The following is a 72,089-nucleotide window of genomic DNA, read 5'->3' on the forward strand; positions in this document are numbered from 1 at the left end:
GAAAACAGATATGGAAATCATGTAAATGCCAATTCCGTACGGCAAGAGGTACCCAAAACTCCGGTCTGGAAAAGGAAAGAAAGTATCCCAAATAAATACCATAAAGATAGAAGGAATTCACCTAATAAGATGAGCCCAGTTAAGGATAGACAGACTAGACCTAAACAGTTTGACAGGAAAACTGTACATATCTCGCCTAAACCAAGAAGAGAGGACCAGAGATTTAGGACAAGACACAATGATGATAGATCTTTCCAAATCCCCTTAAAAAACAGATTTGAGCAATTAAGGAGTGACAAAGGAGAGGAAGTTTTTTTAGAACCAAGATGGATGAGGAGAGAAGAGTACCATGGAACTCCCACAAAAAGATACAGAATGTCAGAAGAGGAACCAGAGGAGGGAGAGATAAATCAAGAGAGGAAAAAAGTGACGATAATGAAATAAGAATTTTTAATTTATCTAATACACTTTTATCACCGACAAAAGAGAAAGTTTTAAGAAAGGGTTTTAAATATGCCCCAAGTTGTTCCGTAAACAAATTTGAAGCATTTATTGATGTTAATAGATTCACCAGAAAATTGTGCCTAAAATTTTTTTTTAATAAAGATAAAATTGATACACCTCAAAACGAAGAAATTGTAAATACAGAATTAGTAGAAAATAATATTAAACACACTAATTTTAAGAAAAAAATCTTCTTTTAATCCACAATATCTGAAATCAAATAGTATGAAAGTATTTGAAAGGGCTTGCCTAGATGAAATATATAATATTAAACCTCTATCTAAGTATGAACAAAACCTATCACTTAAAGAAAAGTTAACCCTTAAAGACTTAAAACAAAATTCCACTATTGTAATTAAACCCGCTGATAAAGGGGGAGGGGTGGTTATTTTGGAAAAAAAGGCATACCTTGATGAGATCAAACGTCAACTCCTAGATGATACTACTTACACAAAATTGGAGAAAAACCCGACAACTGACATTAAAATAAAATATGAGAGTTTTCTTAAAACTGGGATGGAAAATAATGTACTAGACAAAAATGAACTTTCGTTCCTCCAAGTACAACATCCCAAAATACCGGTCCTTTATATACTGCCCAAAATACATAAAGACTTGGTAAACCCCCCAGGAAGACCCATAGTGTCGGGGATAGATTCTCTTCTGTCCCCACTATCCCAATTTATCGACTATTACTTACAACCACTAGTAAAAAGGTGCCCCTCACATTTACAAGATTCAATGAACCTTTTAAAGATTTTAGACAAATTAAAATGGGAAGAAAATTACTTACTAATCACGTGTGATGTCACAAGTTTATACACTATTATCGAGCATTCTAAAGGTATTGAGGCAACTACTTTCTTTTTAGATCAATCCAAGGAATTTTCAAGTACCCAAATTGATTTTATTACTAAAGGTATTCAGATGATTTTAGAAAACAATTTTTTTTGGTTTGATGGCGACTTTTACCTTCAGATTAAGGGTACTGCTATGGGGACCAAGTTTGCCCCTAGCTATGCCAACCTTTTTATGTCTTATTGGGAACATCTATTTATTTTTCAGGAGCATGGCTCGGGGGCAAACTTGGCCCTATACAGACGCTATATTGATGACATTTTTATCATTTGGAAGGGCACTGAGGCAGATTTTAATTCTTTTTTTAAATATCTTAATTCGAACACTTGGGGAATAAAATTGACTAAAAATGTTAGCCCCTACACTAGCAATTTTTTAGATTTGAACATTTTTATCTCTGATGAAAAATGTAAAACACGCACTTTCTTCAAACAAGTGGATGTAAACAGTTTTATCGAAACAAGTAGTTGTCATTATGATCCATGGATTAAAAATATTCCAAAGGGCCAGTTCCTACGTATGAGAAGAAATTGCACAGACAAAAAGGATTTTAATTCTCAATCTTTATTTTTAAAAAAACAATTTGTACAAAAAGGATACTGTGAAAAAGATCTCCAACAGGATATTAACAATATTGGAGATTTAGACAGACCACAACTTTTGAATTATAAGAACAAAGATAAAAAAGAATTGAATAAACAAATCCCTCTTATTTTTAATTATTGCAGCAACGTGGGCACTTTAAAAAGGATTGTAAACAAAAATTGGCACATCCTACAACAGGAACATGAAATGAGAGAATTTTTAGGGGATAAACCCAAGTTCATTTTTAGGGGGGCAAGAAATTTTAAGCAAATTTTAACCTCTAACTATGTAGATAAAGAAAATAAGAACTCTAACTTTTTAACCAAGTGGTCAGAAACGCAAAAAGGTTTTTACCACTGCGGTAACTGTTATGCTTGCAGAAATACTCATATAACCAATAAAAAGAAAGTTGATTTTATCTCTAATATAACCAAATTTTTTTTTAACATTAATTCTTTTATTTCATGTGAGTCTACCAACGTAATTTATTTGCTGCAATGTACATGCGGCCTACAGTATGTAGGAAAAACCTCAAGACCGCTAAAAACTAGGATTTATGAACACATCCGGAATATAAAAATTGGGTTTTTAAATCATAGTGTATCTAGTCACTTTTTAGAAAAACATAACTCTAACCCCAATGATCTGCAATTTACAGCAATCCATAAAATAGAAAATCATTGGAGAGGTGGCAATAGTGCTATGAATCTAAATAGAAAAGAGTCTAACTGGATATTTGAGCTACAAACATTATGCCCAAAGGGCTTAAATATTGATTTTGGAATGAGCTCAATTTTATAAATTTCCCCTTGTGTGTGTGATATTATTAATCTATTATAATCTAATTTGATATGTAGGTTTTTATATTAATTTTACTTATTTAAATGCTCTTATCATATTTATTTCAATCATGATGATGTATTACATTCATTCTTTTTAATAACACTGTTATATGATACCTCTACCTGATATTACTCTTTCTCTCTCTTAATTTCTATGTGATATGGACTCAAAACATGGACTTGGAGTGATAGGGTTTTTCTATCCTCCTTATTTATGATTTGCCCGTATGTGTAATCGCTTATCCACGCCCCTCTCCGGCATCACGGGGCTGGAAGCTGCATCACGTGACCGGAGGAAAGCGAAACCGGAAAGGAACACACATATCCCCTTGGTAATGACGCGCGGCCATCTTGGGAAGGTCGCACGCACTCCTATAGACATCAACAGACGGCGGCCATCTTGGAGGAGGCATAAGTACTAGAATTCTCGCCGGAAACACTCCTTATATGGATTTTAAGGATGGACTTCACAGCTGCCAATGTTTATCAGTAATTGTATGTGTTAGGCAGGGTATATAAGAAAGCTGTTAGTCCATTTGTGTTATGCACCTGAGGAAGACCTATTGGACTAGGTCGAAACGCGTTGTGCTTTATATATATATTTTATGTATTAAATTAAAGTATTTACCTTTTACTTACTTGGTGATCCTGGTTCCTGATTTCTATACAAAGGAGGCGGTTGGCGTTTTTCCCAAGGGACCCATACTGCATTACCAGCACCAGATTCATCATACTGCTTTAAAAGTTTAGAGCCAACTCAGAAAGGCTCTAAATATTAACCTAAGGGTCTACACTTAAGACTAAGGATATCATTTACTGTGTGCGCAACCACCGCCCTCTCTCCTTTTTTATATTTGCAAATATGCCATTTTGTGATATTACTTGCCTACAATGGCAGATATTACTTCATTTCACGCTTCACTATATTTTGTTAATACTTATGATATGAAAAGGGATATTATCATGACAATTGTTTTTACTGTATTTAAATTCAAGTATAATAAAGGCAAAGTACAGTGAGGGAAAAAAGTATTTGATCCCTTGCTGATTTTGAACGTTTGCCCACTGACAAAGAAATGATCAGTCTATAATTTCAATGGTAGGTGTATTTTAACAGTGAGAGACAGAATAACAACAACAACAAAAAATCCAGAAATACGCATGTCAAAAAAGTTATACATTGATTTGCATGTTGGCAATCACAGAGATCAGGTGTTTCTTGTACACTATAGTCACCTGAACAACTTTAGCTTAATGAAGCAATTTTGGTGTATAGAACATGCCCCTGCAGCCTCACTGCTCAATCCTCTGCCATTTAGGAGTTAAATCCCTTTGTTTATAATCCCTAGTCACACCTCCCTGCATGTGACTTGCACAGCCTTCCATAAACACTTCCTGTAAAGAGAGCCCTATTTAGGCTTTCTTTATTGCAAGTTCTGTTTAATTAAGATTTTCTTATCCCCTGCTATGTTAATAGCTTGCTAGTCCCTGTAAGAGCCTCCTGTATGTGATTAAAGTTTAATTTAGAGATTGAGATACAATTATTTAAGGTAAATTACATCTGTTTGAAAGTGAAACCAGTTTTTTTTTTTCATGCAGGCTCTGTCAATCATAATACAATACAATATCAACACTACTATGAGTAGTAACCATAGTGGAACGTATACAAATACTTAACTTGAAAGTTATAATGCAGCCTCCCAAGATCGTTACCCAAAGAAGACGACCTTTTCATATATAGACAACCACAAAAACACAAAACTTCGGGATACGGCTGAGAATAAGTCTAAAAGGAACATAAAGATATATACAAAATAGTGAAGTACAGTAAACACACTATTTTTGCGCTGTACATGAATGCACTCACAGAATTGTGTATAATATATATCGCTCATAGGGTGCCTCCCCCGATGGAAGTTTCTTAATAATGCTCAGGACTTCAAGCGGGCAATGGTAGGAAAAAAGGTGCTTTTATTGATAAAAGGTGAATAATCACCATCAATGTAAAATATAAGACGATAATATGAGCGATATATTCTACACAATTCTGTGAGTGCATTCATGTACAGCGCAAAAATAGTGTGTTAACTGTACTTCACTATTTTGTATATATCTTTATGTTCCTTTTAGACTTATTCTCAGCCGTATCCCGAAGTTTTGTGTTTTTGTGGTTGTCTGTCAATCATAGCCAGGGGAGGTGTGGCTAGGGCTGCATAAACAGAAACAAAGTGATTTAACTCCTAAATGACAGTGAATTGAGCAGTGAAATTGCAGGGGAATGATCTATACACTAAAACTGCTTTATTTAGCTAAAGTTATTTAGGTGACTATAGTGTTCCTTTAAGGTTTTGAGGTTGATGTTTGGCAACTCGAACCTTCAGCTCCCTCCATAGATTTTCTATGGGATTAAGGTCTGGAGACTGGCTAGGCCACTCCAGGACATTAATGTCCTTCTTCTTGAGCCATTCCTTTGTTGCCTTGGCTGTGTACTTTGGGTCATTTTAATGCTGGAATACACATCCACGACCCATTTTCAATGCTCTGGCTGAGGGAAGGAGGTTCTCACCCAAGATTTGATGGTACATGGCCCCGTCCATTGTCCCTTTGATGCAGTGCAGTTGTCCTGTCCCCTTAGCAAAAAACACCCCCAATGCATGATGTTTCCACCTCCATGTTTGACAATGGGAATGGTGCTCCTCCTCCAAACACGGCGAGTTGAGTTGATACCAAAGAGCTTGATTTTGGCCTCATCTGACCACAACACTTTCACCCAGTTCTCCTCTGAATCATTCAGATGTTCATTGGCAAACTTTAGACCGGCCTGTACATGTGCTTTCTTGAGCAGGGGGACCTTGTGGCGCTGCCGTATTTTTGTCCTTCACAGCATGGTGTGTTACCAAGTGTTTTCTTGGTGACTATGGTACCAGCTGCCTTGAGATCATTAACAAGATCCTCCCGTGTAGTTCTGGTCTGATCCCTCACCGTTCTCATGATCATTGAAACTCCACGAGGTGAGATCTTGCATGGAGCACCAGACCGAGGGAGCCTGACAGTTATTTTGTGTTTCTTCCATTTGAGAATAATCGCACCAACTGTTGTCACCTTCTCACCAAGCTGCTTGGCGATGGTCTTGTAGCCCATTTCAGCCTTGTGTAGGTCTACAATCTTGTCCCTGACATCCTTGGACAGCCCTTTGCTCTTGGCCATGGTGGAGAGTTTGGAATCTGATTGATTGATTGCTGCTGTGGACAGGTGTCTTTTATACAGGTAATGAGCTAAGATTAGGAGCACTCTCTTTAACCCCTTAAGGACCGGACTGTTTTTGCCATGTTGTACGTTAAGGACCAGGGCTGTTTTAACACTTTTGTGGTGTTTGTGTTTACCTGTATTTTCCTCTCTCTCATTTACTGTTCCCATACAAATTATATATTGTATTTTTCAAGGCAAGAAGGACTTTCTTTATCATGTCATATAATTTACTTTAAAAAAATAATAAAATATGGGGAAACATATATAAAATTTTTTTTTTTTTTTTTACTTTTACTTGAAAAATCTTTTACTCATTGTGACGGACCGCCTGACACCATCAATCGCTGCTTCTTAGTAATCCTTGAGTACCATAAGCACCGCACCAGACTCCATAACCACCGTAAACCTCCACATAGTAACAGCCAATTATGTTGTTTGAGGTTGTGACGGACCGCCTGGCACCCCGACTGGGTGCCTCCGCCAATCGCTCCTTCCTAGTACCTGCGAGCACCATAAGCACTGCACTGGAACACCAAAACCACCGTAAACTCCACAAACTGCCACAGCTTGGTTGGGGTCTCGCTGTCCTCCCCCCACTCTGGACCCAAGACCAGGATCCAGCTTCCAGTGAGTAGACCTCTCCTAGTCCAGGGAGCGCAGCAGGAACAGCTTTTATAAGAGCTAATGATTATACTCCGGGGAGTATTGTGATGTTACCATCATGAAAGTATATATTTTTTATAAAGTCGACATGCCAGGGTATTGTATATGGGGTATTTTAACTTCCTTCCCCCAACCATTGTGCTAAGAAAATTTCAGAGAAAGTGAACGGTGGTAATTTTTTAATTCTGCTTTTTGATTTTAGCCAGTTGGTTTTATGGTACTGCCAGAAAACACCCCAGTGTGTTTTCTGCAAAGTCCCCTGAGTTCACCTATGCCCCCCATGCATTGGTTTGCCACGATTTTACAGTAACAAATTTTGGACTTGCGCATTTTGGCTGAATATAGCTTGCTTGCTTTGCTAGGCACATGCTGAGTGTGGTGCATTTTTACATCCCCCAAGTTGAATTTATGGTTTGAAAGTATATATTTATATAAGGTAGACATGCAAGGTTATAGAAGATGGGGTGTTTTGTCTTCTTTTCCCCAACCATTTTGCCCCCAAAATTCAGAGAAAGTGTGGTGGTAATATTTGAATTCCGTTTTTTATGCACACATTGCTTTAAGATTTTGGTCAGCCGGTTAAAAGTTACTGCCAGAACACTTTTTAACTTTTGTGCAGGTATCAAATGCATCTTTAGCAGCAATCTCTAAACTAACTCTTGCAAAAATAATCTAACTGGACATTTGGGGGAAGGATAGTGAATAACTAATATTTGCTGCTTTCAAAACACACAAAGTAAAAAATGAGGAACAAGTATTATAAAAAGCTATATTAAAAGGTATATTCGGTGTGGTAGAGCTTAAAACAAGTTCCAATACACAGTCCCGGTTTTGAAGGGCAATCGGGACAGTAAAAGGGGGTTTCCATATTTTTTAACAGACTCTGCAACTTTTCTGGGGATTGGATTTTTTTTCAGTTTTGCCCAAAAAATAAGACTTCTATGACATTCCTGAACCCCTGAACTGATTTGGTGATTTTTGGATATTTTGGTCACCCAGATCAGGGCTATGTGGGAGGCTTTTCAGGGGGAGACTGAGTTTGGAAGTAATGCGTTGCTACGATACTGGGACATCCAGGTACTTAGGCAAGACATCCTGGATCTCGCTGAAGCGACAAGCCTGCAAGCCGATCTGTTCTACCTAGCCCTCCCTGAGTGGGGACTGGAAAAGGAGTACAAGCAACTGTTCAACTCTGTGCAGCAGCGGGCCGTGGAGGCTGGGGATTTAATAGACCTTACCGAGGAGGTAAAGGTGACTGGTCCCACTCTCCAACAGCAGCAGGAGTTACTGGGAGTTGGGACAGTCGGTCTCACTTCCCAGAGGCAGTGCTTATTCCAGGGAGAGAAGACCTTCTCCCCAGCGGCAGACAGAGTTATTGGGAGTGAAGACGGTCAGTCTCACTCCCCAGCAGCAGGGAGCGGAATGTATAATCTTCTCTCCCCAGTGCCAGGCAGCGTCACAGGAAGAGGAGATTGTCGGTGCCTCATCCCAGCAGCCCCAAACATCCCTGGGAGTGGAGATAGTCGGTCTCACTACCAAGCCCCAGGCAGCGTTACCAGGAGTCAAGACAGTCGGTCTGACTCCCCAGCAGGAGCTTACCTTACAGGGAGAGGAGACAACTGGTCTCTCTCCCCAGTGGCAGCCGGAGATACTGGAAGGAAAGACAGCTGGCCCCTCTCCTCAATTACAGGGGGACCTCATAGACTGGTCCTGGGGGGAACCCTAACTGGCCAGTTGAGATGGGACCGAGGTCTCTCCACCGGCCCTTCAGGGATGCTGGGCAGCCGGCCCAGATCCCCACCTGCAGCTGGAAGTATCAGGAGGGAGGACAGTCGGTCCTACTCCTCAGCGGCAGCATAACATACAGGGAGAGGGGATAATCGGTTCCCCTCCCCAGCGGCAGACGGAGGTAGCGGACGATTCCTCCTCTCAGCAGCAGCTGCCCAACTGGGTCCTGGGGGTAGTGGAGGAGACGGGAATACCCGCTGACCCCATCCCAACAAAAGAGCTGGCATCAGGGAAGAGCGCAGCTGGCCTCTGCCCTACCCGTCCCCTTATTACAGCACCGGACTGTCCCCAGGTCCCCCCAGCAGAAGCGCCGGCATCTGGGCAGAGTGCAGCTGGCCTCTGTCCAGGGCCTGAATACCCGCAGGCCATCCCAGCAGCGAAGCTGGCATCAGGGCCAAGCGCAGCTGGCCTCTGCCCTACCGGCCCATGTGTTTTTGGGGCTGGACGACCCATTGTACTACCAAGCTGTAACGCTGGCTACGGGGCAGAGCACCACTGGCCTCTGCCCACCAAGTACCTACAACGCCATGCTGGGAAGCACAAGGGAGATCGGGGAGATGGACACCCACTCAGCAACTTGGTGCATACAGGACAGAGCCAGACACCAGAAGCCACTAGGTCAAGTGTTTGTTTATGGGTGGGCTACTCGACTAACTCAGGTACCAACCGACGTAAGGTCAGGCAGCTCACTGGCGGCCATTCGCATAGACCAAAACCGCGAACAAACTTCAGGGGGACGTGGCCGCAAATGCCCTGGAACTATTTTTGGCATGAAAACTTTGCGGTTCCCGGTCGGTTCCCTAGCGGGGAATATTATATGTTATGTTTTATTCTATTCAATTTCTACTAGTGTAGATGGGGTTGCTCCAATATTTTCAAAGCTTGAAGGTGAAGTGTTTCGATCTATCTATTCCCTTTCTGGCTTTGTTTGTTCTCTTCTCTTAGTCAGGCCAATAAGTAGCATTCACAGTCTTAACTCATTTGTTTTTTACAGCATTTCACTAATTAGGGAGTTTGCACCTCCTACACTAACACAAACTGCTTTTCAAATATATTTAGTTCTATCTGTTACAGAATTTCGTCACCACATTTCATTGCTATTTGTGTCAGTGATATATTTTTATCATTCGTGACTATTATTCATATCCTTAAAATCATTAATATAGATTGCATTGATTCATCAGTTCTACCTTTCGGTTCATTCATCTTTTATTCATATAGAATACACACATCCATGAATATTGTCTTTTATTCATTGATCAGAAAGTACCAAAACAATTTACAAAAAATGGAATTGTAATACACGTTATGAGATACAGCAAGTATTCAAGGTAATAGCTGTCGCTAGCTTCATTTCTGGACAAATAGGTGCACTGGTACTACTGCTTCTCTCTACACAGGCAAATAAATCATTGTACTAGGGCTCCGGGCAAAAGGTTCAGTTATAAATATAATTGCTTCTGATATGAGTTTGAAGAGGTTTCTAAAGGTAAGATGGAAATGATTAAAGAGCACTGAACAGGAGAATTCCATAGTTCATGTTGGGGTATCATCACTAAACTGTGAAATGTGTCGGATAAAAACTGACTGGGTTATTCAACAAGGTGAATACTGCCAAGCCTCACTAGCCAGCCAGTAACCAACCTTATGCTGATGATGTGCATTAACAATGAAACAGCTGTCCATGAGTGACAAAGCTGTTGTATACAGCAAACACAGACTCAAAGGAACCCATATTTAAAATGGAATGAGGCAAAAATGTGATTCTTTGTTAAAATAATTTGCATATGCCCACCCAGAATCCTTTTGCCTATAGAATGTAAGCTCGATCGAGCAGGGTCCTCTTCAACCTATTGTTCCTGTAAGTTTATTTGTAATTGTCCTATTTATAGTTAAATCCCCCCTCTCATAATATTGTAAAGCGCTACGGAATCTGTTGGCGCTATATAAATTGCAATAATAATAATAATAATAATTTTGCGGTAGTAACATCACTGCAGATTTGGGATTTCTGTAGGAAAAGCAAGTCTTATGGCTTGACTGGTGTGCAGATTTTTGTTTACCATTGTATTGACTATATATATATATATATATATATATATATATAATATATATATATATATATATATATAAAAATGTAAAACAAGACATATTTAAACCAATGGACATAGGAGACATAGAAATACATATATTAAATGGACACACATTTTCAAACAAATCAACACATAATTACAATAGCTGAACGTTGCTTTCAACTGTAAACATATAATCAAATATATGTAAGATAATCTTGGAGTATATAAAAACTGGACATAGTATTTTTTTCCCTCTCCTACTCATGGTAAATTGCATGCATCCTCCTTCCTATATGATTTAACACTTACTCAAGAATACACAACTCTCATAGTTAAATATGTAATGTTTGTGAATGCTTATGTACTTGTGTGTGTTATGTACATGGGTGTAGGATGCACGTGCATAATGCATTTATTTATGGATTCTGAAGAAAAATGTTCAAAATTTTCCCCGAAGCAAATTATTACTGAAATAAAGGAATACTATTGTCATCCACACCACTTCATCTTCTCCAGACTGAGTAAAATGTGTTCTGAGAATCGAATGCTGCGGATATTATATTCAAAACATATTTTTATATGTGTATTAGATATACATCATTTTTTAGGACCTTATAAAAATAACAATATTATGATTAATATATCTCAATACACTGATATGAGTATTGATATGACTGGATTGTCCCCATTGTATAGATATCCTAAGTTAATGAAAGAATAAAACAAGCAAATCATAAAAATAAAAACAAAAACAAAAAAAACTTTTCTGACTTACTTATGCTAATAAGGGCTACATACACTAATGCAACAGTAGAGGCAATGTTGTGGAGGGAAGAACAAGAACAAAAAATTCAGGTACCTGGACAGATTTAATCTTAAATAGTACCGAATATGGCTTGCTATAAAATTTTTATGTTGTAGAGGGGCATTTGGAGCTGAAGCCCAGTATGTGGGCTTTTTAGCCTTGGATTACTCCAGAGGCATAATTTACCTTGGCCCCCTGTCCCCTATATTGCTGTAGCATTTGCCAGCCGTGCTAGCCACCATTGCATGGACTGGCCTGATGTTTATTTACACAGTATGGTTGAGTGATAACTAGTGAATTGACTGTTGGCCCACAATCTCAATGTTCTCCAGGCTTAAAGTGGCCACTGTGATATTTTTACAGAACACTGCAGCCAGCGGTGTATACTGCAAGGCTGACAAGGCATTTGCCAAACACAGCAAATACCTTACCAGCCTCTTGTCTTGGGGGGCTCCCCCCCAGAGGCTGGCATTACCTAATGTTCAAGGTGGGCGCGTGAGGGAGCACTGTCCCCTGACCGCAGTGATACCGGAGCTGGAAAATGAAGTCACTCCGGCCCCGGCATCACTGAGAGGCGCGCGATGGAGCTGAGCAGGGAGATCAGAGCTCCCTTGTCGTCTGCCCGCCAAGCAGCAGCCAGCCCCACTGGACCACAGGGAAATGAAGAATCTACTCCAGCACTCCAGCAAATGTATGGAGGCTGGGTGGATTGAAATAAAAAAAAATAAAGAAATTGTTAGTGTGTGTGTGTGTGTGTGTCTGTTGGTGAGTGTGTTAGTTTATCTGTGTCTGTTGGTGAGTGTGTTATTATATCTGTGTCTGTCAAAGAGTGTATCAGTGAGAGTGTGTATGTCTGTTAGTGAGTGTGTTAGTATGTGTCTCTGTTAGTGAGTGTGTTAGTGTGTCTGTGTCAGTAAGAGTGTGTGTGTTTGTTAGTGGGTGTCTGTTGGCTAGTGTGTTTATGTGTGTGTGTGTGTGTCTGTTAGTCAGAGTGTGTGTGTGTGTGTGTGTATGTTATTAAGTGTGTGTCTGTCAAAGAGTGTGTGTCAGTGAGAGTGTGCATGTCTGTTAGTGAATGTGCATGTCTGGATGTGTGTGTATGCGTGTTTGTCACTGAGAGTGTGTATCTGTCAGTCAATGTGTATGTCTGTTAGCGAATGTGTATGTCTGACACTAACTGTATATGTGTCTGTCAGTGAGTGTGTATGTGTGTTTGTCAGTGTGTGTCTGTCAGTGAGTATATGTGTGTTACAGTGTTTGTGTCTGACACTGAGTGAGTGTGTATTTATCTTGCCAGTGAGTGTGTATGTGTATCTGTCAGTAAATGTGTGTCTGTCAGTTAGTGTGTATGTGTCTGTCAGTGAGTGTGCATGTGTATCTGTCACTGAATGCATGTGTCAGTTAGTTTGTCTGTCAGTGGATGTGTGTCTGTCGGTAAATGTGAGTGTGTATGTATGTTTCAGTGAAAGTGTGTGTTGGTTAAACAGTGTGTGTGACAATGACTGTGTATCTGTCAGTGAGTGTATGTCAGTGTATGCATCAGTGAAGGCATGTGTCTGTCAGGCAAAGAGTGTGTTGATTTTTAAAAGGAAGTGAGATTTAGAAGGGGGTGGGGGGGCTGAGTTTTGTCATGCCTAGGGCAGCTCAAAACCAGAATACACCCCTAACTGCAGCATAGGTTGCCAACCAGGCTGACAGACTAGTATGTATTATGCAAGATGTCCCTGAAGGTAGAAGGGGCAAATAGGTGACTGCCTAAGGTCATGCTCAAGCTTCGGGCTACACCAGTGCCAGTGTGCAGAATGGCAGAGTGAGGGACAGCCTGGTGGATCTTCACAAAATTCCAGTCCGATATCCTCTAGTTTATTTGTTTGTGCACTTTAATCAGGAGCCTCCTCCCGTGTTTGTAAGGACCAGAGGTTGCAGGCTGGGTACATGAACAAACACAAGGCCAGTCTCTACCGTTTGTGGTTTTGTGTAGAGGGGGATTAGAAAAAGAGTGAGTAGAGATATTGTGTCATAACACTCTCCTCTCTATCTATCTCCACCTCCATAACGGCACAGAGGGATTCTGGGACCTGGCCTTTCGGCTTGAAAAGGAACTTCCACACAGCAGCTGCACCACTGGACTACCAGAACTTAGATCTTTTTTGGCACAACAGGCCAAAGGGCGATAAAGAGATTATGATAATGAGATGAAGGAATTGTTGGGCCTCGTACTGGAACTTTGCCCAATGCATGGGTAGGCAACCTACGGCACTCCAGATGTTGTGGACTACATCTTCCATAATGCTCTTAGAGCTGGCAAATCACCAGTGGAGATGTTGTACACTGGTCAAGAGTGCAGAAGGTTTCTTACCCCAGGCATTAGGTATTTGCAGTAACTGAAGGGTGAAATGAGATAGTGCTCATGACATTCATTACACATACCGGTGTCCTTGGTGGCAGTTAAGTCACGGCAGAGTACGCCTTTGTTATGTTGTTATGTATCCACTTATTTCTGTGATGCTCTGTCATGCAGAACTTACACACTGCGATCTCTGCATTTCATGTGTAAAAAAATAATAATTTAAATGTACTTGACCAAATATTGTCTGCCCTGCCTTGGTTTCTGCTCAGAAGAAGCTAGTGGACAGTGACTTCTACTGACCCAGATACAAAGGTGTCAATGAAACCCCTAGCAAGTTATAGTACCAATTATGCAGAGGGACTTGACACACAGAGCACAGGTACAGGACCAGTTCCTCTCACTCTGTAAATCTGGCCACTGAACATTGTGGCAAACATCAATGTATTATACCTCGGGGTTCTCTTCATTCCATTTGCCATTCCATAGAACACAGCTGCTAGTCTCCCTGTTATAACCTTGCAGACACTTTATTTGGGCAGTACCTGTGCAGAATGTCTCTGTGGTGTGTCTCAGGAGCTTGCTTCCATCAAACTCTGTTCTACTCACCTTATGCTTCAATTCATGGTTGTCATATTATAGGACAGCTATACATTCAGGTCTCCTCTCTCGTACACACTGCCCTGATAAACGTGGCATAGCTCAGTATAGCTGTTTTTTTTTTTTTTTTTTCTACTTTTGCCTACGACCATTTGCATACTACAGGTGGACATGCTAAACCGATTCCCATTGAAAGGCGTCTCACAAAAGCCCATTATGTGAGCGAGAGGCAGGAAAAGAGAAGCAAGGTCACATGAGCAGCAGCAATAGCAGCAGCAGTCCCCCCACCCCCTTCCCAGTCACTGGCAGCTAATGCCTCACTCTAACTGCCTCGGCTGATGATGCCTCTGGGACTGGCAGTGGCACTCGGCGTCCTCCCACATCTGGATCGCAGACACTTCCAACCCAGGCTTGCTGGCAGCCCAGTCCTACACGCCTGTGACCCCTCAACAAGGTAACTATCCATTCACTGGGCACTTGCTTTGTCACAGCTCTGGGGCTCTCTCACAGCACCATAAGAAGGAAAGCAGGATTAAGAGATACTGAGATGCATGTCAAGGATGCTGATCAGCTGCAAGAGGAGGAGGATGGAGCAAGTGTCAATCAGTTCAGCTTGAACATCCATGGTCAGCATGCTACACATTGGCAGTGAGACACAGGAGCCAGGCTGGCACCGGCTGCAGGTAAATAAATAAGAGCTATATAAATCCTCTTTGGGAGCTGTTGCTGCTGAATTTAGAAAGGAATTCCAGTTAGGCTCTTGTGTTCACCCCCCTCCCACTGGCCCAGACCCTGCAATCGTGTCTGATGGGCAGCTAGAGCAGGGATAACCTTGCTTCTGTAGATACAGGCTGGCTGAGCATGCTGGGAAATATAGTTCATATATATTCGCAGTTCCAAGGTTACTCACCATTCAGATAAGAGATGGGCAGCTGTGAGTACTAATCTCAGTCATGCTACAAGCCCATTTACAGAGAACAGGAAAGTAGGGGTTAAATAAAGGTTAATAAGATTGCTTTATGTTAAAAAAACAACCAAAACAAGTTTGAATATAATCTTGAAGTATTGTGCCCAGTGTTAACGCTTAATCCAATGCATACAATTTGTGGCAGGAGTTTTGCATGAAATATACTGTGGGTTTTTCTTACAATGTTTATTTAGGGAAATAAGACCTGTAACAGCAGATGAAACTCAATAAGCAAGCATAATACGTGCATCGATATTCATGGTATTCATTGTCAGCAGTGTGTAGTGGAAAGAATAATGAACAAATGGTAAAAGAGGAAAAAGAAAATGAATGTGAGCAGATTGAGTAACGATTGGGAAACAACAGGCAAATCCTTGTGAAGTTTAATTAGGGGCAAGCCACCAAAATAGCTGCAGAGCAAAGCGAGGGCCCTCCAAGATAATCCACTTAGTGCCAATGGTGGAGAAAAAAAGGGGGAGGGAAGGGACAAAAGGGTTAGATAGATTTAATTAGGTTGTCCGGGGTCGTGGGATTGCACTAGGCGCAGGGATAGGCAACCTTCGGCACTCCAGATGTTGTGGACTACATCCCCCATAATGCCTTTACACCCATAATGCTGGCAAAGCATCATGGAAGGTGCAGTCCAAAACATCTGGAGTGCCGAAGGTTGCCTATGCCTGCACTAGGGAATGGAAATATTCTGAGTAAAGGAACTGATCCCATACACCATAATGTAGCAGTTTTATGACCTTTGGATCTGTCTTTAGTCTCCATGAATGTGACCGCTTCCACCCTAGCTATCCATCATAGACAGAAAGTTATTATGTACAAACCAGAAAGCGGATCATTTAATATAATCTATAAATGTCTGCGTAACAGGAGAAATATATTCATGAAATGGAACTTAATGTGTATGAATATAACAGCATTATATAGATAGATGCAATGCATGTGAATTTGAATATTGATAAGTGAAATCATCTAAGGGATAAAATTATTCATAATTGTTTGTATTTGGCACAAATAACCTGACATCATGTCTATATCTAGGTTTATTAAACCATTAAATACACAACACATTTGACTGATGTTCCCCTTATAAACAGCAACATTATGTAGACATGAATGGTAGAGACCATCATTATAGCAATGATTTAATAGTGTTACTCTGAAAACAGAGCAGTGCCATCTCAGCTCATTCAGCTCCTTTTATAAGCCAATCTTCATTTACACTGCTGGGTGCACTGGCTGAGAATTATGAGAGTTACAGTGACCACAGCATCTTGAATAGAAGTCTTTTCTAGCCATAAGTCCTCCCTAATACTAAATACCTTCTCACCCAAAGTCTCTGTAACCCTAATACCCTCTTAACTCTAAAAGCCCCCTATGATTAGCCAAGTGTACCAGTTCTGGATGCCCAAAAGATACTTGCCGTTTAACCCCTTAAGGACCAAACTTCTGGAATAAAAGGGACTCATGACATGTCAGACATGTCATGTGTCCTTAAGGGGTTAAACCTAATTGTTTCAAATGCAAAATTTCCATTGAATACCTAGGTAGTTCTGTGTTGTTTCATATTGGCTTACAGAATTGATAGGGTCACAGTCATGTAAACCTCTCAGTGAGGCATAACTTAACAGAACACTCGAAGCACCATAACCACTACAGCCAGCCGTAATGTTAATGGTACCTTCCCAGAGTAATAAGTCATCCATGTAAGATGCATTTGACAATTTTCCTGGGATCTGCCGGGCACTCAACCAAAGCCTACTCTGCAAAAGGACGCACTCCTGCGCTAAACTAAACTCAGGGGGGCATGCTTATGTTTATTAGCTGAGAGTGTTCAGCTTAGGGTTTAGCTCTGTGGACCTAATGGTATCTCCTTGCAGAAGATTCTGACCACAGGGGCAGCAGTGATGGGCGCCCAGCAGAAGCCAGTCAAGCTGGCAAATTATTCTTAAATGTTTTGGCTGCTTACTCTGGGTGGGTGGAAAGACACTCCTTGGAACATAAACACTACAGCAAGCTGTAGTGGTTATGGTGCTTGGAGTGTTCCTTTAAATTACTTGGGCGAACAAGACAATAGTGTCAAATGTTTCTTTTTTTAGCTATTGTCTTTGGTGCTAGAGAGACAGGCAAATTTTTAATCATTCTCATTATGCTGACCTTTTTGCCTGTGTGTAAGCAGGAAATCATTTCAATCTGAAAGGTTTTTGTCTGAAGTGTTTACTCACTGCTATAAATGAATTGGGCAATCTTTGTTCCAGCAATGATGCAAGCCATGAATGGTGAAAATAATGGTTCTCTTTACAGCTCGATACAAATGACCTTCAATTTAATACAATGCTTTTTGTGAAGAGTGGTGTAAATGGAGTGCTCATTCATCATGTCTTCAAAAAGCAGACGTGTTCTTAGAATTCCAAGGGATAAAGGACCACTAAAGTCCTCCAGGTTACTTAACCTTGGAAGGGTTACGCAGTCACTGTAGGCACTTCTGCAATATAGTTTGAGTAAAACACTGTTGCAGCCCTCATAGGAAAGCATTGATTCAACGCTTTCCAATTGGGAAGCTCGGAGGCACCTGTGACACTTGGTACCCATTGGATTGGACCTTTGCCGGACAAGGCCGATTTCAGTGGGACAGTCCTGATTTTCAGATCCAGCCATCCTGACTTTGTGTCCTGCTTTGGGGGACACCAGGGTACTGTCCCCAATAAGTGTAGGGTAAGGACATCATTAGATGCACTGGTGCACTCAAGGCACTAGGGCCATGCAGAAAGCACTGCTGGCCTACTTGACTGGCAGGCAACCAAACTAGGGTGACCTGCCAGAAATTTGGGTGGACTGCCCCAACACTGGTGTCCTGCTTCTTGGGATGCCAATGTCTGGGGTATATATGCTTCCATAAAGTACTAAAGAACTTTTCATCTATACATTTGCTAGCAGTTTGTCTATTGCAATGTACAGAAGAGACACTGCTCTTTAAGGTGATGCCGAGTCAACTTTAAAGAACATGCTAGGCACTGGTAGCTACATTTTTCACATTAAATGTATGCCTTAAGGCTTGCTTTGCATCCTGGGAAAATGTAATTTGCAAACATCTGGTGTGCCCGAATTAGGCATCGCTGCTCTGGGCACAAGATGTTTACTGCAATTTAAATGTACTAATTCTTGGCATTTGTATTACAGATTGATTTTCATCAATCAATGTTTATCCAACCTTTACATTCCCCTGCCACTGTTAAATATAGTGTGTTGTCAGAGAAGTAGTAATGAGAGTTAAAGGGACACTACACGGCCCAAATACCTAATAAATAAAAATCACTGTTTAGTAGATATACCCAAGTTAAAACTTGCATGCATTTAATAGTGTATTTTTTTTAATTGGAGGTATATTTAAAAGCAGCCTGCAAAATCTGCAATTTTCTTGTCTGAAGCCTTTGCCAGCCCTCCCCTTCTAACCCTGTGGTGGAATCTCGGTAAAAATAAATTTAGTAGGCCGAGATTACCACGTGGCATGTGTACGTGCATATGCTGACGTATCGATCAGTTGGTTGCACGAGGCAAGATACGATCAGTAGTGTACGGAGCATGTGCAAGAATACAGGATATAGTATTCCCCTCCTCCATTGTGCTGGACAGGCCATGCGGTCAAGCAGGAAGTTAATTCTTATTTGTATTGATTGGTCAAGAGAATGTGCGGGTGGAGCTTAATATGGGAGGAGTTATGTGCCTATATAAGGAGCCTGCACTATTGTCCGGGGCTCAGAACTTGCTGTATTTTGGTGACATTAGTCCCTCTGAGTCCCGATCGGTGATCCAATAAAGAATCTCTTCCTTCCTGAAGAAACCTGTGTCCATCTCTCTGTGCTTGGCTTCCGTCAGTTTCTCCGGTATCAACCCCACCTACACCTTCTGTGGCTGTCCAATGACAGATTTCATAATGCAGCTCAATGAGAGGTCTTTGCAAGGCAGGTGCTCTGAACAATTGCTACCACTTGAGTTTAGCACCACTGAGCTAACCAAACCAGGAAGTAACAGACCTGTTGTTTGCTTGAAAGCCAGAGGTGTGTAAACAGGTAAATACATAAAAATGTCAATTTATATTGAAATCTGCACATTTTGCAAAATATAAAAATAAGAGGACAAAGTCTTCACACATGAAGCTTTTCAGCAAGGTAAAGTGCATTATGGGTCTGGAGTGTCCCTTTAAGCTGTTTACCATAAAACAGTGAGGGAGTGGTTTGGGCATGCATTCTTTCATTGGACAAATTTTTGTCATGAAAATCACAGAGCGAGACTGACACTAATCTCCAAACTACTCCCTAATTGCCGCAGTTATCCCTAGAGTCAGTTTGAAATACGAGATACTTTAGCAGTTAAGTATTTTTTTTTTAAATGATGCAGTGCATAATATCATTACATACAAGCTTGGGGTGTCCCAACTGCAATCCTCAAGTATATTATCATGCATAACAGTTGGAGTAATGGAGAAAACATGCAAATTTTTTACTATAATAACAACATATTCGAGCTATGCTAGTCGTAAAGGAAAGATTACACTAAAGTGTCAGCTACTAATGAGTAATCAAAGTAGAGTGTACTGGGGAAGCTATATCACAGCTTAGTAAGTACACAAAGGATTTCCACAGTACCTTATCATGGTACTGGCCTATCGGAGGTGGGCTTTAATGTAGTGCCCAGCGGATTAAAGAAACATAGGGTCTGAAAGGGACCCAAGGTTTTTCTCAAAATAACTACATATGCACATTCTAATAGCATTGTTAGTACTACCCTCCATGAAACTGTTGCATTTCTCAGATCAGGTGGAGAAGGGTAGCTAAGCATAAATAGAAAAACAGGGCACAGCGTAAATTAAGTTCCATGGGCAACGGGGCAAGTGTGTTGCTAATGTTAGGAAGCCCTGCATAGCCGGCACTGGGCCCTGGATGGAAAGTCCAGCGTCAGCCAACATCAAGGCATGGGAAGATGTGAAGGCTGCTAGGAGACAATCTAGTCAAGGGGCTAAACAAAGCTTCCCTTCAGTCCTGGACCTTGTTGAGCACCTGAATCTCTGTACCATGGACTCATGGGTGGTCGGTCACTGCTTGAGGTGTAGGATCTTCTGCCTCCGTGGATGATGCAGTGGGAGGGCATCCCTGATGAGTCTCAGCATAGGCAGGCGTAGTGTGGGTGACATAGTAGCTTGTAGGAGGGTTGTGCCCGGAGGAGGATCAATCGCCTCGCCACCTCTTCTCCTCCGTCCAATCTCCTGGCCGGTCAGGGACAGTCCATGACATTGTGCTGCCTGGGTCCAAGGATGAAATGCTGCCCCCTGTCTTGCACTAAAAGCAAGCAAACATCCATTATGTAATGCAGTGTGTGCAGTGGTGCAATGTCTGTTTGTGTAGTGGATGTAGTGTTTATATCATATTCAGAGTGTAGTGAATGCAGTGTGTGTGTTTTCAGTGGATGCAGTGTCTGTGTGTTGTGGATACAGTGTCTGTGTGTGTCGTGGATGCTGCGTCTGTGTGTCTTGGATGCTTCGTCTATAATTGTGCCATGGATGTAGTGTGTATTGTATGCAGTGTGCGTATTGAATATATTGTTTGTGTGTGTAGTGTGTATAGTGGAGGCAGTGTGTGTAGTGGAGGCAGTATATGTAGTGAATGTCGGGTGTGTGTAGAGTTGGATAAATGCTGGTAGGGGTGAGCATTTTAAATTAAATTGGGGTAATGTGAGGGTGACAATGACAGTGTAGGGGTGACAGTGGTGGGGGGAAGGATGTGAGGGTGACAGTGGTGGGAGGCAGTATGTGAGAGTGACAATGACAGTGTGTGAGGGTGACAGTAGTGGGTAGCAGGATGTGAGGATGACAGTATGGGGGAAGGATGTGAGGGTGACAGTTGGGGGGCAGGATTTGAGGGTGACAGTTGGGGGGCAGGAGGTGAGGGTGACAGTGGTGGGTGGCAGGATGTGAGGATGGCAGTATGAGGGCAGGAGGTGAGGGTGACAGTGACAGTGTGGGGGTGACAGTGGTGGATGGCAGTGTGTGGAGGTGTCAGTGGGGGGGGGGCAGGATGTGGGGGTGACAGTGGTGATGGCAGCATGTGAGGGTAACAGTGACTGTCAGGGTGACAGTGGGTGGGCAGGGTGTGAGGGTGACAGTGTCAGGGTGACAGGGTGTGAGGGTGACAGTGACACGGTGACAGTGGGGGGGCAGGGTGTGAGGGTGACAGTGTGAGGGTGACAGGGTAACAGTGGGGGCAGGGTGTGAGGGTGACAGTGTCAGGGTGACAGTGACAGAGTGACAGTGTGGGGGGCAGAGTGTGAGGGTGATAGTGAGGGGCATGGTATGAGGGTGACAGTGGGGGGGCAAGGTATGAGGGTGATAGTGGGGGTGACAGTGGTGAGGGGCAGGGTGTGAGGATGACATTGTGGGGGCATGGTGAGTGATGTGACAGGCTGTGTGGAGGCTGGTTACATACCTTTTTTTTTCAGTGTTCCCCATTCCCTGGTTGTCCGGTGGGCTGGCTCTACAGGTCTCGTCAGGCAGACTGATGGAAAGGCCTGGCGGCACACAGGGCAAGGTTTAGAGAGCCGCTTCTGGTGCATGTATATGCAGCAGAGGCGACCCGGGACAGCAAAATGCCGCCCCTGTTAAAGTGCCGCCTGGGGCCATTGCCCCAGTCCGTCCTATGGACGGGCCGGCCAGGTGTACAGTAATGTAGTTTTTTCACTAACGAACGATTTGAGGAGAGTTGACAAGATAATTTTTAGCACCTTGTGAAAGCAATAGCTGAGTTGTAGAATTTTTTAGACTAATATTCACTATTTCCTTTGCATAATCCCTGTTTGAGTAAAAAACAACAAAGGCATTCTGGGTAATAGGATTTTGAAGAATAGTTTGGTTTAATCCCATTTAAAAAAAAATATATATATAAGTCAGTGAAGGGGCTATCCAATTGATAAAAGCTATTTTTGGTTAGAATTACCCTTTCTTTCCAGGTTCCCCCAAACGTTAAATAAAAATAAAATACAAAAGTTCTCCCCTCAGCCTGATTATCTTTCATGTCACGTTGCACCCCCTCCTTAAGGTTAAAATTTTCCGATGGGAGGAAATAGGCTTTTGGATACCTGGCGCATGTCCAATATGCACACTACCAATATTATCCAGGCCATAAATCTTTATTTGGGCTGGTTAATGGCACGTCAATGACACTGCTGATGTGGGGTTACATGTCTGGCAGCAAAGGGGTTAATATCACTGAAGTGGTCATGGTGCTTTGAGTAGCCCTTTAATTCTACTTCTGTCTTTAAAGGGTATACGCTTAATTATCATAAAACAATCTTTCATATTCAGATACAATCAGGGCCGGTGCAAGGATTCTTGCCGCCTTTGGCAACAATCCATTTTGCCGCCCCCTCATGAATGCAACTACATTCCCTCAGAGGTTTATTCACTAAACTCTGAACTGCAGTCAAGAGACATTTAGGGAAAGAGAAGCACTGAGGAGACATTAAAGGGAAACCATAGTGCCAGGAAAACAAAATTGTTTTCCTGGAACTATAGCTTCCTTCTCCGTCAATTGCACCTCCCCCCTTGTGGTGCAGAAGGGGCTAAAAACCCCTTCGGCCATTTGCCCGGGTCAAGCGCTAATGTCCCTCGGCAATGGCTCAGGTCTGCCGTCGCTCCTCAATGGCAGCGCTCACATTAGGATTTCCCCATAGGAAAGTATTATACAATGGGGTTATGTGTGACGCTGGATGTCCCCATGAATAGCCACTAGAGGTGGAATTAACCCTGCACACTGGATGCTGTGAAGAGGAGAAGTCCAGCCTGCAGGTAGCTGCTCTATTCCTGGTAGAGGGAAGCAGGAGAGGCATGCACTGCTAGCACAGGCTGCTTCCTGTTCCCCTTAAAATGCTTCCGGTGTTCACAGGCAGGGGGCAGCCAGGATACCAGGTCCCATCCTGGCTTCCCCCTGCCTGCAGGAAGCTAAATGCTCTGCTCAGATGCTTTCCCTGAGCAGGCAAGCAGCAGCAGAGGGAGCCCAGCAGGTGAGTGGCTGTGCTGGGGGCTGGCTAAGGAGCCGCTCACCCAGCACAGCATCCCCAGCCGCAGCAGGGCAGCGCACCGGGAAACCTCCTCCGGTGGGCTTCCGCCAATGGCCGGCGCCCCAGGCGAATGCCTTATTCACCTTAATGGTAAAGCTGGCCCTTGATACAATATATTGGGAACACCTTGCTTATTTTTTTGCACTGATAATAGATCCTAGAATGCTAGAATAACCATCAAAGGGTTGCTTGGCCCTAGCGATTTGGTCCACCCATTGTATACCTAAAAGAAAACTAATAATTAGCATTAACTTACCTGGAATCATGTGTTGAGCGAAGCTCTCCTTGCTGCTCTTGCCCCGTTTGTTAGGGGTGGGGCGGGAGGGAATAGAAGGTGGCTAGGTCTCTTGCCAGTGCCGGTGGTGACAGATGTAATTTTTTGCACAGAATTAACATTTTGAATGAACGTTAGGCAGAATTATAGTTAATACAGTTCAGGGCTGCCTAAAAAGAAAGCATAAAATATGACTTTCTTTAAACATTTATGTGTCAGGCAATACTGCATACTCAAGCAATCGAAGGGTCAAACCCATCTTTAACAGCATCGTATATTTGTGCTGTGTCCACATTAAGTGTTATCTTTTTACAGCAGGCAACCATAAAACACATATCACTGCGTTTTCTACTTCCTTTATCTTCTACCGTTAAATGCAAAAAAAAAAAAAAACGCGAGGTCACGAAATGACGTTCACCGGAGAGATTATTTTTTCTTTTTTCCTTCTCAGAGAATCAATTTAAGCTACAATTTTACGTTGTTTAATATGAAACCCAAGAAATGCGTTCAAAGAAATCAAAATAATGATTTCAAACTGTGTAATCCTTACTGCCTACATCCATAAAAATTGATATTCCGAAAGTTATTGAAAGATCTTATCACGTCTAGTCTAACCTATTCAACATCTTTGATGACAGATCTTTATCTGGTTGTAGTCAATTAAAATAAAACAAAAGACTGAATGAATAATGGCATTTCCTCATGCTAAATGTATACCAACTATCGCCAATGATTCTTTTATCATGTGGGCTCACAGACGGGGCTGTCATTTGCCCTCATTTCTTTCTGGAGATTTTGTGTAAAAGTGTCGCTGTGCTAGACTGAAAGACAGTGGGTAGAAATGTCAATTGCTATTGCATTTGCCTGCAGTAGTGTGGTTTTGTTTTGTAAAACTAAACCTACATACAAACTGTACAGTGCTTCAAAAATATGCAGGTGCTTACGGGGAACTTGAATCACCATAACTGGTGTAGGTAATTGTAGTGGTTATGGTACATCTATGGGTAATGTCTGTCTTTTTATTGTGAAATAAATGTAAAGCTGTTTCTAGATCCTCTGGAGCTGCACTCATAATGAGGAAATTTTATTTCTGCATTATCAAGTGTGAATCCTAGTGTGCGTCCAGCCTCGTATAAAGCTAAAACAGAACAGATCACATACAGAAACTGTTGCACAGAAAAGGGAATGGGAGGGCCAGGATCGGCTCTGTGATCTCAGCCATTTCCTGTTTGAAAAGGACCTCAGCAGAAGAAGAGAGCTTTGGGAATGAGAATCAAGGGCCGTATTTATGCACAGCTGGAGAGTCTTGGAGTGCTGACATTGCCATCTGAAAGTGCTGTCGAGGTGAGCTGTGTAATGCTAAAAGGGACACTTTAGTCACAAAAGCGACTTTAGCTTAATGAAGCAGTTTTGGTGTATAGAACATGCCCCTACAGTCTCACTGCTCAATTTTCTGCCATTTAGGAGTTAAATTACTTTGTTTCTGCAGCACTCCATGCTTGTAATGTACACAGCCTTCCTAAACACTTCATGTAAAGTGAGATCTAATGGTTACACTTTCTTTATTGCACAGTGTAGCGGAGAGCTGGTATTTCACAGGTTAACTCCACTAAAGATCCCAGTGAGGCTCAGGAACAAGTAATAAAATCCCATAGAACGATAGTCACAGCAAGCAAGGTAATCCACGAATATCCCAATACAGATCCCAATGACTGGACGACACACAGCATCAGGAGCAGAACTAAACTTTTAATCACAGAGACAGCTTTTAAGCATTTCTCCCATGCAAGGGAGACACCTACAATAATTATACAGTACACCAATCATACATGAGTTGCCACCCACACATCCCCTCCCCTTAGTATGACTCATAATCCCATTATGCAGGACACAGTTCCCCTCATTTTCTGGATGTACCCCTAAACCTAGGGGTACGCCTCTAAATTTGACATCCCCTGGTAGCCCTGATCTGGGTGAGTAACATACTCAAAAATCACCCAGATCGGACCAGGGGTTCGGGAAATTCATGGAGGTAGTAAAAAGACAGACCGCGCTGGAGGTAACAGCCGAAATTGGTTCCATACGTTTTGGCCCTGCGGTCGGTCACAGAAAAAGGGAATAAAATTCACGAACGGCCTGGGTTATGGAGACTGGGGAGGATTCGGATAAACCCCCTTGTTCGTGGGGTGAGCCGTTCGGTAGTTTCTACACGAATTGATGGCATTGTGGAGGTCTCAGCGGTGTTTGCCTAGTCGAGTGTCCGATTTGGGTTCCAGACACTAGATGGCAAAACACTGCTGTTCGGGAGTTTAAGATGGCCGCCGCCACGTGTTCGTCTCCCGAACGGCGGCCACCCAGAGGTCAAAGCACACACTGCACTGATTGCCAATTACGAGTTTGCAACATTTTTGTTGCGAACGGTAATTGAAGGCACACTTATTCCTGGCGTGGTCTGATTGTTCGGTAGTTTCACTCGTATAATAACAAGAGTGATTTTACCGAACAATCAGACGAATGCTGCATACAACATACATATATACGGCAAAATTAAACGAAAGCAGCCTATTGTTCCTGTAAGTTTATTTGTAATTGTCCTATTTATAGTTAAATCCCCTCTCCTAATATTGTAAAGCGCTACGGAATCTGTTGGCGCTATATAAATTGCAATAATAATAATAATAATAATAAAAGCATATTAAAACACATAATTTTGTGGACAGCCCAATGCCATGCGCTACACACAGTCTCTTAAATTTAGAATTTCTTCTCTTGTGCTTTGTTAGTAGCTTGCTAAATTTTCAGGAGCCTATTGTATTTGAGTTCAATTTATAAAGCAGGAGATGAAAACTTCTCAAGTAAGATTGCCATCTGATTGAAAATTAAAACTTGCAGGCTGTGTCATTTACAGCTAGGGGAGATGTGGCAAGGACTGTATGGACAGAAACAAAAGTGATTTAACTCCTAAATAACAGAACAGTGACCACTGCAGAGGCATAATCTATACACTAAAACTGCTTCATTACTCTAAAGTTGTTTTGGTGACTATAGTGTTCCTTTAACCTCTGGCGCACTACTAATCCCAGTAAATGCATCAGTGACATTTGCACAGATGATGGTTCCTCTTTAAAAATATCTGACCATCTGAAAAAGGAAATAATGGTTAATATCTTCCTCCATTACTCGGTTATGTCAGGACAATCTGAAAAGATAATAAAACCAACCCTCAGCATATCTCTGTATATAGTCCAATTATGGCTGAGCCTAAGCGTAGCTAAATAAATACATACAAGATGTGAATTATGTATAGCCGAGCAAGTGCATTCTGTTCTGACATCAACATAAATTGTGGCGTTTTAAGAGCTGTAGGCAACTGAACCCGATCAATAGGACCAATATCAATTATCCATGTTTCCATAAATGATATAGGAAATCTGATTAGTTTCATAACAATGACACGTATAAACTATGCTAACAACCCCTGTGGAGCATTATTATTGTACTAAAGGCAGTAACATGGAGCTTTGTCTATTTGCCACGGACAGAAATGGTATTTATATTTTGATACTCTTTAGGCACTACAGAACATATCATGTCATAAATAAAAACATGAAGTGGAAATTTAGCAAAGTAGCCAAAAACAGTGATGGTCAAGGAAACATCTAGCATGCTGACCATTGATGACAAGGTATAATCCATCATCAGCGAGTCTCATTGTGTTGCAGTTGCTCTGCAATGAAATATAAATTGGGTAAATTTATAAAAGAACTCTCGTGGTAATATTAGAGAGGTTCCACTTATGATGATGGGTCAAAAGAATTGGCACCACCTCACTAGTGGAAAGACACCTTATTGGACACTCCAGGGGTGTCCTGGGGCTTAACCCCTTCAAATCAAAAAGAAAAAAAGAGATAATACTCGAGGAGGCTGGAATGAACCAGACTAGTTGAGTATATTCCTGGAGAGAAAATCGATAAATAAATGAATGAAATAAATGGATAAATAAATAAATAAATAAACAAATAAATTACCGTGTAATCTGAAATCGGATAGGTAGATTAAACCAACACACAGTGTTATCTAGCCCTAATGGCTCACCTCCATAAATTTCAAAGATACCTAATATCCTAATCACTCTCACAATCACGACTGGATACTGACTTTAATCGGCAATTTAGCATGGTCAAGTCCAGTGGATTAGAGTGTAAACCATAGGTAATTGTCAGATAGCTGACCCAGGTATTCAAGAGAGGTCACTAAAGAGTCTGTCATATGGGTGAATGCCGTGTGGCTATTAGTTGATGCCAGTACAAACAGAGCCTAAAATGTTACGGCTGCGGGTAACTGGTTAAATCAAAAAAACGCCCAGATACGGCATTAGGGATAGCATGTAACTGCACCTGTAACTTGTTGCTATTACACTATAGTGCTAACCTATACATGGTTATCATAGCTACAGAGAAGATGAGTTCAACATGCTTGAAAAAATTCTTCCCATAACCCCCAGAGGAAATCCCTTGGTAGACTCTAATATACAATAGTGACCCAACAGAAAAAGGAGGTGAAGGAAATAATTAGAGTGCCTCCATGTGCAGAACCATACTTAGAATGTTGGTTGCCTGCACATGGTGATAGATAGCTAAGGGTGAAAACAAATTGTGTACGTGAGAAAAGAGCCCAAAGAGCCCGACGCGCGTTTCGGTGCTGTCTTAGATGCCCCTGACGAAGGTGCATCTAAGACAGCACCGAAACGCGCGTCGGGCTCTTTGGGCTCTTTTCTCACGTACACAATTTGTTTTCACCCTTAGCTATCTATCACCATGTGCAGGCAACCAACATTTTAAGTATGGTTCTGCACATGGAGGCACTCTAATTATTTCCTTCACCTCCTTTTTCTGTTGGGTCACTATTGTATATTAGAGTCTACCAAGGGATTTCCTCTGGGGGTTATGGGAAGAATTTTTTCAAGCATGTTGAACTCATCTTCTCTGTAGCTATGATAACCATGTATAGGTTAGCACTATAGTGTAATAGCAACAAGTTACAGGTGCAGTTACATGCTATCCCTAATGCCGTATCTGGGCGTTTTTTTTATTTAACCAGTTACCCGCAGCCGTAACATTTTAGGCTCTGTTTGTACTGGCATCAACTAATAGCCACACGGCATTCACCCATATGACAGACTCTTTAGTGACCTCTCTTGAATACCTGGGTCAGCTATCTGACAATTACCTATGGTTTACACTCTAATCCACTGGACTTGACCATGCTAAATTGCCGATTAAAGTCAGTATCCAGTCGTGATTGTGAGAGTGATTAGGATATTAGGTATCTTTGAAATTTATGGAGGTGAGCCATTAGGGCTAGATAACACTGTGTGTTGGTTTAATCTACCTATCCGATTTCAGATTACACGGTAATTTATTTGTTTATTTATTTATTTATTTATCCATTTATTTCATTCATTTATTTATCGATTTTCTCTCCAGGAATATACTCAACTAGTCTGGTTCATTCCAGCCTCCTCGAGTATTATCTCTTTTTTTCTTCGTGGTAATATTGTCTTCTCAATAAATAAATAGTCCCTCAACATTATCATTCTAAAGGAATTTCCCCATTTCTATCTTTTTCAGGTGCCCTAAAGATATGAAGGTAAACTCTTTATGAAGTACTCATACTGACTGCATTTTAATTTCAGGGAAATTGGAAGCCAATCTAAAGCTATAAGTTATAAGGCAAAGTAGGGACTAATTTGTGGTATGGGCAAAGCACAATTTGTCCAAAGTTGACAAAAGGCAGAGCTTCTGTGGTCCATCCTTGTCAATCTCCCTCAGGTACCACTAGATACAGCAATGGCAAAATGAATCTGTGTGAGAGTACGACAGTAGGAAGCTGACAATGGAACTACATCTACCAGAAGTGCTTGCTGTGCCCATAGTTATGGTTTGAACATTTTTTTGTACAAAAATACCGGCCATGGGGGGGCGGAGCCTAGCCACAGAAGCAGCCGGTCGCATGTCTGCCGAGCTCCGAGCCATACAGCCCTTTACCGACCGAAATCTCTCGCTAACGCTGCATAGACGGTACCCGGAGGGGACCCCTGGCTTATACAAACCCCATGGGGCGCAAAACGAAGAAGCCGAAGCCTGTCCAACCCAGGGAAGGGCTCACAATTGGAGACCTATGGCGGCGGGCCCAGCACGTTCAGGGACCTAAAATGGCGTCCCTTGCAGAAGATTGCTCCGATTTCTCGGATGACTACTCATACGACGCAGAAACGGGAACAGTACCGGCCTTGATTCCACCCTCACCTAGCCAACCGGCAACCCAGCCGATGAACCCTGACACCGCTCCGGTGACTACGGCAGTATTACGGGATCTCCTCGCAGACCATCACAAAAAAATATCTGCCGATGTGACAGCGCTGCGGGGAGACTTGCAGGGCCTGACAGGCCGGCTCACCAAGCTGGAACACACCACCCTCACGGGCGCCCAGCAGATCACCGCACTGCAACAAGCTGTAACAGAACTACAGCAGCAGAATCGCTCTTTCGAACACCGTGTAGCAGCCCAAGAAGATGCCAAGCGGCGTAACAACTTAAAAGTAAGAGGGGTCTTGGAGTCTGTTGTGGACGCCGAGCTGCCGCACTTTCTCCGGCGCCTTCTCACGGCCGTGCTGACGCAGAGGAGAGCCAAAACACCGACTCTCGCTGGCATGTTCCGAGTGCCGAGGCCAGCCAAAGCACCCGACACAGCCCCAAGAGATCTGATTATCCAATTTCAGAACGCCATGGATAAACACGCAGTTTTGTCCGCCATGAGGGATCAGTCATCTTACCGCTTCGAGGAGATGGACTTGACCTTCTATTCAGATCTGTCCGGGAGCATGCTAGCATGGAGGCGCACACTTAAACCACTTACCACTCTGTTGCGACATCATGATATCCGTTACCAGTGGCGCTCATCCCGGGCCATGGCGGTCTTTCACAAGGACTCAACACATGTAATCCAGGAGCCTCATGAGAGCGGGGCACTCCTAATGAAGTTGGGCCTCCCAGCCGACGCACTGACACACCAACACCCAACGGATACCCCCAGACGGAGACACATATGGAATCCGGCGGGTGTCCCCGAATTTGTACCACAAACGTCCACACCGGAATCTTATGTCCTAGCAACCACCTAAGTGATGGACTACCCTAACGGAGGAGAGGCTAGTACACTGAGTACCCTACTGTGACCACTGGACTGAGACCGGTATACCGCCCCCAGGCTTGGGAGACGGTCCCTATGTAACAGCGCTATTCGATGTATAATGTAACATTCTACAGTTCTCGCCAAGCTATGAGAATAGCGTGATTACCTCCGCATGACTCTACAAGCATGCTGAGCTCCCCAGCCAAGTAATCTACCGAACATTGTGATTATGACTTTAATTTGTTGTTTTGTTTCGTTTTGTTTCATGTCTCTTTCGTTGTTTTAATATGCCGCAAAAGCCTCTAACCTAACGTCTACTATACTGTATAACACAGGAAGCTGCTGAGAATGACTCAACACCATGCCGTGCTCACCATTAGGCATGTAGGTCACTTTTGATATAAGCCACACGTTTTATAATTGCAGTTGTTCTCCCCCGAAACACTCTCGCTCCCGCTCGGTTAACTACTGGCAGCCTAACCCTAACTGATTGTACCCAAACCACGGCACTCAGTAGAGGGCAACTGTCACAAGCAAACGGCCTGAGCCACCACTACAGGTCAACGATAAAGGCTAACGGGCCATACACCTACTATAGGCAAATATTCTATGCAACATCCCAAGCAACTGACCTGCTCCATAGTTCACTAAACACTTCCCATGCACTTGCTCTACACAAATGTTATGTATGCTTGGTCTACTCGATTTTTATACCTTTTTCATAGTCATTGTTATTTGCTTTTATTTTATTCTTTATGTTACTAAACTATGCAACCGTCCTAATGCAACTGATGTAAGCACCTGTTCCGTGCGACCATTTTATGCAAGCGTTAAATGCAAACTATATGAGTAAAATATGTTACGTCACACTAAACGATGTCAAGCTAGACTATCCCCATTGTAGTATAAAATGTGCTGGATTTACCCTGTACCCCACTGTTCAGATGTTTGTATTGGGCTGGAGGACTACCATTGGGGTACCTCACAGACAACTGTTACTTTCTTATGCACAAGAAAATAAAGAATTCAAAAAAAAAAAAAAAAATACCGGCCATGGTAATTTGCATAATTATTTATATGCGTGATGTCACTGGGCGTGATATCACCAGATATAACATCACAATAAGTGTTTGTATTTGCCTGTAGTGTTTTTTTGTTCAAGTGTAAGGATTTATGCACATATACACATGCACTGGCACATACTGACACACACACACACACACACACAACTGGAGTGGCAGAACTAGCAAATTGTAATTTTGTTTAACAATCATTTGGTAACCCACTACACTTGGCCATCACTGCACCAATGCTGTGTAATCACAGACATTAAAATATACCTGCAATAATTAATCACTGGAACTCAATTGAAAATCATCCCCTCTTTATATGGAGTCCACATAGTGCGTATATATATATATAAAAATATACCGAAGGATGATTAACTAGCCTTCACCAGACATTGAATGCATAACCAAATGCACCCGCTGGGATCAAATACCATGAGTTATCCAGAGCACAGCTCACAGACTAAATTGTATCACAAACAGCCTGATTCCCTCTAATTAACATTTCTTTAAAAGGGAGCACCAATAAAACCCAGTAAAGGACTACGCTGAGTACAGGACTACGCCACAGACAGACATAAGAAAGGATCAGAATGTTGGTCAAGCTATGACTTGCTATTATGATAACCGTGATACCTGCAGTATATGTTACAATACAATCATAGTTATGTCCTTATTACCAATCTCCTCCTCCCCGGTCCTGACCTGCTACACTTCACACAGCAGCTCCTTCTCTTATTATTGGCCGGTGTTCGGGGTTGCTTGGAAAACAGCATCAGAGTAGACAACCGGCATTGCGAATACAGCCAGGACATTTAAGAGTCAGGTAGGGGAGCTGGAAGCATGGGAAACAGTAGGGATCACTCACACAGACAGCTGGGCTGCTTTATGAACAGAAAACACCCTGCATGTTGTTGCTAGCAAAAAATACTTGCAATTGTATTGCCGGTATTAATGATATACCGGTACCGGCTGGACAGCTTCAGATACCGGCATTGTCGGTAACATACCAGCCGGGTATCAACTCTACTGTCCATAAATTACTGCCGTCACCAACCCTATAGAAAATGAGGCTAGCACAATTGGCTGAGTCACGAAGTAATTTGTTGCAGGTTCACTGCAGAAGATGCCAAAACTGTGGTTTTGCAGAAAATAAAGATATTTTAAATGAAAGCATCTTTATTTTTAATTGATTGTTTTTGCAAATCTATATAATGAGTTGTAAAGAAAGAATAGACCCACATCCACCTGGAGCTTCCTTTCTAATGAAAAAACAAAAATATGGATGTGGCATTGAACCAGCTACATTTTCTTCGACTTTGATGCATCCATCACTAAGTCCGAGGAGATTTGATACAGACACATGTTGCAGCAGGCACCAGTATATCAACATTACAGATCAGAGTGCAGGACATACTGGGTTAAATTAATCATGTTATATAAAAGAGCAGTTATCATCCGTCTTTTGAAAGGGAAGAAATCAGACCCAAGAACAGATTAAGTAGAGATTTATACAAATTTTAAAACTGGGCAGAATACATACAGAACATGACAAACAACAATATACAGGTAGCGCCAAGAAAAATACTCCAAACCCAATAGTATATAACAATAAGAATAATAAAAGCAAAAAGAGCAATAAAAAAACCCACAGGATATAAAAAGAGTCCACAATAAAACTGAAAAGTATAAAAAATACCAAATGGTACGGCACAGTCTCAAAGGTGGCAATAAATCTTCTAGTCCTGGTATGGGACTTTCTTGGTAGCTTCGCTTAATAACAGAATATGAAAAGGAATCAAAACAGAGGCAAATCAATAGTGCCATATTGTAGTACGTGGTAGGACAAACAACACTTAGATAAGATGTCAACTCACATATGGTAGAGCTATAACCAGCTCTAGGTAAAACAGCATGCAGTGGTATACAATCCCCACTTGCAGGATATCCCTCTGGTTGACTTGTTCTAGTTTTCTTGGGGATTGGAGGGATTCCCCTATTATCAGTTGTGCTGACACCCATCCTAGTGTTCTTAGTTTGTCTAGAGCTGCTCTATTCCTTGTTCAGTTTTGTGTCTTTTTTGATACAGAACATGAGCCTGGTGAATAAATGACTGGCTAAATCTTAAGATTTAATAACAGGAAGTAGAAACAAAGAGCTTTATATAAAGCATATGATTATTAGATAAACCACAGGTGCGTTAGTTGGGCTAAGGATATAATGGAAATGAATTAACCACCTTGTTCTTATTAGTCAAATGAGAATCCTACCGATCACAGCAATTTTACACTGTTCTCTAGGGCCATTATGTTTCCAGAGCGTTGCTTTCTCTAATTAACCAAACGAGATAATATATCACTAAGGAAAAGCAATAGAAATGCGGGGTCGATTTTGGATGCCCTGAGTCAGATAAAAATAGGAACAAAGGTTCAAACAGAGCAATTTGTGGGCTCCCGCGGGTTACAATCTAATTTCCTGTCTACTGTTTGCAGACTACAGAAAAAGCCTGGTGTTAGTGGTCACTTCCTCGAAATCATCTTCTACAAGTTTTTCAGATTGTATAACTCCATGGTTCCTGTTATATTTTTGTATGCCTATAGAAAGAGTGAGTGTGACAGTTATTACACTAAGGGGTCTGCTCACAAGATATGAAGTATTTGACTTTTTAATAACATTTTATTTAACAAAACCTTGAATCGGCTGGATTAAGTTCAGTTTCATCTTGGTCCAAATCAGAGTTATTTACTGACAGCTAAATGAAAAGTAGAAATGTCCCAGTTGCTCTATGTTGATATTAGCAACATGCCTAGTGAGGGCCCTTACACATTGCCCTTATCCCCTGGTATCCCTCGTTTTTAATCCCCCCTACCATACTTGTATCCGTTGCTCATATCCCCTTGGTGTCCAACACCCAATACCCTCCATTACTTTATGTCTTCTATCTATGTTCCCCTTGTACCACTACCTCCCCATATTCTTTGCATCATTTATTTGATTAATAATGTGTTATTTGTGAGCTTGTCTGTCCACCACCATGCTGCTTTTCTACCCCTGAGTCTATCGTTCTAACTCTGTTGTGTGTGCCACCTCCTTAACTTCCCTAATCCATCTCACCTACCATTATTGTAGCTCATGGGACAGAGAGAGAAAAGCAATTCCGTCTCCTCTCTTTTAACTCGGCATATTCAGCCTGCACTGTAAGTGGTGAGAGGGTGGGCTATGATATTAAGTTTCCTTTCACTCATCAAGGAAATTAAACAACTTATCTGCAATGCTGGGAGAAGGGTGCTGCGTCTTCACTCGGCTATCACCCAGAGTAGAACACACTCTTCATTAATGTGCATCGGTTATCTAATTTAGCTTATTGCTCAGAAAGCTGCAGTGAAGGACAATGCTTTAGAGCAGGGATAGCCAACCTTCCTCTCCCATTATTATTATTTATTATTATTATTGCAATTTATATAGCGCCAACAGATTCCGTAGCGCTTTACAATATTATGAGAAGGGATTTAACTATAAATAGGACAATTACAAATAAACTTACAGGAACAATAGGTTGAAGAGGACCCTGCTCGATCGAGCTTACATTCTATAGGAGGTGGGTGTAAAACACATTAGGACAGGAATTTGCAATCAAATAAGGTGGACTGCCCTTTAGGAGAGGGCAAGAGACAGGTATGTGAGGTAAGGGTTAGTCTTGGAGGCCATATGCTTTCCTAAAGAGATGGGTTTTAAGGCACTTCTTAAAAGATGCAAGACTAGGGGAGAGTCTGATGGCGGTAGGCAGGCTATTCCATAGGAAGGGAGCCGCCCGCGAGAAGTCCTGCAAGCGCGAGTTGGCCGTACGAGTGCGGACAACGGACAGGAGGTGGTCACGGGCAGAGCGGAGAGACCGAGAAGGGACATACCTATGGATCTGTGAGGAGATATAAGAGGGGCTAGAGTTGTTCAGTGCTTTATAGGTGTGAGTTAGTACCTTGAATTGACTCCTATAGCATACAGGAAGCCAATGTAAGGACTGGCAGAGGGGTGAGGTGTGAGAGAAATGACTAGAGAGGAAAATCAGTCTAGCAGCAGCGTTCATTACGGACTGTAGGGGTGCAGTACGGCTTTTGGGAAGACCAATCAGGAGAGGGTTACAGTAATCCATGCGGGAAATTACCAGAGCATGGACAAGCTCCTTGGTAGTATCTGGTGCAAGAAAGGGGCGGATGCGGGCTATGTTTTTAAGATGGAATCTACAGGATTTGGCAACATGCTGGATGTGAGACTCAAAGGTGAGACCAGAGTCAAGTATGACGCCAAGACAGCGCGCTTGCAAAGATGGACTGATGTTGGTACCACAAACTTGAAGGGAGAGTGAAAGAGGAGGATCAGTATTAGGAGGAGGAAAGACAAGGAGCTCAGTTTTTGAGAGATTGAGTTTCAGAAAGCGGGAGGACATCCAGTCAGAGATGGAAGAAAGGCAAGCAGTGACACGTTGCAGGACGGCAGGGGAGAGGTCCGGGGAGGAGAGATATAGCTGGGTGTCATCAGCGTACAGGTGGTAGTGGAATCCAAAAGAGGTAATAAGTTTGCCAAGAGAGGCAGTATAAAGAGAAAATAGAAGGGGACCAAGGACGGAGCCTTGGGGGACTCCAACCGAGACAGGGCGAGGGGAGGAGGTATCATTAGAAAAGGAGACACTGAATGAGCGTTGGGAGAGATAAGAGGAAAACCACGAGAGGACAGAGTCACAGAGACCAAGCGATTGAAGAGTTTGAAGAAGGAGAGCATGATCAACGGTGTCAAAGGCCGCTGAGAGGTCAAGAAGAATTAGTATGGAGTAGTGGCCTTTGGATTTAGCTGCGATTAGGTCGTTAGTGACTTTGATAAGGGCAGTCTCTGTAGAGTGGAGAGGGCGGAAGCCAGATTGAAGGGGGTCAAGGAGAGAGTTGGAATTGAGGAAATGAGACACACGGGTAAAGACAAGCCTTTCCAGAAGCTTTGAGGAAAAAGGGAGCAGGGATATGGGACGGTAGTTAGAGAGGGTGGATGAGTCGAGGGATGTTTTTTTTAGTATAGGTACTACAGTGGCATGTTTAAGGTCAGCAGGGACGATGCCAGAAGAGAGCGAGCAGTTGAAGATGTGTGTTAGAGAAGGCACAAGACAAGTGGAGAGAGATCTGATAAGGTGAGATGGGACAGGATCGAGCGGGCAAGTGGTGGGGCGAGAGGAGCAAAGAAGAGCAGCCACCTCTTGGTCAGTAGCTGGGGAGAATGTCTGGAGGGTAGGAAAGGCATGATCTATGTGTGATTGAGAAACAGAAAGGCAAGGAGGGGAGAATTCTTTCCTTAGCTGTTCAATCTTGTCAGTGAAGTAACATGCAAAGTTATCAGAAGTAAGGTTAGTTTTGGGGGTGGCCACAGCAGGGCGAAGAAGAGAATTAAAGGTGTCAAAGAGACGCCTGGGGTTGCGGGAACATGAACTAATGAGAGAGGAAAAATAGGACTGTTTGGCAAGGGCAAGGGCTGCACTGTATGAACACAATATGAATCTATAATGGAGAAAGTCTGATTGGGTACGAGACTTCCTCCAGGAGCGTTCAGCACAACGGGAGCATCTTTGCAGGTAGCGCGTTGATTTAGTATGCCATGGTTGGGGGCGGGTCCTCCTTGAGGTGCTTGTTTGGAGTGGCGCTGCAGTGTTCAAGGCAGATGTAAGAGTAGAGTTATATATGGAGATGGCCAGTGAAGGACAGGAGAGGGAAGGGATGGACAGCAGTTGTGAATCAATGTCAGCTGACAACTGTTGGAGATCCAGAGAATTAAGGTCCCTCCTGAGTTGAGGGGGGTTAGGCTGAGGTTGTTGGATGAGGGGGTACGCAAGAGCAAATGATAAGAGGTGGTGATCAGAGAGTGGATATGGAGTGTTGCAGATATTAGTTACTGTACATGCATAAGTGAAGATTAGGTCAAGGGTATTGCCAGCTACATGGGTGGGAGAATTTGCCCACTGTGATAGCCCGAGGGAGGAAGTCATTGAAAGTAGTTTAGTGGCTGCAGAGGTCAAAGGTGGGTTTATAGGAATATTGAAGTCCCCGAGAATTAGGGATGGAATGTTAGAAGAGAAGAAATAGGGTAGCCAGGCAGCAAAGTGGTCAAGGAAGAGAAGAGGGGAACCAGGGGGACGGTAAATAACAGCAATGTTAGCGGAGAAGGGTTTGAAAAGGCAAATTGAGTGTATTTCAAATGACGGGAAAGAGAGGGAAGGGGGGGTGGGAAGAGGTTTAAAAGAGCAGTGAGGGGAGAGGAGAAACCCAACACCACCACCTTTACATTCAGAGTTTCTTGGGTTGTGGGTAAGTTGGAGACCACCGAATGACAAAGATGCAGGGGTGGCAGTGTCAGAGGGGGAGAGCCAGGTTTCTGTTAAGGCTAGTAAATCTATTGAACGAGAGATAAAGAAGTCATGGACAGCAGTGGATTTAGTTATATTGCAAACAGAGCGTGCGTTCCAGACGGCAGTATTGAAGGAGGATCTAGAGGAACATGAGATGGGTATGAGATTAGTGTGGGTCCTTGGGTTAGTATGTGCTGTGTTTGTTGAGAGGGGACCGGGGTTTGGAGATACATCACCAGCTGCTAGGAGCAGAAGGATAGAAAGGAAGTGAAGGTGGGAGTAGGATTTGAACGTTTTGTAGGAGGGTATGTATGTAGAGGATTTGGGAGGAGTTGGTGGAGATAGGCTGGAAAGGTATGTGTAGAGTGCATGGGATGAATAGAGAGGGGAGGGGAGTAAGGTGGAAGTAATGAGGATTGTGTTGCCAGGGACAGGTGAGTGAAAGGATAGGGATATTTTAGTGATCAGAGGCGTTAGTGTTAAAGTGAAAAATAGAAGGGAGAACATTAGAGAAAATGTGTATTATATAGATATGTAGATCATATATACAAACACACACAAATATCAATGAGTGTTTAAACCAGTGTAAGTATGCAGTGTGTTAAATGAATTCAGGTGAGGAGAGGTTTGGTAACTTGATTGGTGTGTTAAGGAAACCAGCTGATGTGCACTATCTATAAGTAAGTTGTTGACCATGGGGTGGGATGGTGTGGGGAGGGTAGGGTGGGCAATCTTCCAGAGATGATACCTCTGCTCAGAAGATTTTGCAGGACTTGGTTGCTTGGGAGTGCTGGGTGTTAATGCTGTTTTAAGGGGCCCAGTCTGAAATATAAGGTCTGAGGTTAGAAAAAAAACAAAAAACAAAACAAAACACACTATTATGGGTGGGGAGACATGGGGCTATTGAGGTAATTAATTAGAGATGAAAAACTAAAAGGAGAGAACAATTGGGATAAAAAGATAGGAAGGATCAGATAGGTGAAAGTCATAAACCATGAACATAAATTTACTAGATTATCAGTGAGAGTAGTAACACTAGCTAAACAAACATGCTCTTGCAGTCATAATGTTTGCATAGTATCAGGGGAGACATAGTCCACAACATCTAGAGCAGTACTCCTCAACCTTTTCTCATCCAAGGCCCACCACAGCTCTTCCCAGAATTCCACGGGACACCACAAACAAAATATATATAAAAAAATAGGGTGGGAGAGAAAATAGAAAAGGGTTAAAGAGGAGGAGCAAAATAAGTAGAGGAGAGAGGCTCCAAAAGAAAGAAAAAGTGAGGGGACAGACCGCAGGTAGGACAGACTACAGGCAACATTAAAAGATGCCGCTATTCAAGCTGGGAAGTAGGTTATAATATGCCCTAACCTCCTGAACGACTCCGTAATAGAACCAAACAAGGCACCCATGGGGAGAGTGGGAGGTGTCATGAGTCGCGTTGCCCACACAGCCCTTTACAAAGGGTTGCAGAGACCCCACAGCACTTGCCACAGAGTCTCCATGTACCAGCACACTTGCTTCTTCTTCTTGAGCGGGTGGCGGCACATCCGGCACTGCTCTCAGCAACCAAGCGGCAAAGACAGTGCTGTGGCACAATGGTCGCAGAGCACTGATCTAGAGTGACAAAGTTTACCTACCCCTGCTTTAGAGTCAAACCAACATTTGAAAACAGCATGTCTTCTTGATGACACAGTTTTAAGAAACACTCTGAGCAGCATGCTGTAGTGGTTGTGGTACCAGATGTTCCCTGGCTCCCCTCCAGCGTAAGTAGTCAAACCATTTAGTAACGGTTTGACTTTTTACTAGGGCATCACTCCACGTCTCCTCTTTTGCAGAATGAGAGCCAGTCCTGCATTTGCTGCACAATTAGTATAAGACTGGCCACACACTATTAACTCTGTATAAACCATTTAAAGGTGTATTATCTCCATTTGCATTAATGGATTAAAAATGGACTTCTTTTGTCTGTCAGGTGTTTTAATGAACGTTTAATTGTGAAGTCAGACAGATTGTCATATTTTGTGTTGTTCTAGGCCTGGTGCTAAGCTTTGAATAATACATAGTGGTAATATCATCAACAGCTGGGTTTTTTTTTTTGTCCAGTGATGATGTTAAATCCAAATCCAGCATTTTTAACAATATAATGCAATGAACAGCGGAACTTACATCTCCTTCAATTCTCTTAAAGATCAGTAATGTTATTTTATTTTGATAGTAATCCATTAAACAAAATTAAAGTAATAAGGCAACTTGAACTTGACAGTAGAACAAGCTGAACTACTTTAGTATTTTGAAGGTGCATTCCATAATAGATGGAGTGCAACTCCCAGAAAGTGATAACATCAATCTAGTGCTGTATTTCTGGAGCAAAAATGGGACAACTGAAGGAAGGCATGGGTGTGAGTGTCTGGAAGATGCCTTTAATATAATTACACTTCGTTTGCTGATTCCTTCTGCAAAGGCAAAGCCAAATGTAAATTTCAGGTAGAGAAAGGGGAAAGCGTGTATGTCTAAATTAGATAGACTGCTTTGAAAACGCTTGGCTGTTTTGTCAAAGTTAGTAGAATAGCACCACCCCTAATAATGGAGTTATTGATTTGGAACACTGGGAAGGGGGTGGGGGTGGCTACCAAACCCGGGCAATATGGGCAACTCCTGCTATCCCTGAATTGGACTCTAACACAGACTCTAGATCTAAAAAAATCTGTAAAACCTTGCTCCTTCAAAAATAAAAACAATGTCCCATCAGTTAAAATGTTAAAGGAATACTTCAAACACAGAGCACTTCAGCTTGCTGTATGGAGTGTGCCTTTCATTTCTAATCTATATAAGTGTAAATTTCAATATAAATTACTGAACTAACAGAAGTAAGCGGCAGGCGTGCTTGGCGAGAGCGTGCCTTCCAATACTTCTAAACAGCGTGAATAAAAGCTTGTGTGCACAACTTGACCACAGAGACTTCTCAATGAGGTCTGAAAGACTGCGTGAAGGAAAACAAAACAAAGATAATATGCATGTTTTCTTTGTGGGTACATCTACTATAATACATATGTATATATTTTACATTGGAGTGTTCTTTTAACATACTTTATATCCTTTCCATCTCCAACCCTCTGTAACAGCTTTACTTCCTCTTCTTCAACTGTGTCATATAACAAAGTTCTTACTTTATTGTAACCTTGCAATCTACTTTCCCTATGTATGTAATACATTTTATCTTTTGTGTAATTATACCCTACTCTCCTTTGATTGTAAGCTTCTTTGTACACGGCCCTCAACACTTTCTTTTTCTATATGTCTAGCTTGTCTTGTTGTAAGCAATTGTTTGTTAGATTATCTGTTGTATAGTGTGGTGGCATATGTAGTTGCTTTATAACTAATAATAATAATAATTATGATATGAATAAGGACAATTTTATATCCTGAATGGCCACATGGTGGCAGCAATAGCTGGAACATGTCAATTTAAAAAAAGACTGCATAAGATGAAGATCCGTTTCTATAAAGGAGGACATTTCTTTTCCACTGACATAACAAGGCAGGATGTACAATATTTATGTTTTTTGGGGTCCAATTACTGCTGCTAACACATATTTGACTCATTATACATCTTCAATGGTTTTGTTGAACGGGAAGTACATGAGTTGCGGTCCTCTTGTTGAGTCTGAGGGAGATACCCTTGACCTTTTACATCTCCACTGTAGCTGAACCTGGAGGAATTATATGATAATGAGGATGTGCAGTGGGGAGGGAATGAAAGATCCATGGAATTGTGAGCACAGATCTTATTGTCCCCCTGTAAAACCTCCCCTTACTTTGAGGCCTGGTTTCAGCTGGACTCCATGTGTTTCATGTCACTGTTGCTCAATGGTATTGTGTACTTTATACCACTGAATGTCATCTAACTGATTGAGCAACAACACCTTTCAGAGTGTGATGGTTAGCTTAAACTTTTTATTTCTGCTTTCTGTTTCTCCTTTTAATAATTCTTCTTATTGTTCACTGATACAATAGCCACCATCTTTTTTAAATTTATTTATATCTCTGCCAGCCACATATTGTCTCCTTTGTTCCCCAACCAACCCCATCTCTATAATTTCACTTTCCTCCCACATCTCTAGGTAAGAAACATTTTGTCTCCACCTGTTTAGTAGAGATGGCAGTCAAATTCCATTCCTTAAACAGAGGGAGAAGGAAGATGTGACACCAGAGGTTATGGGTCATGCACGTAATAGCAGGTCAGGTGTGTTGAAGGTAGAGCACATATGAAGTTGTGCGTGGGCTGTTTGACGTAACCTAGCTGTTCACTGAACTGGTACTACATGCTATTCACTACTTGGACCAATGGGAGCAGACATGTCATCAGTATGATTTCTATAAACAAAATGTGTGGCACAATAAGTGGATGTCATCTGCCTATCATTAAGACACCTGCTCATCCAAATGCCCCTGGGTCCAATAGGCTTTCTAAGAATCCCCAGAACCCTTGTAGGGCCAGCTGTGATTAGCACACATTTAATGCTGTATTCATTACATTATTATATAATGCATGATATTCAACGGTAATATTTGTCTATTTTATTTATTTAAATAATCCAAAGATTGATCTGTTTGACCAGGAATGTCAATCTGGTTTGTTTCTTTCCTTACGATTCACAGAATTCTCAGCCAGCCAGTGACTGGGAAATGTATCCAAAAACAGTTTCAGTGCCAAGATTGGACAGTAAACCATCTGCTTTAGATGGAAACTCGTTTAAACAGTCCCTTCATCATCTCTGCAGGCCATCACTTTTTTATTTTAGTAATAATTGTTTTACCATTAATCCAAAACTCAAAAAAGCTAGCAGCACATCTCTTAAACTGTTACCATAGTAATAGTTTAGCAAAGCACATTTTACTGTCTAAGAGGAACATTGCCTGAACAAAGCCATCAGAATTATCAGAAAACACACCTTGTTGAGCAGCATTTTTGTTTCAGATTCAGATTTTGTTTTCAGATTAAGTTCATGATAAATAAGATTTTATTTGAATTCAGGTTTGTTTTTCCGCTGTGTGCCATTACTTGCTTTGACGCCTGGAAATGCAAATATTCCAAAAATGCAATCCTTCGTTTTCTTGCTATTTATAAGGCGCCTATAAACCCAGAGGCAGGGGAGGGCTATTGTTAAGAAAACCTCACCTTGAGTGCCCTCTGGGCCACATTAAAATGTGGGCCCTTGAATCCAGGTTGAATTCACGAGGAGTAAAAAAAAGTGGTCAAAATCAATTATTTTATTTGGAGTACAGTTAAAGCATAATCTCAAGTCTCTGCAGGCCAGTCTCCAGTTAACCCCTGTTTTTTTATGTATTACATACATAATAAATTCAAATATTCAAAAACATAAGGGCACACATTTACATTGAGTGAGCTCTCACTAAACCAGGAAGTGGCTCAGCTGATCTGGATGGTTCCATTTTGTTTAATTTGATACATAAATTTAACTTACAGGGTTTCAAAGTCAGGGGTCCTTCTTGCTCAATAAAGTATCAATGTGCAACTACCTACTGTACCTTTGTAGGACTAAAATATTTAAATATCCGTCCCTCTTTTGTAACGTAATGTCCCTCTTTTCTAAGAGCTACAAGTTTTAGAAGTTTACTTGTGTACAACTCCTCTCCCCAGCAATTATACTGACAATAATGAGTCTCTGAACTACAATGAAAGTCTTTACTTTGTGTAAATAAATTACTTTAGTTGTGTTCCAAAACACCTTTTCTATTCCATAAATATTTAATGAATAAATGTTTTATTCAATAGTGTAATTTCCCCAGAAGTTACCTCTCCCCTTTAAGCATCTGAAAACAAATCTTGGGCTTCCACTGAATTTGATTAACCCTGACTTTTAACTTGAATCTGACACATTTGGCGACAAATGCTAAATTTCATGGAGAAGTTGAACTCAGAATTCCCAATCAAATCACACGACATTGAAAGGAAGTCAACTTGCAAAGTTATGATCAGCACTGAGTTTAATAAATTAAAACAATGTTTTCCACGATCTTCATCCTCACTGGTTGGAGTTGCACTGAAGCTAATCTGTTTTTAAATCTATTTGATGTGTTAGCTAAAACGGTAAAGCCAGGGAGTGCATCGATTTATGAGCTTTAATAATACATATAATCTATCCACCCTGCCGACATGAATGCAATATTTGGCAACAGCTACAAATGAAAAAAGGGATTACAGTAAACGAAGGGCTCTTAGGGTTAATGTGATTTGCTAGATTGTAAGCTCATGGGCAGGGTCTTCTGTTCCGGTTGTATCAGTATATGTTCATTATTTGTATTCTCACTATTGTCCAGTGCTGTGCAATATGTTGAAGCTATATAAATACCAAAAAAATAATCATAATAAAATGTGATGAATAAAGTTAGAGAGAAGCTTAGAATATCTCGTATACTGCATCCTAATAAGTCCTTTAATTTCTATCTTGCAGCATGGAACATGAAGCTGCACAGCTGGAGAAGCAACATGTCCACAGCGTCTACGAGAGCACCGCTCCTTACTTTAATGAAGTGCAAAGTAAGGCTTGGCCCAAGGTCCGTCAATTCCTTTTGGAGCAAGAGCCTGGCAGTCTCATTGTGGATATAGGTATGATATATTCATTCGGAATGATTGTAACGTTCCCTGCTTGCTGTATGTCTGGAAGGATATTAGAACTCTTTGAACTTTGAGCTGCATGTGGATGAACAATGCTTTTAAATGCTAGTTTGAAATTCAAAGTGTAGAAGATAAAAACAATAATCTTACTATAACGCAGCTAATGTTTCAGATTTAGCTTTTAACCTTTTCATTGGTGTGCGCAAGTAGTGTTAAAAGTGTGCTGAAACATCGTAAAGCTCAGACAAGTGGTCCTTATCTTCCACTTATGTGGCTACCTTACTTTTGAGTCATTTGGGGTTAATTTTTTATTTTTTTTGGTTGAAGAAAATCATCATGGCAATTAGTCATAGGGCTGATGACCACTACAGAAACTATGTTTTTTTTCTGTCTCATGTTTTGAAAGTTTGCTTTTCCAACTATAACATAATTGTTAAAGCAGATCTGTCAGCTTTGGAGGTCTTTGCATATTTACAAAAAATCCTTAAACAGACTGATCCGATGTGGGTCCGGTGGCCACCAGGTGCTGGGGGGTGGGGGGTGATTTGTTTACCTTTGGATGTCCCTCATGGCTGCAACCATCGTCATAGCACAGGTCTCTTTGGCTCCTGCCACTTTAGCATGCACAAGAGTACAACACTAAGGTCTAGGCAGAGCCTAATTCTCACAGTCTTCAATGGTCACAGCTGCTGGGATTGGACAAACGTTAACAGTGGACGTTCTCTTTTTGTCAAACTCAAGCTTTACCATAGGACAAAATAGTTCCTACTTAGTCTTATGATAACTTTGGGTTGTGTTGGAATTTCAGTGAAATTCCAACACAGCCTTAAAGGGACACTAAAGGTACCCAAACCACTTCAGCTCATTAAAGTGGTGGTGTCCCTATTGCACTTAGTGCTGCAATGTTAAACATCCACTGGAGGTGCTTCCTGCATCCAAATGGAGCTTTGGTCCCAGTTTCTGACGCTGGATGTCCTCACGCTCTGCATGAGGACATCCAGCGTCAGATTTTTCCCCATAAGATTTCAATGTTTTCCTGTGGGGACATCTAAAACTCTACTGCTTCAATTAGATTTCAAACAGCAGAGCCTTTTGCTGTGTATGAACAGTAGCCTTCAAATGCTTTCCTATGATGAACAAAGAGGCAGAGTGGCACACCAGAGACCGGCGCTGCGCAGGAGAAACAGTGAGTGAATTCACTTTTTTTTAACCCTTGCAGCCGAAAGGCGACTCAGGCACTATAGTGTTAGGACGCTATAGTGATTCTTTAATTAAAATATGCTCAGTTAACTTTACATTTGCTTAATCAAAAAGCTTGTCCTTTATGAATGAGAATTAATTTTATTTTTTTTATATAATAATAAAAAAATTAAAATAATAAAAAATTATATTCAGCCCATATAAATACCAATAGGCAGGATGTTTGACCATTTTCAATAGCCTCTTTTTGTCACATCTACTATATGTGACAGAAATAGCATTTATGTTCGAAATAATGTCAAACCAGGGATACGTATAATGTTTAAATGTTTAAAACTCTTCATCCCACCAATATTTATGTAAAGGATGTATGAATTAATAAAAAAATGAATTTTCTAAATTTTTATTGCCTTGATTTATTTTTCTAGCAACTTGTACATAAAATTGTAGTTTTATATTACATTTATTTGCTGTGCATCCGTTGTTTCAAAGGAATGTTATGGTGTTATTGAGGACATCATTGTCCCTTTTATTAAGTGTAATATAGCTAAACCATGTCTCAGAGAAGTAATTATTCTCCTTCTCAATGGTATAGTTCATTTGCTAACGAAAGATTATCTGTGTAATTGGGTTTACCTTCTCCACCTCTTGTAATATCCTGTAAACGTTTGTTTCGATTGTTTCTATGCTTGAAGTACTAACAGTATAATAAATATACTTAGTGTACTTTTTCTATATATATATATAACTTCTGTCCATAAAGCAAAATCATTTTTCTTCTTGCAGGTTGTGGCACTGGGAAATACCTCAGTGTGAATAGTGAGATATACAATTTAGGCTGCGATTACTGTAAGCCTCTAGTGGACATTGCAAAGAATAACAAAGTTGAAGTCATGGTGTGTGATAACCTCAATTTACCCTTTAGAGACAAATGCTTTGACACAGTGATCTCTATCGGAGGTAAGGTGTACCCACCTAATCATTACAATACAAGATTCTTTTAATTGACCCCGTAGTTAAATGAAAAGTATTGGTAAAATACAAAATGTATAAAAAGTGTCATAATATGTTATGTACAACGCTTAATAACAGTAAATGTTTACTAATTTAGGTGAATGGGAACAAGAAATGATGAGGGTCATGTTGGAATTAGCTTAAATCTAACCATTTCAAATGAAGGCTTGATATTAGATACATAGAATACTGTAGTTTTGCCATCAGCAGTAGGAGGTCATATGTAGGAAAAGCGATGCTTTACCTTTAATTACCATTGCAATTAAATGGATATTTGTGAAAATTCTTGAAGTGTTTTCAGAATAATAAATTTAGCCTTATTTCTATATTATAAAAATACAATATAAAATCTGTAGGGTTACATTATTTCTGCATCTTGTGCTTAAATTTTTACTTAGGACACAAGACAGAGTAAATAGCTGCTAATGTAGTCGTTGAATTGAAGTGGTTAATATTTTTCCTGTGTGTCATATTGAAAATCTCATTTTAGCAGCTGTTCTTTCTGTATCTGGGGCAGTTTTAAATAGCATCCTTGCTATAATAAAAAAAAAATAACCTGAACTCTGTTCACTTCTTTTCCTAGTGATTCATCATTTTTCCACTAAGCAAAGAAGAATCCGAGCAATAAAAGAGATGGCAAGAATTTTGCTTCCAGGAGGTCAAATTATGCTCTATGTTTGGGCAATGGAACAAAAGAGCCGCAGGTTTGAAAAGCAGGATGTATTTGTACCCTGGAACAAAGCATTGCTGTCTCGACAACCATCTGAAACCAACCAGTCTGAAAATAAAGTGAACACTACTTCTAAAACGAAGCTTCACGATGTGGCCCCAAAGCAAATGGATGTTTCTGAAACCATTAATGAAAGTAGCTTTAGGCCGACCCATCCTTCTAAGCAATCCAACAATGCAAACAGTTGCACACCAGCAGAAACATGCTGCCTAACGTTTCCTAATGACAAAAACAGACTGTATAGTTCTATAGGACGTTCTCTCCGTTCATGGTTTATCTCTCGTTCCCTTGATGAATCCACATTGAGAAGGCAAATTGATAAAATGAAGTGTCTTAGCCCCGTAAGTGGGTGGACAAGTGGCACCATATCTATTCAGCCTTCAAGGCACTGTAGCCTCGACCTTGGTCATCAGAGATTGTTATTAAAAGAGCACAATGTAGACGATGATGATGTATTTCTGAAAAATGAATCACAAGGAAAATCTGAGTGGGTGATAGCCTTAAACACAACGCAACATGAAAATGGAAGAACGTGTGGACTGGTTCCAGACGGTGCAGAACAGACTCCGTTTCCTGATGAAGCTAGGTACTGCACTTGTATATGCAGCAATGAAAAAGACAACACAAAACAAAACAAAATATTAAAAAGAACTTCGACTACAGAGTCAAATGAATCTGTTTTAGATGAAACTGTAGCAGCTAATGATCAGGAAACGTATAATTTTGACTCAGAAGCATACATGAGATATTATCACGTGTTTCGTGAAGGAGAACTCAGCAACCTTATAGAAACGGACGTGCCAGAACTTCGAGTTATTAGTTCATGTTTCGACCATGGAAATTGGTGCATAATTGCACAAAAGAATTAATTCCTTTTCCTCCCTCGTGTTTAATGTGTTGTAACTTGAAAAGCAAAAAGTACCTCGAGGTAACAAAGAAGAAATGCAATACCTTTGTTTAGAAGTGTATATTTATTTTTTTATTTATGAAGAGATTGACATATAGTTTTTGTTATTTATTTAAAAATGTGTTACATTGGGTTCCGTGTATAAACTTGAAAGTACTTGACAAAAAAAATAAGAAATCAGGCTATTGCTGTATAAGGAAGAGTATTATAACATGGTTACACACAGCTTTGTTATGCAAAACAAGGACATGGATTCCCTGTCGCAACATAAAACAAATACTTATATTGAAGGAACAGGTTGAGATAACCTGTGATTTATATTTTCTTTTACGTATAGATTTAAAGGATACATTTTTTTATTGCAGTTTGTTTATGATATTTATGATATTTTTTTTATCAGAAATTAAGAATCATAGCAATACTATTTGCCATCTTATGATAGTATATCTAAAACATGGATATAGTACTTTTGGGATAGTCAATTGGGATAGAACAGTTTTAGTTATATCAACAGCCGTTCATGACCTTTATTGTCTGACAGGTTTAGTAGGGGAGTGTAATATTTGTTCCTCCTTTGTATATAAATATATTGGCAATTATCTATAAATAGTGTTTTGTTCGGAAAAAGTGCTTCAAACTACTAAAAGTGGAGCAATCACCATGGAAGCCAGTGGAACCAGCAAGCACATTCCATTGGCGATTCCTCTTTATTTTTACATCTTTGCAGCATTTTAAGAACACAACACTTTTTACATGTAACCCCTATGTACTTTTCCTGATAGATCTTGCTGCTATAACATACCAGGTAAACCTTTTTTTACAGGTTTTTTTTTTTATTCTACAGTATGTGAGAATGCTTTAGATATTGCAGTCCTTCTACACCGCACAGGTAACACCACTGAGGGGCACTGTCAGCTTCTGAAGGACATAGTGGAACTCTATCATATCTATGTACAGTGTTTTCATGGTCTCCATGACACATATCTAAATGTCGCATTTCCCTTTTTATTCATCATTTTAAACCTTTCTGATGTTTCTCTCATCATTTCCGTTTTGCTTTCTTGATATTTAGGTTGTATTCAGTAAAACACAGAATTGTAATTAAATTAAAATTGATTTGCAAAAAAATGGGAAAGTAGCTTATTTGGAACCCTCCACCCAACTGCAAGGCAGTTATATAGTCAAATCTTGGGTATTTTAGCCCAAATGTTTCAAAATGGTTTTCAATTCACTGAAATTTTGTTAATTTAACCAGTTTGTGTTTTCCATACTAAATTCCTCTCTACCCACGCCCCTCATGAATAGCCACATTCTATCCTGCTCATTTCAACCTTCATTTGTATCACATATATCTGCTGCCCTGAATATATCACCCAATCTGTATAAGTTTATACTCTATGGGGCTTATTTATCAAACAGGTTTATTTACTAAAGTGAAAATTCAAAGTAAATTGAAAGTGAATTTCCAATTTAGGGTCAAAATAGTCACGTTTAATTCTCACTTCTGTGAATGAACCTGCAATTCTTCTGAAGAGCGATGGGAAAATTATTTTAATCACATTTATTAAAATGTTCTGCAAATAATTTAAAAAAGGAATGTTTTTTAACTACTAAATTCCGCCAGTTTTCACAGACATTTTCGTTTCAAAAGACCGACAAAAAAAAAAAAGGCAAGCGAAAAGGCAGGAAAAAGAACATTTGTTAAAAGATTAATAAATCCATTGTGATGCTGAAAATGGTGTACATTCGAAACTGGTGTACATTCAAAACTGGTGTGCATTCAAAACTGGTGTGCATTCAAAAATTGTGTACATTGAAAAGAAGCTTCAGATGAAAGCTTGTGTTGCTGAAAATGGTGTGCATTTATAAATGGTGTACATTCAATAGAAGCTTCAGATGAAAAAAAGTGTACTTTGATAAATCTCCCCATACAGTTTACCTTCCGCATCTTTTCCTTTTCTCCGTACACGTCCATTACATCGTAACTATCAATCTTGGAGGTTTGGAGTAGCCTCTGAGGGATTTTTGCGATGACTGTGCTTTGCCATTACTAAATGTATCGTTTGACGACGTAGACCTGATTTGTACGCAGAGCAGTATTAAAACAGGGAGGGGAGCACAGTTTATGAAATGGTCACTAACAGAAGAGTCTGCCACACTACATTCAGTATTTTTGTTATGTGTGGTTCTTGTTCTTAAAGCTTGGTGTTTTAGTTCCATGGAAGGTCGGGTAAGGAACCTATATGAGCAGGTTTAGATAAAGATAAAATATATATTAATAAATAGGAGCCCCAGCAAAATATTTCTTTTGGACAGGCCTTTGGGTACAACTGATAAGTTCTGTTACAATCCATAAATTTGAAAGCCCTACATATCAAGTATAAAAGATTAACGTTAATACAGAAATATACCTTAATGAACAACTCCACACTGAAAGTTGTGAAGAAAAATCATTGTTTAGCAGATATACCCCCAATGAACACATGCATGCATTTTTAATACATGTATTCCTTGGTGTATATTTTAAAAGAGCTTGGCAAAGCTACAGTTCTTATAAACTGCAAGCTACGCAAGTCCTGCCTTTTGTCCCGTAAGAGACTATCAGTCTCTTCAAAGGAAATAAGCACCATTGAGAAACATCAAAATCTGTGCCAGCATGCACGCCTCTGCTCCTGCACATGCATATAGTCTGAGATCAGCAGAGGCACAGGAGTTGCTGAAGACACTGGTCTGTGGGGAAGAAGGCAGGCACCCTCAAGTACACTCAACTAGAGCGCGCCTGCCATTACCGTTAACTCAGGGGAGCTAATGGAGGGAGGATGCAAACCTCCCTGGCTGTTTGATTGACAGCTAAGAGGGCCCATAATTTATTTAGTAAAGTGCCAATTTTTTTATAAAATGGGATTTAAACAGGATACTCCTCATTCATAAAGCACTTTAGCAAGCTGAAGTAATTTAAGAGTGTGGAATGGTCCTTTAACAGTATATTTTTTTTAAAAATAACTTAGTTTATAGAGGCCTGTTCACTAAATAGTGAATTGTGGTGACTTGAGAACCGCCAGTGAACCTGATTAGGAATTCTTTTGCAGCACTGATATTTTAACAAATATTTCGCAAGCTGGTTGCCAAGTCACCAAATAAATCCTGCAGTACTCCAAGTATAATATATATCCTACTGTGGATGCATTTGTTTATCTTATCAAGGTATATATTTAAAGCAGAACTGCCAATTCTGCTTTAAATGCTATTGAAGGGTTTTCAATGAGAGTAGGGCCACATATGGTTAGGCGTCTGCAGGATTTGCCAAAAGAGTAAATGAGAGCTTGAGAATTCCTTTCATAGTTCTATACGTGTGCGTGCTCCCATGTGTTCTGTTCCATGGAAGTTGAATTTGTTTGAATGGAATGCGACGTATCAGGGAAGCTTATAATGTAAACTAGAAAAATAAGTTAAGAAACAACCAAAATTGCTCAACCCCGAGCAAATGTTTAGTTATCTATTGCATTGTACAACATTTAAATGTCTCAGTTTAATATTGTTTAATGACAGTTCATACTTTGATGACAAGCAATACAATTACAGGATGCCAATGATCCCTAGTCAAATGCCTGTAAACCACTGGCAGAGAGTTTGTCAGTAATAATGTACAGTTATTTTAGCTTCCAGAGGAAGGATTCAGACATTTTACTTGGCTGACCTATCAAAGTACACTTATACGTATAAATTGTTTTCATGGTATAGAAGCAATTTGTGCACTATTAATTGGTGCAGTTCAGTTTGTTTCAGCTCTCTCCATTAACCCCTTAAGGACCAAACATCTGGAATAAAAGGGAATCATGACATGTCACACATGTCATGTGTCCTTAAGAGGTTAAACTAACCTCAACATACCTCAGTCTTCTAATTGGCTGAATATCAATTGTTCTTGTCTTCATCTCCAATTGAATATTATTTATACCAGATGAGAGTAGTACAATTGTCTGCCCTACTTGGCTCTGAAACAGAATTGTTATAAACTCCCAATTTTATGTTATATCTAAATAGAGAAGTCGGGCACATTGATCTGAAGATGCAGATTCTGGTACCGCACACTATACACTGTAACTCTAACCAAGTGCACAGAACACCACTGTCACTGGACATATATACATCTCATTTCATTTAATGCAGGATAAGAGAATCCTTTCAGTGGAATTTGATAATCCCATGGACCCTGATACTGTTGATTATACAAACTGTTCTAAGGAAAATATTTTTTCAGATATTGTTACTGCATGAATACTAAACAATAAACTGTATAAATATTAAAGACTATTTTCTGTGTTTTATTTATTTTATAGATTTCATATAATATGATGTATATTTGTGAATGCACTGTCACAGCAAACCTGCAAACAAATCTATTTGATGCTTTAAAGTGGACCTGTTAGCTTTATAGCTAGACAGACAGACAGACAGACAGATAGATAGACAGACAGACAGACAGACAGATAGATAGGTAGATAGAAATAGATAGATAGATAGAAATTGGTAGATAGATAGATAGATAGAAATAGATAGATAGATAGATAGATATTTTACATGGAGGCCAATTTAAAATTCCATTTAGATATTATGCTAGCAGAATAGCTTGCAAACATATAAATTGAGAGAAAAGCCAATGTAAAAGAAAAATTATCCCTACCCATTTGCTGTTCAACTCTTTGGCATAGTGAAGGCATAGATACAACTGCACAACATGGAAATATATCAACAGACCCCATGTATTATTACCCCATACCTCGTAATAATTTCCCCAAAACTCGAAGCTTCAGATAAAGAATTAACATAAATGCACAAAAAAAACCCAATTAGCTGAAGTGGGTCCTTAACCCCTTAAGGGCCAAACTTCTGGAATAAAAGGGAATCATGACATGTCACACATGTCATGTGTCCTTAAGGGGTTAAAAGCAATAAAGACAGAATTCTCGCTTAAATAAAGTGTTTATGATATAGTAACTAAAGGAAAAAAAGTACAAAAAAGATAAAAATACAAACAAATCACAAATCAGCAAAAAGTGGCATTGGGGCAACTCACCGACCGCAAGTTAGATCATGTAGCTTACGCATTTCGCACCACATGGGGAGCAGTTACTTATGAGAGATTTGGACATATTTAACAAATATTTTGTTAAGGATTTTTTGCAAATACAAAAAAGAGGCATAAGTGAAAACAAGTCAAATGATATATATGATGTGCCACTCAAATGGCACCCAATATCAGTGCACCCCAAAACAACACCAAAAGGGGTTTCATTGGTAAAGGAAAGTGGAATCTTGTATTGATCCAGTGATTAAAACTAAACACTATCTTGGAAATTTGTATATTCTTTTTTTGAGGAAACCATCAACACAGCTGCTACTTATCACTCTCTAGGTTATCGTAGAACCTTATAAGACACCAAGTGCTTTATTGACCTGAGCCAGTCCACATGGCTCAGCATGTTGTGAGTGCATAAACTGTATATCACGTTTTACACATAGATTGTAAAACAGCTTCACACTATGTGATCTTTTTTGGTCATTTAAATTCTACATTTCAATTTGAGTGCTAAAAGTAATATAGTTTACTTATACCTTTTCACATTTATTTAGTTTGTTTGTGTTGTAGTTTGTGTTGCGGTGTATATTGAGGGGTATATACACAGGTGTTTTAGGCGTACCATTTTCTCATTGTTAATATCACACATGTACATTTTTTTTTCTGTTATAACAATAGCCAATTATTTGGGAAATAATACTCCTTGTTCACATTGACCAACACAAGGTCATTTTTTCTGGCCCCTGATTTTTTTTATTTTCTTTCTTTCTTTTTTGTTTGTTTGTTTGTATATTTCATTTTCTTTCTTGGTTTGTTGCCCATTACTCTATGATATATGAATCTTGCCCTATTCGCCTTCCTATAGCTAGGGAACTCCTTTTAGTGTTATTTTTGGGTGCACTGGTAATGGGTGACATTTGAGTGATACGCCATATGTATCATTTGACTAGTTATCACTTGTACCTTTTTTTTTTTTTAAATTGATGCTTTATCTTGATTCAGTAATATTTGTGTGCATGCTCTTTGAGGGTATGAGGATGCTGATATTTATTTATTTTTTTAAACATTTAAGGATTTTCTTGTATGGGGATAGAGAAACATTTTGTGGAATGAAGTTGGAATGAGATATCAGTTTCCACAATTAAATGGGGTGTAGCATGTGCCTTCTCCAGAAGGGGGAAATGCGAGGGCAATCCCAGCAGATGTGCTTACTTGGTATTTTAGCAAACCTGAAGGTAGAGAAAGGAATAAACATGAGTATTTAGTTGCAGTATTGTATACATGTTGCAACATTGTTATTGTAAATAACAAGTAGTGCATTCAGAATAAAATATGCTAAAATACTATATTGGGCTGATGCCCCTAGCAAAATATGCTAAAATAAGAAATGACCCAAATCTTACCCCAAACAGGCAATTTAACATATTTGTGGACAGACGGATGACAAAAATGTGTTCTCCAGTCATGGGGGAAACATTCAGAGGTTTGTAATGTGTCTGTGCTTGTTCATCAGATGGATTGAAAAGACAATACAGCTGGTTATAGCATGTCTAGATGCACAATCACAGAGGCAAGAAATGTGTGCAGTTACTGTTAACGATATTGTATTGTACAATAAATAATGCACTTATTTGGTGTTTTTCTAATATGTTTATATTGATTTAATGTAGGATTCTGAGGCCATACAGTGAGGGAAAAAGTATTTGATCCCCTGCTGATTTTAAACGTAGGTGTATTTTAACCCGTGAGAGACAGAATAACAAAAAAACAAAAAAAAAATCCAGAAAAACGCATGTCAAAAAAGTTATAAATTGATTTGCATGTCAATAAGTATTTGATCCCTTCGACATAGTACTTGGTGGCAAAACCCTTGTTGGCAATCACAGGTCAGACGTTTCTTGTAATTGGCTACAGGTTTGCACACATCTCAGGAGTAGTGATGTCCCGGACGGTTCGCTGGCGAATAGTTCCCGGCGAACGTAGCGTATTCGCGTTCAGGGCGGCGGGCGAACATATGCGATGTTCGGTCCGCACCCTATTCGTCATCATTGAGTAAACTTTGACCCTGTACCTCACATTCAGCAGACACATTCCAGCCAATCAGCAGCAGACCCTCCCTTCCAGACCCTCCCACCTCCTGGACAGCATCCATTTAAGATTCATTCGGAAGCTGCATTCATTTTTTTAATTTTTTTTTTCAATTTATTATTATTATTTTTTTTTCCAGTGCATATAAATGTTACAAGCAGATACTCCCCCCAGACACTCTGTATTACTGCAGATACTCCCCCCAGACACTCTGTGTTACTGCAGATACTCCCTCCAGACACTCTGTTACTGCAGATACTCCCTCCAGACACTCTGTGTTACTGCAGATACTCCCTCCAGACACTCTGTGTTACTGCAGATACTCCCTCCAGACACTCTGTGTTACTGCAGATACTCCCCCCAGACACTCTGTGTTACTGCAGATACTCACTCCAGACACCCTGTGTTACTGCAGATACTCCCCCCAGACACTCTGTGCTACTGCAGATACTCCCTCCAGACACTCTGTGTTACTGCAGATACTCCCTCCAGACACTCTGTGTTACTGCAGATACTCCCCCAGACACTCTGTGTTACTGCAGATACTCCCTCCAGACATTCTGTGTTACTGCAGATACTCCCTCCAGACACCCTGTGTTACTGCAGATACTCCCTCCAGACACCCTGTGTTACTGCAGATACTCCCTCCAGACACTCTGTGTTACTGCAGATACTCCCCCAGACACTCTGTGTTACTGCAGATACTCCCTCCAGACACTCTGTGTTACTGCAGATACTCCCTCCAGACACTCTGTGTTACTGCAGATACTCCCCCCAGACACTCTGTGTTACTGCAGATACTCCCTCCAGACACCCTGTGTTACTGCAGATACTCCCTCCAGACACTCTGTATTACTGCAGATACTCCCCCCAGACACTGACACAGAGCAGAATAGGGACTGTTCCTTCTACACAGGGTCACTTGGCAGATATAGATTGACACCTATCCTAAGGATCCCTGATACACACTGACACAGAGCAGAATAGGGACTGTTCCCCCTACATAGGGTCACTTGGCAGATATGGATTGACACCTATCCTAAGGATCCCTGATACACACTGACACAGAGCAGAATAGGGACTGTTCCCCCTACATAGAGTCACTTGGCAGATATGGATTGACACCTATCCTAAGGATCCCTGATACACACTGACACAGAGCAGAATAGGGACTGTCCCCCCTACATAGGGTCACTTGGCAGATATTGAATGACACCTGTCCTCAGGGACCCTGATACACACTGGGGGGGACACCTCCTGCGCGGTGGGTGGGGGCCATAAAAATAATGAGGGGGGACCTACTGTCCTCCCCTCCTGGCCCCCACCCCTGCGCGGTGGGTGGGGGCCATGAAAATAATGAGGGGGGGGGGACCTACTGTCCTCCCCCCGGCCCCCACCCCTGCGCGGTGGGTGGGGGCCATAAAAATAATGAGGGGGGCCTACTGTCCTTTCCACGGCCCCCACCCCTGCGCGGTGGGTGGGGGCCATAAATCACAATGGGGGAGTGCCTACTGTCCTCCCCCCGCCCCCACCCCTGCACGTTGGGTGGGGGCCATAAAAATAATGAGGTGGGGGACCTACTGTCCTCCCCCCTGGCCCCCTCATTATTTTTATGGCCCCCACCCACCGCGCAGGCGTGGGGGCCGGGGGGAGGACAGTAGGTTCCCCCCCTCATTATATTTATGGCCCCCACCCAACGCTCACGGTTGGGGGCGAAGGGGAGGACAGTAGGTCCATCCAACTCATTGTGATTTATGGCCCCCACCCACTGCGTAGGGGTGAGGGCCGGTGGGAGGACAGTAGGTCCCCCCCCTCATTATTTTTATGGCCCCCACCCACCACGCAGGGGTGGGGGCGGGGGTAGGACAGTAGGTCCCTCCCCAGTGTGGATCAGGGTCCCTGAGGACAGGTGTCAATCCATATCTGCCAAGTGACCCTATGTAGGGGGAACAGTCCCTATTCTGCTCTGTGTCAGTGTGTATCAGGAAACCTTAGGATAGGTGTCAATCCATATCTGCCAAGTGACCCTATGTAGGGGGAACAGTCCCTATTCTGCTCTGTGTCAGTGTGTATCAGGGATCCTTAGGATAGGTGTCAATCCATATCTGCCAAGTGACCCTATATAGGGGGAACAGTCCCTAATCTGCTCTGTGTCAGTGTGTATCAGGGTCCCTGAGGACAGGTGTCAATCCATATCTGCCAAGTGACCCTATGTAGGGGGAACAGACCCTATTCTGCTCTGTGTCAGTGTGTATCAGGGTCTCTGAGGACAGGTGTCAATACATATCTGCCAAGTGACCCTATGTAGGGGGAACAGTCCCTATTCTGCTCTGTGTCAGTGTGTATCAGGGTCCCTGAGGACAGGTGTCAATCCATATCTGCCAAGGGACCCTATGTAAGGGGAACAGTCTCTATTCTGCTCTGTGTCAGTGTGTATCAGGGATCCTTTGGATAGGTGTCAATCCATATCTGCCAAGTGACCCTATGTAGGGGGAACAGTCCCTATTCTCCTCTGTGTCAGTGTGTATCAGGGTCTCTGAAGACAGGTGTCAATCCATATGTCAAGGTGTCAATATGTGATATGTCAGGTGTCAATCCATATCCATTGTGATTTAGAAATGTTAGGTGATTTATGCCCTTTATGGATTAAAACCAGACTCTGCATACACTGTGTAATTTTCCATGGGAGTTTTGCCATGGATTCCCCTCCGGCATGCCACAGTCCAGGTGTTAGTTCCCTTGAAACATCTTTTCCATCACTATTGTGGCCAGAAAGAGTCCCTGTGGGTTTTAAAATTCGCCTGCCCATTGAAGTCTATGGTGGTTCGCCCGGTTCGCTGGTTTGCGAACGTTTGCGGAAGTTCGCGTTCGCCGTTCGCGAACCGAAAATTTTATGTTCGCGACATCACTACTCAGGAGGGATTTTGTCCCACTCCTCTTTGCAGATCCTCTCCAAGTCCTTAAGGTTTCGAGGCTGACGTTTGGCAACTCGAACCTTTAGCTCCCTCCACAGATTTTCTGTGTGATTAAGGTCTGGAGACTGGCTACGCAACTCCAGAACCTAAATGTGCTTCGTCTTGAGCCACTTCTTGGTTGCCTTGGCTGTGTGTTTTGGGTCATTGTCATGCTGGAATACCCATCCACGATCCATTTTCAATGCCCTGGCTGACAGAAGGAGGTTCTCACTCAAAATGTGATGGTACATGGCATTGTCCATCTTCCCTTTGATGCAGTGCAGTTGTCGTGTCCCCTTAGCAGAAACATACCCCCAAAGCATAATGTTTGCACCCCTATGTTTGACAATGGGGATGGTGTTCGTGGAGTCATAGGCAGCATTCCTCCTCCTCCAAACACGGCGAGTTGAGTTGATGCCAAAGAGCTTGATTTTGGTCTCATCTGACCAAACACTTTCACCCAGTTCTCCTCCGAATCGTTCAGATGTTCATTGGCAAACTTGAGACGGGCCTGTACATGGGCTTTCTTGAGCAGGGGGACCTTGCGGGCGCTGCAGTATTTCAGTCCTTCCCGGCATAGTGTGTTACCAATTGTTTTCTTGGTGACTATGGTCCCAGCTGCCTTAAGATCATTAACAATGTCCTCCTGTGTAGTTCTGGGCTGATTACTCATGGTTCTCATGATCATTGAACCTCCATAAGGTTAGATCTTGTATAGAACACCAGACAGAGGAAGACTGACAGTTATTTTGTGTTTCTTCCATTTGCGAATAATCGCACCAACTGTTGTCAACTTCTCACCAAGCTGCTTGGTGATGGTCTTGTAGCTCATTCTAGCCTTGTGTAGGCCTACAATATTGTCCCTGACATCCTTGGACAGCTCTTTGGTCTTGGCCATGGTGGAGAGTTTGAAATCTGATTGATTGATTGATTGATTACTTCTGTGGACAGGTGTCTTTTATACAGGCAATGAAGTGAGATTAGGAGCACTCCTTTTAAGAGAGTACTCCTAATCTCAGCTCATTACCTGTATAAAAGACACCTGGGAGCCAGAAATCTTGCTGATTGATAGGGGATCAAATACTTATTTCACTCATTGATATGCAAATCAATTTATAACTTTTTTGACATGCCTTTTTCTGTATTTTTGTTTTTCTGTCTCTCACTGTTAAAATATGCCTACCATTAGAATTATAGACTTATCATTTCTTTGTCAGTGGACAAACGTTCAATATCAGCAGGGGATCAAACACTTTTTTCCCTCACTATATACACTTCCATACTGCTAATGTAATTCAAACACATGGTAACTGTGATAAAGTGACTTAAGACTTTTACCATTTAAGATAATGTTATGTTTGGGTCAAAGTGGGACTTTATCTTCAGCCTTTCTCAGATCTGGGTACGACAAGATTTTATAACCTCAGGTTTGTTACTGTGGAATGAAATGGCCATGATACAGGTCTAAGGAAAAAAGGAGAGAAATCCACCAATATCAAAACTGTTAAATAGATGTAAAATGGAATGCCCTAGGCAGAGAAATCTACCCTTAATGAGAAGACGCAAACTAACCTTAGTAAAATGGCAATTCATTTATTAGAACCCAACATAAAAAAAAAAAATTAGTGTTGTGTGAAATGTTATGCATAAATGACATTTACTGGTGACAGAATCTGTTACAGTGGCATAGGAAACACTCAGAGCAAGCTGACAAGCCCCCATAGAGAAAGACAGATTATTATTATTATTATTATTGCCATTTATATAGCGCCAACAGATTCCGTAGCGCTTTACAATATTATGAGAGGGGATTTAACTATAAATAGGACAATTACAAATAAACTTACAGGAACAATAGGTTGAAGAGGACCCTGCTCAATCGAGATTACATTCTATAGGAGGTGGGGTGTAAAACACATTAGGACAGGAATTTGCAATCAAATAAGGTGGGCTGCCCTTTAGGAGAGGGCAAGAGACAGGTATGTGAGGTAGGGATTATTCTTGGAGGCCATAAGCTTAAAGAGATGATAGACTAAACAACAAATGCATGAAATTTGTACACATTTACATCAGAAATCCTGTCCTACCCATCAATGTTTTTAGCACCTAACCGCTGCCTAACATCTGCCAATTTGACAGTTTGCAACAGGGAGTTAAAGGCGCCCACTACTAAAAAGCAGTCACTGACAACTCCCATTATTTTCTATGGGAAGACCTTAGCGGTTGATTCCAATCATGTCGATACTTTTATTGGTTCCCACTAAACCTCCAAAATGACTGAGCGATAAACCATGTGTAATCTCTCTGATGGTAGAGGAGTGATGGTAGATTGTCTGTCTCCCATCAATGAAACAAAGCTTGGTCTGGTGTATCTAATATCGATATTACTTTAAAGGTTTTAAACCAGGAATTTATTACGCTTGAGCTGTGCATTTACACTGCTTTCTAATACCCCATGTCAGTGTCAATTTTAAAAGAAACACAAGCATAAATCTTTTTCTTTCTTTCACTGGTTTTTACGTTAACTAGTCGAATTATATATATATATATATATAAACATAGAAACATAGAATGTGATGGCAGATAAGAACCATTCGGCCCATCTAGTCTGCCCAATTTTCTAAATACTTTTATTAGTCCCTGGCCTTATCTTATAGTTAGGATAGCCTTATGCCTATGCCACGCATGCTTAAACTCTTTTACTGTGTTAACCTCTACCACTTCAGCTGGAAGGCTATTCCATGCATCCACTACCCTCTCAGTAAAGTAATACTTCCTGATATTATTTTTAAACCTTTGTCCCTCTAATTTAAGACTATGTCCTCTAGTTGTGGTAGTTTTTCTTCTTTTAAATATAGTCTCCTCCTTTACTGTGTTGATTCCCTTTATGTATTTAAATGTTTCTATCATATCCCACCTGTCTCGTCTTTCCTCCAAGCTATACATGTTAAGTTCCTTTAACCTTTCCTGGTAAGTTTTATCCTTGCTAAAATTAAGGTAATTTCAAAGGAAGACAGTGTATACAAGAAACATAATATAGTAGGCCAAGTCAAATGTTAGCTATTTAGCAAGAACTGTGTAATTCTAGGAATTAATGTGCGAAGCTGTGAGACTTTCAAATAAAAAAACTGGAAGTCCATCTAATTTCTACTCCCCAGTCTTCTTCCTAAATGAAAGCTTTTACATTAGGTCATAACTGAGTAAAACGTATTAGTCAGATTTGAGAACACCAATACAATACATGCATTGTATGTTTCAGGCTCTGCTATATGGAGGGCAAAGATTATTTATTAGAATATTTAAAAGGTCTTGAGAACATTGGCTATACTTGTAGGCTCGTCCCTGTCAGTCTGCCCGGGAGAGCCAGCATTCAGTCTCCATGGCAACGCACTGACTGGAGATGGCGAGACATTCACCATGTGGTCTGCAGCTCACACCTGGCAGAGCTGCAGACCGGAAAGCCCACTGGACCACCAGGGAGTCTGCCACCACTGGACCACCAGGGAAAATTGTACCTGTAACCCCCCTCACTCTGCCACCCCACCTGTCACCCCCCTCAGCCAGTCACCCCACCTGTCACCCCTCTCACCCTGCCTCCCCACCTGTCACTCTTCTCACCCTGTCACCCCACCTGTCACTCCCCCTCACCCTGTCACCCCACCTGTCACCCCCCTCAGCCAGTCACCCCACCTGTCACCCCTCTCACCCTGCCACCCCACCTGTCACCCCCCTCAGCCAGTCACCCCACCTGTCACCCCTCTCACCCTACCTGTCACCCTTCTCACCCTGTCACCCCACCTGTCACTCCCCCTCACCCTGTCACCCCACCTGTCACCCCCCTCAGCCTGTCACCCCGCCCCTCACCCTGTCACCCCCTCACCCTGCCACCCCACCTGTCACCCCCTCATCCTGTCACCCCACCTGTAACCCCCCCTCAGCCTGACACCCCCCTCACCCTACCACCCCACCTGTCACCCTCTCTCACCCTGCCACCCCACCTGTCACCCTCTCTCACCCTACCAACCCACTTATCCAGGGGAGGGCTGGCAGCCTTAGGCCTGGGGGGCAAAACCAGTCAAGTGGCCCATTGCGCCACCAAATCAGTTCACCATCCATGCCCACCTTTTCCTGGTTTTATAACGGATATTGATGTTATGCTAATCAGTAGCTCTTTGCCATACCCACTCCTTCACGGCTCTGACTTTCAATGTTGTCAGAGCACAGGCTGAGAATCTCTGAGCCTGTGCTCTGACTCACTAACTGAGCGCTGGAACCACGAGTGAGAGGATATGATCTGACTGCACCTACTGCTGGTGCGCACCAGTGGACCACCAGCGAATCGTTTAAACTAAATATGCTGGTGTACCCAACTTGTGAGCTGTGTTGGCCGCCGGGTGCCTCTGTTGTCATGGCACCCTGCGTGACCGCACAGCTTGCCCACCCCAACGGCTGGCCCTGCTGACACACACTGACGTTACTACTTAGACATCCCTCAATATTAATACAGACATCAGAGTAAACACCAATAAACTGTGGAAACAGAGCTGATCCCCCCAAATTTATAAAGTTTGCTTAGAGGATTTATTGTAAGATTAAATCATGCCTCCTCCTCTCTCTCCCCCATGCGCTGCTCTGTAGGCTGGGAGGAAGTGAAGAGTAATCACAGTCTCCCAGCACAACGCCACCTGTGGCTGCATGGGGAACAGCTGTTTAATGTAATGCTTGCAGGACGGCCAGCTGCCGCAGAACCTCTTTGTTTCCGTCTCTGCAAAGGGCTCCAGGCACTACTTGTTGTGAGTGTGAGCCACTGTAAATTAGGGGCAGAGGGCACTTGCACTGTGGTCAAGACGGGTCTGGGCAGGAGGAGAGTGCAGTGCAATCAGTGAACTCCCCTCCTGTGGGTCACCAGTAGACTGGTGCACCTGCCCAGGATCAGAGCCGGTGCAAGGATTTTTGCTGCTCTAGACAAAATATAAATTTGCCGCCCCCCCATGTGACATCACAATGCCCCACCCATATGATCTGCCATATGAACTAACGCCAGTGCTGCACACAGTGTGTGTTTACATTAAAAAGCCTGCAGGGACCAGCTATAGACACCACAACCACTTCATTAAGTTATAGTGTCCCTTTAATGTGAGGTAAATTATAGATTAGTGTCACTAATAATATACTAGATTGCCTACTTACAATTAGAAGAGGATGATGATGAGCTGCAGTTTGGCTCCACTGGTCTGGTGTAGAACAGGATCTCTGGAGGCTGTTTGCAACTGTGGTCACAAAATTCAATGTTCTGGGAGAATTAGAAGCAGCTCCATTTTTTGGGGGCCTCTTACACAGCTCAAGGCCTGGGCCCCAGGGCCTGACGGTGGGTATGCCCATAAGGCCCACTCATAAGTCCACTTATATGTTCCACCCACCCATGAGTTCGCTCACAGGGAGTGGAGTGTGTAGGGGATGTGTTATGAGTTATTGTAGAGGATCTAATATGTGTGCTTATGGTATGTAGTTTATAGGGATACCAGTTTGTGCAGGTGATGCAGTGTGTTTGTGTGTAGTGGAAGCAGTGTGTATTTGTTTATAAGGGATGAATTATGTGTTTCTGGTTGTGTGTAAGGGATGCATTGTGTGAATCTGTGTTTGTATGCATAAGGGATGCAAGGTGTGTGTCTGTATGTGTGTGCATTGAGTGTAAGAGATGCATTGTGTTTCTGTGTGTATGTAAGAAAAGCAGTGTGTGTGTGTTTGCATTGTCTGTTTCTGTGTATGTGTGCAAAGGATGCATTGTGTTTGTGTGGGGGTTGCATTGTGTGTGTGTGTAATGGATGCATTGTGTGTTTCTCTGTGTGTTAGGGGAGCATGTTGTGTTTCTGTGTATGTATAGGGATGCATTGTGTGTTTCTGTGTATGTATAGGGATGCATTGTGTGTGTGTGTGTGTGTGTGTGCGCGCATAGTGTGAAAGAGCTCCCTGTCTTGCCCCCTGTCCTATAGAGCTGTCCCTTCTGTCCCTTAGAGCTTAACCCTCCTACTTCTTCTTACTCCCCTTCTTCTTCTTACCCCCTCTTCTTCTTCTTCTTACACCCCCCCTTCTTCTTACCCCCTTCTTCTTCTTACTCCCCCTTCTTCTTCTTACTCCCCCTTCTTCTTACTTCTCCCTCTCCTTCTTACTCCCCCTCTCCCTCTTCTTACTCCCACTCCCCTTCCCCCCTCTTTTTCTTATCTCCCCTCCTTCTTATCTCCCCTCCTTCTTACTCCCCCTCTTCTTCTTACTCCCCCTTCTTCTTCTTCTTACTCCCCCCTATTTTTCTTACTCCCCTTCTTCTTCTTACCCCCTTCTTTTTCTTATCTCCCCTCCTTCTTATTCCCCCTCTCCCTCTTCTTACTCCCCTTCCCCTTCCCCCCTCTTTTTCTTATCTCCCCTCCTTCTTACTCCCTCCTCTTCTTACTCCCCTTCCCCCTCTTCTTCTTACTCCCACTCCCCCTCTTCTTCTTACTTCCCCTTCTTCTTCTTACCCCCTCTTTTTCTTATCTCCCCTCCTTCTTACTCCCCCCTCTTCTTACTCCCCCCTCTTCTTACTCCCCCCTTCTTTTTCTTATCTCCCCTCCTTCTTACTCCCCCTCCCCTCTTCTTATTCCCCCTCCCCCTCTTCTTCCCCCCTTTTTCTTATCTCCCCTCCTTCTTACTGCCCCCTCTTCTTACTCCCCCTCCCCTCTCCCTCTTCTTACTCCCCCTCCCTCTCTTCTTACTCCCCCTCCCTCTCTTCTTCTTACTCCCCCCTCCCTCTCTTCTTCTTACTCCCCCCTTCCTCTCTTCTTACCCCCCTCCCCTCTTACTCCCCCCTCCCTCTCTTCTTACCCCCTCCCCTCTTACTCCCCCCTCCCCTCTAACTCCCCCCTCCCCTCTTACTCTCCCCCTCCCCTCTTCTTACTCCCCCCTCCCTCTCCTTACTCCCCCCTCCCTCTTCTTACTCTCCCCCCTCCCCTCCTCTTACTCCCCCTCCCCTCTTACTCCCCCTCACTCTCCCCCTCTTCTTACTCTCCCCCTCCCCTTACTCTCCCCCCTCCCCTCCTCTTACTCCCCCCTCCCCTCTTACTCCCCCTCACTCTCCCCCTCTTCTTACTCTCCCCCTCCCCTCTTCTTACTCCCCCCTCTTCTTATTCCCCCCTCCCCTCTTCATAGTCCCCCACCTCCCCTCTTACTCCCCCTCCCCTCTTCTTACTCCCCACCTCCCTCTCCACCTCCCCTCTAACTCCCCCCCTCATACTCTCCCCCTCCGCTCTTCTTACTCCCCACCCCTTCTTCTTACTCTCCCCTCCCCTCTTCTTACTCCCCACCTCCCTCTCCACCTCCCCTCTAACTCCCCCCCTCATACTCTCCCCCTCCGCTCTTCTTACTCCCCACCCCTTCTTCTTACTCCCCCCTCCCCTCTTCTTACTCCCCCTCCCTCTCCTCTTCTTACTCTCCCCCCTCCCCTCCCCTCCCCTCCCCTCCCCTCCCCTCTTCTTCCTCCCCCCTCTTCTTATTCCCCCCACCCCTCTTCTTATTCCCCCACCTCCCCTCTTACTCCCCCCTCCCCTCTTCTTATTCCCCCTCCCCTCTTCTTATTCCCCCCTCTTCTTATTCCCCCCTCCCCTCTTCTTATTCCCCCCCACCACCCCTCTTACTCCCCCCTCCCCTCTTCTTATTCCCCCCTCTTCTTATTCCCCCCCTCCCCTCTTCTTATTCCCCCCCCCCTCTTCTTATTCCCCCCTCTCCCCTCTTCTTATTCCCCCCCTCTCCCCTCTTCTTATTCCTCCCCCTTCCCCCCTCCCTTCTTCTTACCCCCTCCCCTGTAGCATGGCCGAGCTGCTTTCCGGTCCGCGGTGCCCGGCCGGAGTGATAGGAAGGTGCACACTCAGTGTGCACTTCCTGTCAGTCCGGCCGGTTACAGGAAACAGAAACTCCGCGCGGAACAGGAGTTTCTGTTTCCTGTAACCAGCTGGACTGACAGGAAGTGCACACTCAGTGTGCACCTTCCCATCACTCCGGCCGAGACCGCGGACCGGAGACCAGCTCAGCCACGCTACAGGGGAGGGGAGGGAGGGAAAAGCTGCTGCAGCCGTCTGAGCGCTCTTTACAGAGCGCTCAGGCGGCTGCAGCATTTAAAGGGCCGGCCCACCGCGGCCGTTCCTAAAAGAATTTCAGCCCGCCCCTGCACTTATCACCCCCCTCGCCCTGTCACTGCACCTGTCACCCCCTCTCACCCTGCCACACCACCTGTCACCCCCTCTCACCCTGTCACCCCCTCTCACCCTGCCACCCCACCTGTCACCCCCTCTCACTCTGTCACCCCCTTACACTAATGCAACCCTCTCACACTAATGTCACCCCCTCTCACACTGTCACCTCCCTGCACTATGTCACCCCACTCTCACTCTGTCACCCCCCCTACATTATGTCACCCTCCCTCTCACACTAGGTCTCCCCCCTTCTCACACTATGTCTCCCTCCTCTCACCCTAGGTCTCCCCCCTCTCACACTAGGTCTCCCCCCTCACACACTAGGTCACTCCCCTCTCACACTGTCACCTCACTCTCACTCTGTCCCCCCCATTTGCATTATGTTACCCTCCCTCTCACACGAGGTCTCCCCCCTTCTCACACTAGGTTTCCCCCTCACACACTAGGTTTCCCCCTCACACACTAGGTCACCCCCTCTCACCCTGTCACCAACCCTGTGACCCCCCACACTATGTCACCCCCCCTTACTCTGTCACCTCACCCTGTCGCTCCCCACACACTATGTCACTCCACCTCACACTTTCACCCCCTCTTATTCTGTCACCCTACTCACACTCTGTCACCCTCCCTCTCACCCTGTCACCCCATCACACTATGTCAACCACCCTTTTACTCTGTCACCCACCCTCTTACTCTGTCACCCCCCTCTTACTCTGTCACCCACCTTCAGTATTTCACCCTTCCTCTCACTTTGTCACCACCACTCACTCTGTCACCCCCCCTCTCACACTAATGTCACCCCCCTCTTACTCTTTCACCACCCCTCACACTCTGTCACCTCCCTACACTATGTCACCCCCTCACACTCTGTCACCTCTCTCCGCACACTCTGTCACCTCTCTCGGTGCACACTGACACCACTCTCTGCGCACTCTGACACCCTATACACATTGTCACCCCCTCCATACACACTGTCTCTTCCTCCAAACACACAGGCATCACTCTCCGCACACACGGGCACCTCCCTTCATTCTCACTGTCAACACTCTGGTACCCACCTCCATACACTCTGGCACCCTCCTGCTCTTTTACACTCACCCTGCCACAGTTACCCCTTTACTCATCCTGTCACTCCCTGAAGGCAATAATTATACACACTGTAATAAAACATAGGCCAAAGGCCACAGGCAGTACACAAACATACACATGCTCAGAGAAACATACATACATATGCAAGGATACTCAGTGCCAGACACACACTCTCAGACACACACAGGTAGACAATGCAACAATGTATACAAAGACTAGCTCTCTATATCAAGTGCTGCAAGCTCCCCCTTCAATATATCTACAGCTTCTTATACACACACAAATCAACTGCTATTTTTTTTTCAATAATGGTGTTAGTGGGGGCCTCATGTATGAGTTTCACCAAAGGCCTCGCCAAGTCTAGAGCCGCCACTCTACTGATGCACACACATACTCACAGATACACACACATAGTCACATATACACACTGACACATACCAAACATACACACTGGCTCACACACAAATTGCAGTTTACATATTGTTAACCCCCGATTCCATACCTTTTGAATGCGATGACTGTTGCTGATGGGAGTCTGAGCTGACTGCCTGCAGAGCTCTTCATCCTCCTCTCTAAATTGCTTCTTCCTCATTCCTCCCAGCCCGCGAGCAGCACTATTTTCTGCTCCAGAGTTAAGCCTTGCCATGCAGATTCAGCTCATTGGTGGATAGCATCAGTTGATCATTCTCAGCCAATGAGTTAAGCCTTACACTGGGCGAGAGGAGGCTGCACTGGAGGCAGACTGCCCTGTAGTGGTTATGGTGATTGGCGTGTTCCTTTAATTCTAAAAAATCATGTAAGCTAACAGATACATGATGTGTGTATCAGGGTAAAATAGTCATCTCTAGGATTACTATGATGTCTTCAGAACTTAAAGGCTTTATTTTCCTATAATATATACAGTGCACCATAATCAGTGTGGGGTTTTACTTACGTATTTGATGCACTAATTGTTCTATGCTGAGATGCAAATTAAATAGCTCTCAATACATAATATATAGAATGAATAATTTAATGAATAAATCTTGTAAATACAGTGGTAATTTGGTTTATTACTTATTTCACCATTCCTTTTTTTAGCTAATAAAACAACCCATAAAGGTCTAAAACATCTTCTGACCATGTCAAATGAATTGTTCTTTTGTATATATATTTATCAGCTCCACTGTTGTACTAATGCGGGATCATATAGATGTCTGACAAATGTTTATTTATTTATTTTAATTTTATGCTTCATTTATAAGATTGCCAGATTGGGGCCCTGTCCAGAGCCTTAGATGCTGTTCTTTATAGGGAAGCATCTGAGTGTTTTATGTGTTGTGACTGAGTGTTGCATGTATGTATGAGCTGGCTGAGTGGTTTGTGTGTGTGTGGGAGTGTTGTCTGTGTTTGTGTGTGCGCAAGAGCCAGGCCTTAGATAGGCTGCCTAATGTGTAATCCAACTCTACCTTTGATGTAAAAAGAAGTAATGACCATTTAATAGTTTCAAAAGGAAATGCAATTTCGATGCTAAGGCCATTGTGCTTTTGTGTCCATGTTACGTCAGAATCAGCTTGTCTTGGAAATAATCGTATTTCCTCTATAAAAAACAAAAAATACTGTAATGACTTCTGGATAAATTGCCGTAATCAGTGACTTTAAGGCGGCTCTTAGAATCACCATTGTTCTGAAACATTAATAGACCTGCAACGTAATGATATGTTATATGTATTGCTGTTTGTATTAATTAGATTAGCTGTTGCATTGCCCACATTCTATTTGTCCACATTAATACCATAAAGTATTGGACTCATTGCTAATGTCTAACCTTTGCTTGTTCCCCTTCATCTTGCAAACAGAAGGATATTATTACCATGCAGTCCACAAACATTGTAGATAATTTGACGAGTGGGCACAAATATAGCCTTAGTTATTAATCTTTTATGCATTAGAGAAGAGTCCTGTTACAAATGAGTCATTCCATGAGCGGTAATTATATTTCGCTGATATAAAGAAATTGTAATTTTAGCTCATACACGACCATGTTAACCTCATTTAAATAGCGTTAACATGAAGGTGCCTACATCAAATTCAATGTGGCCGTCATGTAAAAAGACCCTGCAATAAAAAATATTGTCCGTCATAAATTAACAGGGTTATTCGCTAAAGTGAGAATTCGAGGTGAATTCAAAGTGAATGTCAAATTTAGGGACAGAGTACACAAAATAAAAGCATTGCTGACTCTTTCCAGTTTTGACCTTAAATTGGAAATTCACTTTCAATTCTCACGTTAGTGAATAACTCTGTAAACACTGCCATTCTTTTCCACATATTGACAAAAATTCGCCCATAAAAACTTTGGAACTATGGGGGCTTAGAATGTATGTGAAAATGTTACTTCACTTATCCTGTTCTTTCCTGTTCATTTTTTTTGTACGATCCTTGTGTGCACTCTCAATGCACTCATTTAAATTTATGGATGATGTCATGTCATACGTGAGCCTTGTGTGAGGTTCACGTGATAGGTTTGTACATTGATGCATTGCAATTGGTTGTTAGAACAACCAATCATATCAGAGAACTAGGCAACCCAGAAATAAATACCCCTGTCCCTTTGGATTAAACTTTCCTTTATGAAAACCTTTCACAACGAGTGTAATATTTACACCCACAGAATCCAAGTATTTTGAGTGTCCTGGTAAATAATGTTTACATTATTTATTTATTTTTGTTTCAGTGTGAATGAATATTGGACCGTAAAACTTTAAAAAAAAATATTTAGCAAATAATTTGTTTTTTAATAATCAACAATGACATTTTCCCCCACATATTTCAGAACCCTCTCACAAAGACATTCTATATGTACATTATATATTTATATATCTTGTTCCAAGTGTATATTTTCCCACTTTACTATGACATTGTCCATATCATATCATATTGCCCTCACATTGCAGCCATATTGTCTTTAAGACACACAAACACACACCAATACATACAAACACATAAATGCACACACTGATACACACAACAAAAATACACACTGATACTTGCATAAATACATGCATACACAATCATATATACACACACTGATACATGAATGCACCGACACACACAAATGCAGTGATGTATAGTGACACAAAGATATACCCATACTGATAGATAGATATCTACAGTCATAGTGTGTATTTGTGCATGCCTCACCTGGCAGTGAGTATCCTTGTTTGTATATGTCAATGTAAATCTGTGTGTAGCTGTAACCATGATTGTGTATGGAATGTGTGTCTGTGAATGTGCATCTCTGTGTCTGTAATCATGTGTATCTCTTTGTCTTGGTGCATGTATGTGGTGGGGACTGCTTGCAGTGTGTTGCGTGCACATGAAGGCTGCTTGTGGTCTTGTTGTGGAAATTGTGTTTATGGTGAAGCTGTGTGTTGTGTGTGATTGTGTGTATGTGGGGGTAAAATTAATTGTTTTTATGCATCTACATTATGCTTCAGTACCGTCACGGTCAGCCGTAGAGAATCATTGAATGCAATAATTCTCTATGAAATAATTAAGGCGCATCATGATGAAAGCCTCCAGGATAACGCAACCCGATGAGGAGGTCACTGCAGCTGGAGAAAAGGTGCGTAATTTGTTCAATATTTCTTTTTTTTTAAATTTTATTTGGCACCTGAATTTGTAGAGTTAGGAATACAGATATGTATTAATAACACTGCAGTGTTCCTGACAGGAGGGGGCTGTGGCCCAACACACAGAATTAAGTCAACTAGAAAAACGTATTACCGGTCCTTAGAATGGTCGGAATTAACATAGAAAGAATAGCCAGAAACAAGCAAAAGTCAGGGGCGCAGACAGG

The 72,089-nt window shown here is 42.1% G+C and overlaps 1 protein-coding gene across 1 annotated transcript; it reads left to right on the forward strand.

The window, feature by feature from the left end:
- The first annotated feature begins 14,636 nt into the window (after window positions 1-14,636).
- TRMT9B (tRNA methyltransferase 9B (putative)) lies at window positions 14,637-50,771 on the forward strand. The gene is made up of 4 exons (XM_063458043.1): window positions 14,637-14,999; window positions 44,801-44,955; window positions 46,951-47,124; window positions 47,762-50,771. The coding sequence occupies exons 2-4, from the start codon at window positions 44,802-44,804 to the stop codon at window positions 48,775-48,777; spliced, it is 1,344 nt and encodes a 447-aa protein (XP_063314113.1). The 5' UTR covers window positions 14,637-14,999; window position 44,801; the 3' UTR covers window positions 48,778-50,771.
- The last annotated feature ends 21,318 nt before the right edge of the window (window positions 50,772-72,089 follow it).

The sequence above is a fragment of the Pelobates fuscus genome, chromosome 6 (genome assembly GCF_036172605.1).
Source record: "Pelobates fuscus isolate aPelFus1 chromosome 6, aPelFus1.pri, whole genome shotgun sequence".
Taxonomy (NCBI): domain Eukaryota; kingdom Metazoa; phylum Chordata; class Amphibia; order Anura; family Pelobatidae; genus Pelobates; species Pelobates fuscus.

What these genes read in the sequence shown, in the direction of transcription:
- TRMT9B (XM_063458043.1), top strand. Translation starts at nt 44,802, where the DNA reads ATGGAACATGAAGCTGCACAGCTGGAGAAGCAACATGTCCACAGCGTC. An exon ending in CAGTCTCATTGTGGATATAG is followed by an intron (nt 44,956 to 46,950) that starts GTATGATATATT and finishes TTCTTCTTGCAG; the next exon opens with GTTGTGGCACTGGGAAATAC. An exon ending in CACAGTGATCTCTATCGGAG is followed by an intron (nt 47,125 to 47,761) that starts GTAAGGTGTACC and finishes TTCTTTTCCTAG; the next exon opens with TGATTCATCATTTTTCCACT.